Genomic DNA, 72,089 nt, shown 5'->3' on the forward strand with positions numbered 1-72,089 from the left:
ACATCAATCATCATTGACATCAAGAACAGAAGAAACCAAAGGGGGGAGGGATCATATTGTTGTGTAAAATGACAATCCATACACTTGAAGGAGACCTTTGCAATTATTATATCACACATGAAGCACCATATTTATTCACATTTTCTGTACAAAGAGGTGGCAACAACCAGCCATTCCACCTTCACTGCTGAGTCACTCATGGAATACACGCATTCTATTCCGGTGAGCAAAACCGTCTGTCACGAATAAGGTGTCAATTAATTAAAGAGGAGAGGAAGCATAAGCAATGCGTGATAAATTAGCATCTCAAGAGATTCGTCATGAGAAAAAGGAAAACAAAATACATACAAGAGTGCTGTTAGACCTGAAAGTTGCAGTCAAGTAGAAAGATCAAAACAAATAGGAGAGGATGATGCAAATTTGGGCAACCATAGTGAGGGTTTAAACAAACTTTAAGTAATGTTGTAAGAAGTGATACAGTAAGGAAATTCGACAGAGAAGCTCGCAGATATGGTTGCAACTCAAAAACATTTTTCAGTTCAGAATTTGTGCTGTAGCAGGAATTAGTTTAGTAGCCCAAAGGCATGACATTACACCCATCAATTTTTTCATAATCAATCAATATTACTGTGAAATATCTCAAACTTAAGTCCTACACATCTTCAATACATTTGTCCATATTAAAATGTTGCAAACAGACCTTGTCTAAAAATTGGAAAGTATGGTTGTGTTGATGTATTAGCCTCTGTTACTGCATCACACCTATAGGAGTGTTGACTTGGAAAATGTTGCACTGTCTGATGCCATCACACAGTAATGTCATGTGCAATCCTATTTATTTATTTTAAGAAGGTAAAATTTCATGTGCAATCCCATTTTTAGCAATAAAGGATGCCAAATATTTATTTGCTATCTTTCCGTAGGTTTCCTAGTTTTTGGTATACTTCTTGTATACACTATACAGGCCATTTTTTCCCAAATGTTTAATAAAATGTATATCCTACCCAAGTAATCTAACCCACCTTATAGCTAAAATTATATTGATATTTTAAGGTTTTGCCTGAATTTTTCGTGACAGTTGGAGCTTATCATTCTTAAGAGGTTCGACAATTTATAAGTGTGCCTTCAGGATATTTTAGATTCACCTTCTAACTGAAATCTACAGGAAGGAATGTAAAAGAGTGGTTTGGTGATGCACTAGTAGCATGTTTCAGGAACTACATTGCTCAGATTCTTCAAAAATGTCATCGGGTGAATGTCGGATCCTCCAAAAATAGTGCATTTTTAAAGTCCGACACGGGTGCGACAACATTTTTGGAGAGTCCAAACAACATAGTTTCCACATTTTAAAAACATTTTAAGTACCATCATAAGAGAATGTTAAGAGATTCTGATGATAACATAATTAAGAAAAACAGTATTTTAAGAGATTCTGATGATGGAATAATCATTAAGAATACTGTCTGATGAGACTCACTGATGAAACAAGCAAATGAAACTGCTTTTATTCATAGTGCAGAATAGGCAGAGCGAAAATATAGGGAAGAAATAGTTACAGACTAACCTCAATAATCTGTACATGAACATCACGAGAACACATTAAAAGAGGACTTCCTGTATCCTAGGGCGTAACAGCACAACTATTATCATCTTTAACATATTTGAGTCAGATATACCTGCAGTTGTCAAGAGAATTAATGAAAAACAATGCCGCAGATAATAACTGAAGAAACAGATAAACAAAATACGACTATTATTAAACTTTCGTCAAACCTACACCATCATAAAATGTCAAGCTAAAGCATGAAGAATGCGCCAATAGTTGTTTGACGAAGCACCTTTGAACTTCGATCTAACCCATGAGAAGCCACCTAGAATTTGGAGTGAGAAAAAAATCAGCAGGCAAGTACAACCTTGGAAAATAATAATTGTTATTCGATGTTCATTCAACGGAAATGATAGAAATCTAATTCCTTAGTAAATAAGAGGAAAACAGTTTGAGGAATGGGGAAGAGGTTGTACTAAAAAATGCTTGGAAACAAATCAACAAAAGAGAATTAAATTAAAAATAATAAATAGAAATATTTTAGAAGGGGCAGATTTTGTGGAGCATCAAAAGTTTCCCCCCTAATACCATTTATCAGAGAATTCCATGATTCCTAATATCAATTATGTATTTGCTTTTATGAATTATGAAGAATTCATTTTCAATAATCAATTTAAATTTTGACTGTGTTGTATCTTGCTCAAGCTGATAAGTAGACCTGAAGTTATAGCTAAAAATTCCCCTCCTAATATTATGGGCATTCTCCTTCAGTTTTGTCTTGTTTTTCTCTCCAATATACACTTAACTCAGATCACATTAAAGCTAGCACGATAACACAGAACTAGTCACAACAGGCTAATTTCCTTACCATATGAGTTAAGGCAGCATAACGTTCCTCATTTAGATACAATGGTTTTCCCCTATGCATGTCAATATCCTGCAACAATAAGAGAGGAAGTATGTAAGATCCAAGTTGATATGTGGACATACTGGTTTAGAGCCCAGATGTCCCTACCAAAACAATTTTACCAGAAATCAAAGCTCAAGACACACAACGCACATATATTTGTAAACAAAGTCTTGACAATAACTAGAAACAACTATTTGACTGAAAACAGGGAGAGAGGAAATAGACAAAAGGAAAAAGGGAGGGAAAAAAAGAAAAGAAAATGGTGATCCATCAGAATTCGAAGAAATATCAAGTGAAGTTTAAATCCATACTTGTTACGAGTTATGACTGGGGAAATTGTGATTTGTGAACATATATTATACTTGCATTCAACTTGGGCAAAAAATTTAATTCCCGTGTTTGACATGAGAACATATCTGTAATTGAATTGAAGATACTTGAGGACATAACTGTCTTTCTGCTATCTTCAGCCCCCCAAACGCCCATTTAATTGTTTCATAGTTTTCCATCTAAATCACCTAACAGCAGCCCTTGTAAGGCACCTTTGCAGGAAAAGAAAAGGTACATGTCATTATGTGCTTGGATTATTTTGAGCTTAGTGGCTCGAGATAGCAACAACAAACTTACAGAAAAAGACTTCAAGCTGCTGCTTGACGCTTAGTTGCATCTCTAATTTGTAATGCTTCTACGAGCTATGCTATTTAGTATTTCAAGCAACAAGCAAAATCTCCCTTTTTCCATCAACTCTCAGAAAATGAAAATAAAGAGAACCATGTTTTCAACTAAACACCCTTAGAGAAGCTCTTCTATGATAGCAAAATGCAACCACTAATTTACCTCTTCTCCAAATACATCCAAATAAGGTGACGGCCACGGTGCCTGACGAGCAGATCTTTGGAGCAATACAGTGGTTTTCTACAGTGAAAAGTAAAATTTCATCAAGCCATTCCAGGGTCCAGAAAGACAGTATTGTGCAAATCAAAAGGCCAAGAGAAATAAGTATAGCAAAAAGGCAACAGCACTTACTCTGATCAACAAGAACACCCCAGTAACAGCACCACAGGCCATTGCATGAGTTTGACACCCACTTTCCCTGGAGTTCAATCAAATGCATCAGACACAATATTAAAGATCAGAAGAAGGTAAAAAAGAAGGTGCAGCCCGAGTGAATTTTGAACCTGCAGCATGTCTTCCAACTTGCTGAGCACAATTTACCACATAACAAGCACAAAGCAGGATCCTTCTGAACAGCTCCGCAGTCTGGGCAATTCTGTTTAATATACCTGAAGGTAACATAAAAATATCTTGAGTTTTATTTAGTCTACACAACAATAGACTACTTGTAAAATACTCTCTCTATCCATATCTAGAACCAACCTCTGCAAGAGGTCCTGATAAAGATGAGGCAAAAGCATCAGTTTAAAAGGGGCTGCAGGAGTGGAATAAAGAGCACCCTTTAGACCACGAGTTTCAAAGTGCTTGTAGAAATGATTGAGCCATTTTTGAACCACCAAACGAATTGTGACATCATTTAAAACATTATCAAGCGATGGAATCTTTAATATCTTCTCCAACTTTTCAATCTGAATGAGCTCAGCTGCATTGTTTTCGCCACACTCCATCAGTTCATTGGTTGAGTATGCTGATCCATCTAATATGTTGGTTCCATCATTAAATGGCACCACTCTAGAAGAATTAATCAATTTCCACAACAATGCACATCTTCTTAAGTACGGAAAGGTCAGACTGCGAATTGCATCTTTGATGTCATAAGAAGTTTCTATAAAATTAGATTCAAAATATTGGTGAGCAACTCCTTGTTCTTCAATTACTTTATAGATGTCAGTAACTAAAGAATCATCGCATCCTAACTCAAGCAAACTGCATGGACGCTTTCTGCAATAGGTAATTATAGCCTGCAAAGAAATGACAAGGATCTTTTGCTAACTATCTTGGAGACAAAGAAGTGCAAAGAGGTCTCATCTAATCTCTACCCAAAAAACGATCATCAGAAGGGAAAATTGTGTAACCTGAGTGACCGTAACAGCATAGAAAAGATGAACCAGAGACAGGAAGGCATCTTCGCATGACAACACTGGACATGGAAGGCAATATATTATCCACATTAACGAAGAAAAAGCATCATGTGCAAGAACTGGATCAGCTGACCATCTCCAGAACTGAATATCAGGATACTGATCTTCTGTTTCAGCACATTCCAAGATGTCTTGCATATTACCTGCAAAGCATATCTTCTCATGATCTCATCTCTCTCTTTTACAAAGTAAGAGTAACTTAGAAGATAATCCATGAGCAGCAATATACCTCCAACAGATGGATCTGAAATTTCATTTGCAGAAGTGCCAGTACATATAGACTCTGCAAACAGCTGAATGCCTCTCAGTCTCAAGAGGACAGTGAGTGAGTTATTTGTTCGTGTGCTTTGTACAATACTTAGCAACAAAGCAAGTATAAAACCATTTGAAGATTGGAGCTCTTTGTACAAGGCACCAAGACTGTAGTTTGGAGCTAATGATGTCTTTCCAGATCGAGTAGCAATTTCAGTTGATATAAGTGAGTACTTAAGAGTGTCATACAGAATCAGAGAATGACTAAGTCTACCAGATTCTGAAATCTTATCATTGTCTGGAAAGTACATTCCACACAATACACGATACGAAGATTCAAGGTTTACCCTCATCCGCCCAAACTGCCGAAGTGGAAGTCTTTGGAAAATTTCTCTACTTCCAGAAACATCAGCAGCACTTTGTAGGAGAAATAAAGCTTTTTGAAAATGAAGTGCATCTACCACTCCACTTGACGAGGATGAAGGGCCAACAGCATCTGATGGACTGGAAGATGAATGAAGGGATGTGAACCTTCCAGAATCTACAGGTAAGGTTGGCAGGACCGAGTTGGCAAGTCCACGGCATACAGGACAGAGGAACTCTCCCTGAAAATAAGAAAATCAATAAGACGTCCTGTACATGATCTGGATCTACAATATGACCTCCCTCATAAACAATGCTCTGGTTCAGCAATTCACTCCATCACATAGAAAAAGGTAAATCAGGACGTTCTGTACCTGATCTGGATCTACAATATGACCTCCTTCAAAAACAATTCTTCTGGTATATCTGTACAAGAGTGATGAGACAGTTAATCTTTTGAACTTAATGACTAGGACTGGCAGGCCAACTATAGAACATAATATTACATGTATTTTATTAACTCTAATACACAAACCATTTAAGCTTGAGGACATACTGGATTAGTGCCGGCAAAATGAGCCCATATTTTGGTAACCCGCCCATATTTTAATGGGTTGGGTGAGTGACTTGTTACATGGGTAAAATATGGGTTGATACCCATATTCAACCCATAAAAATATAGGTAAACTAAAAGTAACCAAGTTCAAAAAAAAAATATAGGTAAACTATGGGTAAAATATGGATTAGCCAAATGGGTTAAGCTTCTAACTTTTATTCACTCAAAATTCATGATATCACTAAAAAAAAATTGTAACTTCTCTTCCTTTTTATGTTCTTCTATAGAACTAATTATTTTTCTCTATAATTGAAAAGGTGAAGTCTTTGGCCCTCCAAAAATATATATTTTAAATGTACATTTCTTTTGTTAATTATAATTATATTTTTTTAATTTTATATTGGATAATAAATAATAGTGTAAAATAAGCAAATCATTGATTAGTATTGACATTGCTTAAGCCTTAAAGTGCATTAAGCATATTTTAGTCCTAAAATGCAACTATTCATTTACTTTCAAATTAAAAATATTTTCCCCTTGTTATTACATAATTTATTTTATATTGAAAAGTTAGGATTTTTTTTTAACTTTTATGATACAATAAAACTAAATGAAGCATTTTCAACATTTTCATCTAAAAAGGGACTAAAATATTTTCTCCATACTGAATTCTTAAGTAGAGTACTATTTACTCATGAAAATATGGGTAAACTAGTATTTTACCCAATCCATTTGTTATCCAATCCATTTTTACCCATATCAAATATGGGCGGGTTGAATTATTACCCATTTTATGTTGACCCATTTTCAACCCGCCCAAATTTGACCCAACCCGCCCATTTGCCACCACTATACTGGATTAAGCGAATTCAAGATAAGGTCAAGAAAAGAAAAGCAAATCCTAGAAAGAAGAGAACAAAAACTCACAAGACGCAATACATCCATCATTAGGCCAAGAAACGAAGATATGGAGAACAAAAGATTAAAAATAATTCAAGTTGAATTTACCAAACGATTAGACAATAGCCTCAAAGAAAGAGGTAAAAAGGAAAGGATAAAAGGACTTGCCTTTCCTTTAGAGATGATAAATAACGGTCAAGACATCCCTGATGCACAGCGTGTCCACACGATGAAAGATAAATTCTGTCACAATCTGAGGGACCAAATCCTTCATACGCTGTAAGCGGCATTCTTGACTCTAATTGCGTCTTCTGTGCACTTTCAGATGCAGGACTATCGAGATTTTCTCCTGCAAGAGAAGAAATGTACTTCCCAAGCAAAAGTGACTCAACATTCCCACCACCTCCCCCTGCAGAAATATTCTTACCATTTCTTGAGAGATCCCAGTGCCACGAATTGACATCCATTCTTTCCCGAATCAACAAGTATATTTGTTCTTCTAGCATCTCTAGAGAAAAATCTGTCTCTTCATTGACATTGCTGGATGTGCAAGGCAATTGAATCTTCAATGCTGGGAATCTTGCCCTAATATATTCAAAAAATGCTCCTACATCCTTAGATTGCCCTTCCAGAGCAAATTCATTTATTGCATTTTGAATCAATTGTGTCAACCAAGGAGATGAAATCACTTCTTGACTGCTTGATAAAATGCTCCTTCGAGATGAGACATTTGTCATTCTTTGAGCAGAAGATTCCGGTTCTTTCCCAGAATTTTGAGTTCTTTTCCATGAAGGAGGCCCTCTATTGGTGAAAGTTAAAAGCCTGGATTTCTTATTTCAAGAACCACGATTAAATAAGTAAAAAATTGACTATAATAGATTCACCAAGCACAATCACTTAGATAAATCAGCATAGATATCCAAACACAATGAAGAGACATAAAAACAAAGCACATACCTCAAGAAGAATCAGGTATGATAGAGGACTTTTAGAATTTGGATCATGGCAAAGAGAGCAAATGACTTGAGTAGCCTCTTCATAATTACGTCTAACATCTGAATCACTTCTTTCTTTACCAAGTTTAGAATCATCCGGAGCAGCTTCTGCAGAGAAATCAATGCTCTTTAAAAACTTGGATTGTTGTGTCCTCATCTTCTCCTGCGATGTAGACATGGAATACATATGAAAGTGACCGAGTCAAACTTGATCAACCGAGAATAGAAGGAATAGGGTTAGTCTGGTTCTACAATGAGTTCAATTTACAATAGCCAAAAAACTATCTGAACTGTAAATTATGGCAACATAGCACAATGGAAACATGAACAGCACTTGATCCAAGTACAGGAAACAAAAGCACGTTGTAAGATGAATTATGTGCTGTTTTACATGATACCATATATATTGCTAGAATGGAATTTCTGTAAAATCTCTAATTTTGACTATAGAGGCTAAAGCACATCTGCATCCAACTATGGTTGAACTTTAATTGAGCATCTAGTCTTCCATCCTATCATAGCCTGCTCTGAATTAACCTCCCAAAGCGCAAGTTTCCCAACTTTTTTGTGTCTCTTAGGACCCTATACACAAGGGACATCTGATGTACAAGGATTTTGCTTCCATTTTCAGTGCTTATATTTCGCTTGCATGTTTCAATATTTGATATGACAGCTTTTTCTGAATCCCATTTTAACCCTATACACCCTGGGTATCTGATCTTTTAAGGATTCTGCTTCTGAGTTACAGGAATCCCTTCCTTGCGCAGTTAGTATTTCACTTGCATGTTCCGTTTTCACATGCTTTCCTAGAACATGTAAAACACGCATGCTAGATAAGGATTTTTCAACTTCTAGAACAGGTAGCTTACACTCGGTCATAGAGGAACCACAACACAAAAGCAACAATTTGAAGTTAATGCCTGGAGAGTAACAAACACATTTTATGTTTAGCAAAATATTTAACAAGATATCCTTAATATTCTCTTTAAAACTATACCATTATAGCAGCTTGCCTCTCTCGAGCTTTAGCCTTGCGCTTATCACTGTCTGAAACTGATTCCAAGTTTTTAGTATCACCAGTCGAAACGGATTGCGACAGTTGATTGACCACCTCAGGTGCAAGGTCTTGCAGTTTCATCTTGCATCCAGATTGAAGTTCAGCAAATTTTTTCAGAAGACTTCCAATCATAGAGGAGAGGTTGAAAATTCCAGCTTCCACAAAGTCGTTTTCTTTCCTATATTTCCTCATCAACAAAACCAGAAGAGACAACAAGCTCTGATCACCATATTTACTCAATGACAATTCCTCATTAGCTAGAGCTACAATTGGAATGTCATCGTCCCCAAAGCAACTATGGTCACCAGATCCTCTATGCATATAACAAATATCTAATCCAAGAGATAACAAATGCAATGCTGTTAACAATACACCATCTGGAGCACGTGAAGCATTTGATTTATCAGAGAAAACAGCATAAAATACAATAGCACGAACAATTTGGAGTACTGTCTTGCAAGTAGCTATTTTAGCTATTCCACCAAGAGGTGGATAAATCTTCGTCCATTTTGGAAGCTGACTGGTCAATGCCGATACATTACAGAACTGCATATATCTCTCTTCAGCAACTTGCAACTCCTTTGAGTTCCAACGAGGATGATATAAATCTAGCTCCTTCCAATAGGGTGTCCGCAGTTTATACATACCCTGGGATAGATGGGACATTAGGATCATAGGACTAAAACTGATCAGATGGACTTCACATGACAATGTACGAAGGCTAAGGAATGACCGAAGTGTCACAAACAAACCTGATTGATGCCAGAGGGATTGGAATACACTGCTACCCTATCTAGAACTTCCTGAAGTCTATCGATCTTGGACAAGTCACGGGGCAGAGACTTCACCAACTGGCTACGAGTGGCATCACCAGTTGACAGTTTATATACCAATTCCCTTTCCAAACACTCACTGGGGGATAACCCAGAAAACCGCCGTTCCTTCACTATTTGTATGATCAGTGTAAGCATCTCCTGAACTATAGTCGGCTCATACCTGGGTAATGTGTTAAAATAGAAGAATCCAAAAATGCAGTTAAATACTCGAGAAACAGAACTTGGAGATTTGACAGCAACATGCCAAATTATAAACAAGAAGGTAGAAGAAAATTACAATAACAACATACCCAGTGAAATCCCAGTAAGTGGGGTTAGGGTAGGGTGTACGCAGACCTTTTCTTTTGAGACAAGTAACAGTTCTATTCAATAAAAACTTAGCCACCCCAGAAAAAGGTGCTAAGTTGGAAACTTTACAAGCATCGAAAAGGTACTTAAACCCCTGCCCAGAACCCTATATAATTATATTTAATATACTAATTCTCCTTACAATTATATTAGGGTTTATGCAGACCTTACCACTACCTTGTGGATGTAGAGAGGCAGGTTGAAGAAAAATAAGAAATTACAATATACAACATCTTCTGTTCATCTAACTCGAGCATCAAAAAATGTACAAGGTCACGAAATAATCTCAGACAACTCAAAATAAACTCATTCTTTTTTAGCAAGTTACTTCTAACTTGGTAGTGATCCACCAAATTGCACTAAAGAATCTTATATCTCTATCTCTGAAAGAATGACCAAAATCATGGCTTGCGATAAAAATTAAGGTATATCTACTTAAATGTATACCAAAGGATGACGACATAGCATAAGCATCAGACATAAGTTTATACACCTAGCCACTGTCTAATCTTCTTTTTCTGTTCTCTAGTGTCAAACATCTAGAATTGTTGCATATAACACCAATATGAAAGAACACACACATTAACATCTTAGTTCTAGTGAAACTACAAAATCTAACAACCAAAGTATTATGCAACCAACTAAGCCCCACTTTCAATTAGTTTGGGTCAACTAAATGGATCATCTGTATCCCCACTTCCGCTCTATTCATTACCATTTCACTACAATACAAATCAATTTATCTTTTAAGGTAAATTAGGAGTTTCCTATAACTAAATATTCTTCAAAGCACACATAAAACCTACAGGGATATAACCATTTCATTACAATACAAATCTAATGCAAATGCAACAATAACAACTAACCTTAATCAACAACTAGCTTGTATTGTCAGTATGTCAATTATTCCGATTATATCATGTTCTTAGTAAGTAATATGATCTGAGAAATTGAACTACTTTCTTCTATGGAGTGGAGGTCGCGTATTAAGGTTGAAGGTTAGTAGGGCTAGCGTGTTGTCTTTCCGTGCGAGGGTTTCGGTGGGTAGCGGTTGTAGTAGTCCTAGCCTTGATCTTGTAGTTCTTGTCTGTGATCTTTTAGCCTTTTGTCGTTTACTGAGTTTCACCTCTCGCATTATTTTCTTGATGTTATTGTCCCCTTTGTTGACTATGCATTTTTCTCTTATTGGATACTATGTCATATATAATGTTTCCTCGTATTTTACTTGGGTTGTCGTACTTGAGCTGAGGGTCCTCCGGAAACAGCCTCTCTACCTCCACGAGGTAGTGGTAAGGTCTGCGTACACCCTACCCTCCCCAGACCCCACTTAGTGGGATTTCACTGGGTATGTTGTTGTTGTTGTTGTCACTCATCATATTGTGTGCTGAAGATTGGTGCATACAAGTATTTATGTAAAATATGATCATCTTAAGTAACCTAATCTAATTACATCCTGTGTGAGGGCTACCTGCACCCACTCTTGATGTTATTCTAATGGCGGAATACATCGACATCCCCTTAAATTTGCCAGTGTATTTCATTAAGACACTCAAACTAAATGCTCTAATTCGGCACCTGAACACATGATAAAAGTGTTCCTATTAGACACTTTCCACTCAAATTTTGGAAAAGCTTTTGCTAGACTTCTCAAGCATCCATTACATAGCTAAGTTAATAATGCATACTAATAAACACAAAAAAAAAAGTGTATCAACAGATGTTTCGAAAAGCTAAATGTGACTCAGCCACACATGTAACTAGGGGTGTTCACGGGTTGGTTTGGATCAGTTATTAGTCAAAACCAAAACCAAACCAACTTAATCGGTTTTAAAATTATCAAAACCAAACCAAACCAAATATAATATACATTTATCGGTTTGGTGATTATCGGTTTCGGTTTGGTTTGGTTCGGTTATTCGGTTATTAACCATACACAAAAATAAAAGAAACAATTCATTTAAAATGTGAAAAAAGTGACAACAATCCATTCAAAACGAAAAATAGTTAGAATGACTTAAATTACTAAACTTTCAATCACTAAATTTACTATCAATAAATCTTTAAAATTCACTATATTGGCCTAGAAGGAAGAGACAATAACATTTTCAGTCCCACAAAGAATTGACATAGACACTCATATACATGAAATCAATAGGATAAATGTTTCATCTTGGGCATTTTTGCTTTCAATAAGTAAATTATAAAGAAATTTTAATGAAAATATGTATAATATCTTTAAAATTGTTTATAAAAATAATATATTAAGTATGTATATTAATAAAATATATGTATATAATTCATTGGTTCGGTTCGGTTATTTCTTCGGTTTTTTTCGAATAAAACCATAATCAAACCAAATACTATCGGTTTTCAAAAATCTAAAACCAAACCCAAATAAAATCGGTTTTATTTTATCGGTTTGGTTTGGTTTTTCGGTTTGGATCGGTTTTTATCCAAACTGTGAACACCCCTACATGTAACTAATGAATTTAAAAGAGTCATGTGAGGAATATATTTGGAAGATGGAAAAATATAACTCAGAAATCATCAATCAATATATCACGCCATCAACAATCAATCATGTCTTCTGATCAATATGGATTTGTTTCTACATCAATCCTACAATAATAATGATTTAGTCCATGTTGAACGCAAATATATACATCTAGCAATACTGATAAAATAACATAAATATATAAACACACAAATCTATAGGTAACAAACTAACAACATAGAACTAATATTAGTTTTGCTTAGTTAGGTAAACATCACAAGATGTCACCCTTTATGACATTAGCAATGTGGCAAATCAAATTTATGTACTCTGGGAATCCTGTAGTATTATACCATCAAATAAGAGAGAAAAAAATAGTTTATGCTTAACTAGGTAAGGAGCAAACAAGTAAATGGATAATGAAACTCATTGAAGACAGATAAGGGATGAGTTACACACTCATTAGAGCGTTCGAGATCCAAGGATAGGTAATCTGAGAGCTCGAAGCGTTCTAAAATCCTAGTAACATATTGATCAGCAGGGCCTAGTGCAGCACAACACTGGAGCAGAAATAGATCAAGCTCTAGACCTTGCTCAGACCTGCACAAAGAGTACAAAAGAAGAAAGACTTAAAGCAACATGAGTAATCTATGTACACAAAATCTCAAGTAAATTAGCACATAAAGGAAGTTCAAATCCCAAGGCCCAAATAAGGTATTGCCTACATACCAACGAACAGAGCGATACCACTCACAGGATAATAAGGCAGCATCAACATTCCTACGCCACATTCCAGCATGCACCTGCGCACAGAACACCTTAATTCGGAGAGCATGTTCCATAATGAAGGCAGAAAAGCCAAGTGGGTGGCAGCCTCCCAATATATGGCCAAAAAAGTCATGATCGACAGCAGATGACGAATTGGAACAACTACCCCGTAGGGCAGTTTCACCATAACATTGTCTGAGTGCCCTCTGTAAAATCATTGAAAGTAATCGATGGAGTGGAATATGAACTGATGTATCCTGCAAACTGACTTTATATGCTATATCAGGCCAATCAGACAAACTCAGCACCCGAAGAGCTTCCAACTCTAGGGCATAATCTATTTGTAGCATATTGTTATCACTACCACCAAAGCTTGCAGTTTCCTGGGCCAAATCCTGTCCAGAATTTAAGGCAACACCACCAGTCGGTGACGAATAAGAATATCGCTTATTGCAACCTTCAGTTGAACTTGGGAGTCCAATGCCATCTGAAGGACTATGAGATCTAATGATATGCCTGCCCCTGCTAAACTTCGAAAGTGTTCTTTTCAGTGCAAAGAAATTATTTCCAGAACTGGTGATTGTTTTCGGAGATAAGATGTGAAGGAGAGGTCCTGATGTGTTATCCACTCCCAACCAATTCTCAATGGCCTTGAGGCACTCAAATGTCAACCATAGAACAGATGACGGTACCGGAGAACCATCAGATTTTGATTCAGGAGTCCTCGATGCATGTTCTGGTGGGCTCCTTCCAGCCACGCTACTAACAGAACTTTCCTGTGATAGCCTTCCAACTTTTGCAAGTCTTTGACTATCTTGGTCTTCAAAATCTTGTATATGCGTGTTGAACAAAGCATCATCAGCATCTTCATTGCTACTAATAGAGAATGCACCACCCACCAATAGAGAATGAATATTTGCAATTGTATGACCCAGAACAAAAGGCAAATGCATATTTTCACCCTCATCTTCTACATGGATGCCAGTTTCTCTCTTTTGAGGGTTCATTCCTTGTACAAAAGTCAACAGCTTCATCCACGTCCTAAGTATATCTCGCCTATCACGAGCCACATATCTGGGTACAGCAGAATGACTCATGACAAATCGTATGTCTTCAACCACACGAAGAGTAGTTTCATACAAATTTCCCCATTTATTGACCTATAATAAGTAAAATGACTATCAAGCAAGGTAATGCTGCTATTTTTTAAGTCAACTGCTAAGACAACATTAGTTGGTAAACAATGCTGAAAAATAAACAAGATAGTTCAGTTGTTGCAGATTAGTTATATATCATGAAAGGCATAAGGCCTCGAAAACAAAGAAAATGCTAGCAGCTGATATCTTCCTTTTTTTTAATTAACAAACATTGAGAACTTAACTAGTTCAAGAAGTCCAAGGAAACAACGAAATCAAAAAAAAAAACTTCCTAACACACTCCTATGTTGTTCAGTGTTTTCCTCTTAAGTGGATATAACGCAGAAATAAACTACCACCCGTCAATTATTGTGAGAACTACTACAATATCTAAATGAAGAACCATTTAATGCAAATGTATAATTGTATTCGGATTACAGAAAATATTGAAATTATGTAAGTATGAACTCATCATGCAAGCTTTTACGTTTCCATTGTTTATAATCTGTCCATTTTTCTATATGAAAAGTCAGTGCATAGACCTACCGTATTAGATTTTACAAAAGGTATTATGCAATTATTTCCATCCAATAACTACAAGTCTACAACCAAACTATTAAAGATAACTTTTACACGAGAGGATTTGAGAGACGAGCTACAATATTCAAACATCACCAATATATTGATGTCATAACCTAACTTTGAAAAAAACAGTATAACTATCCAAACTCCACAAGGCTGAAATCAAATTAACATTGCAATACCTTCAATCTACCATTTTCATCTGCACAAGATATAAATATGTCCCCTAAACAGTCCAGCAGCATGGCTAAAAGATTCATTTCCTTCACAAGACGTGGGGTCAAAGTAGGCACCGTAAATATCTGCACAGAAAAAGTTGAGAGAAGTGGATATTTTTGGAAGACTGTATCATTAATTTCCTTGACTGCGTCATTCACAACAGTGGAGTAATAGCTCAGAAATACTTTGGCAAACTCATATTTGAATTGAGGTTCACCCAACATTTTCAAGAGCAATTCATGGAGCTTCCTGACAATATAACCACTGATCAAGAACCTCTCTGCCCTCACCAGAACATCTAATAAACCTTCTGAAGAGAATACCCTCCTAGAGATAAAACTAAGCAAACTTTCACTATCCTTGCAGAAACCCAAGAGCATCTCTACCACTGCTGATGTCAACGCATCTGTGATACCTTTATACTCAGTTGCCTGACTATTTAGTCTTGGACTTTGCTCCGAGATGCTTTCCGCAAATAGGAGCCCTTTTCTCCAACAAGACAGCAAGGAATCAAGAACAGGGCCTAAAGAATTAGCACACTCTTCCGGAAGAGGTTGTATCTGCTCCGCGCCTTTATGCTTGGAACAAAATCCCTCACGTTTCCATGCAGTTACATCTCCACAATCACAGCAGCCACCGCCTGTATACATGACTGAGTAATCATGGTCCTTGTGGTTTCCATTCTGGAAACATGGAACACATATTGCACATGTTGGATCATGCTCACATGTACGGCAACGGTATGCTATATCATTGTTCCCCCAAATAGCCCCACAAACACCACGCTGGCCAATGTTAGCTAGGTGATCTAGTGCTCTTCTTGGTTCCCCTTCAAACATCAACCATTGTAACCACGTCATACTTTCATGAAATAAATCTTTAATGGCTGAGCTGCCTGTTGATTTTGGAGAATCCATCTGCATATCTATAATACTGTCCATTGCCTCTTCATTAGTAGGCAAAAGAGCAGAGACAAGTTCTTCAATTTGAGACTTGTTATTCTTCACATAAACAATTAAACCAGGCTGTCGGTGCTCTAAATTTTCTGCAGGAACTCCAAGATTCTCGAGCCTCTGACAGTAGAAGATCAAAATGCATTTTCAGGTCCCTCATCTTGAACCAAATAATAGACAGGGTAAAGATGTGTGTGTGTGCGCGTGCGTGTGTGTTTTGAATATGCGTGTGTATAGTTGTGCCAATGTCTACGCAATAAAAACACACATAGAGAGTAAGGAGTAAAAAGTTTCTCAAACTTTGTTTGGCATACTTACTATTCATCCACCTTTAAAAGGCTATAAAGATGATCTAGAAATGGCAGAGCTATCAGAAATCACCACACTGATTGTTCATTTTATTCCCCATAGTTAAAGACACAATTGTCGGCCAATTGATTCCTTTTCTTTTTTTATATATTTTTTTGAAAATGGTAACATTGTATTATATCACAAAAGTGCATGGGTTGTACTCAAACCTTATATACAAATGCACTCCATACACTCCTACTCTATTTCTATACTGAGTCTAAAACATCAACTATAGAGGCAGTGTCTTTTGAGTATAATTGATTATACCAAAAACATAACAACAAATGCAGTTTAGTTTAACATCCTGCACACTATTTTCTATGCCTTCAAAACATCTGGAATTCCTTTCTTTCCAGATTGCCCACCATATTGAAGCAGGGATAATTCTCCTTCTAGTTCTGTCATTTTGCAAGGGCACTTGCCTCCTCCCAGCTATACAAGGCCTCAGTAACTCTCCTAGGCATAGTCCAGGGTATGCCTTAAAGGCTCAAGAAAATCCTCCAAAGCTGATGAGTGTATTTGCAGTGTAGAAAATACTAGAAATAGATGGTTTACAGTTTCTTAGGTTTCCCCACATAGGAAACACCTAGAGCATAAGGTTATCCCCCTTTTCATTACATTGTCCTGAGTCAGGGCAGCTTCCTTAGCTAGCAGCCAAATAAAGCATGATACTTTGTGTGGGATTCTACACTTCCATATTTGTTTCCAAGGCCAAATGGGACTCTGCTGGCTTGATTGATCCATCAACCTGTAAGCTGAATGCACTTTGAACTCTCCTCTATTGTTGCCTTTCCACCAAAGCATATCCTCATATGCCTGAAGTTTATTTTTTTGACAGTCATGGTGTCTGGGCCAGCTTGAAGAGATCTTTGACTAATTCCACGGGATACCCACCAACAATAGGTACCATGTAACCCTGTCCACCAAGGCAAGGACAAATGAGAAGAAACCATCTAGTGTTTTTGGCTCTACTGAGATTTGAACTTGAACCTGAGAGGGTTCTCAGCCCACTTCATTGACCACTGGCCACACCCTTGGGTTTGGGTTCTAAATTCTGTTTATTCCAAACTTCTTCTAAGAATATTATTTATTCAACTTTCACAAATTGACAGATCTGATCGGGTATTTATAATATAGAGTAAATCAGTCGTCTTTTAACCTAGATTGACTGATTGAGTTTCCTTGAAGAAATCCAATATAGATTAAAGTTTATCTCAAAATAGTACACTTTTAAGAAAAACTAGAGTTGATTAGTAGTTGTACTAGTACACAAGCTCTAAAATCATGCGCACCATAATCCTATGCCTTCACCAATTAATTTTTTTTTTGGTTTCCCAGGTATCGAGTACCCGCATTGGAGCCCAATTAGTTTAAATTAGCACTGCATAAAACCCATTCCAGTGAAGCTTTACCATTTAATTTCAGAATTTATGGTATAGATGATACAAGCACGAGCTCCCACAATGCGCGAAGTTCGGGGAAGGGTCAAACCACAAGGATCTATTGTGCGTAGCCTTACCTTACATTTCTGCAAGAAGTTGTTTCCACAACTCGAGATCAACCCCGTGACCTTCAGGTTACATGGAAACATTACAAGTTACGCCAAGGCTCCCCTTTTTTTTTAGCTCATAACACTTTCCATAATTCAAAAATCCTGAATTTAGAGATCACATGACTTTCATGACCCAACAATATATGATCAATTGTAACTCAGTTTCAGTTGTATAAGTTCCACTACTTATTGATAAGAGAGTGATGATTACTTTCTCATCCCATATCAATTATCAGTTGACTTAACTTCCATTGAACTACCTAGTAGTGAGACTAGATCTCCTGTGAGACTCTAGTTCCTAACAATTGTGTCAAACTTTATTTTGGGTCTATAGAAATATATCTCCTGACTTAAGCAACAAGGGCATTTGTGAAGCACTCATGCAACTGGAAGGTCCTTTCTTGTCTTATGGAACTAGTGATGACAAATGGGCAGCTTATGTCAAATTTGGGTCAGTGTTATCAAAAGCAAAAAGCGCAAAATAAGGTTCGTCGGGGCTTTACTCGCAAAATGCAAATAAAGCGTGGGCGTTAATGAAAAAATGCCCAGCGGGAGAAACAATACAAATATATATGTTTAATCCAACATTAATATTTTTAAACATGAATGACAAATATATGAACAAAGACATTGGAAAAAAACGAAAAAGTGAAATTTCAATTGCTTAGTGTTGCCTCTTCAAAAGAGGCTCATTGGCAAGGAAAGGTATGCGGTATGCCTTAAAACCTTGATGACAACAACACGTTTTCAGCCTCGCTTCACGGCTTAAGCGCACATTTGACAACACTGATTTGGGCGGGTTGAAAACCAATGGAACAAAAGTGGATCAAATCCAACCCACTCACATTTCATGTAGGTAAAAAAACGGGTTGGATAGTTAAGGGGGTTGAAAATGGATTAACCCATAATATATAGGTGTTCTAGAAAAATAAGTTGATTTAGGAATTTTCACCACTAATGATTATGGCCTCTTCCAAGAAAAATGACAACATTAAAAACGAAAGATAATGGCCTCTTCCAAGAAAATGACAACATCAAAAACGAATTGACAAAATAAAAGACTAGACATGTTTTGTTCTATTTCTTTCAGCAAGTTTTTTTCCAGCAAATATATTAGACCCACGTGAAATGGATTAATCTTAATATTAAATGGCTCAAGTGAATTCATGGGGGCTTTGTTCTAATTTTCTTTAAGGTAATCCATTTGGTACAATATTGTTTGTCTCCTATGAGGAAGAGTTACTTTGATCAATTTTGTTCTGGATGCGTTGCCTACATATGTTATGTCACTTTTTCCTTTACCAGCAAAGGTAGAAGAGAGGTTAGATAAATTGAGACGTGATTTTCTATGGTTGGGGAATATAGAAGGAAAAAGAATACACTTAGCTAAATGGCATAAGCCTTACTAAGCAAGAAGACAAGAGGTCTTGGTATAAAAATTTTGAGGGTCCAGAACAAAAGTCTACTTTCTAAATGGCTTTGGAGATTAGTGGTTGAATATCGGGCATTACGGAAAAGATTAATTCTCCACAAGTATGGGCAGAACGAGGAATGTATGTCTAATGCAGTAGATAGCATGTATGGGGTATCAATATGGAGATAAATCAGAAATCTATGGTCTAGATTGAAGGAGAATTTGGTGTTCAAAGTGGGAGAGGGTAACAAAATATTTTTTTGAAAGGACAAATGGATTGGACAAGAGTGTCTAAAGTCGGTCTTCCCAGATCTTTTACATTTTGTACCACACCTTATACTAAAATTGTTGAGATCTGGTCCCCTTAGAGACGGAATCACACCTTCAAGAGAAATCCAAATAATTGGGAAGTGGATAGAATTGTCGAACTACTACTCAGATTGGGTGAATTCACAGGCCTTACTATAAAAACAGATGGTATAAGATGGAAACACGACCCTAATGGCATGTTCTCTCGAAGGGTGTGTCTCACTCAGGAAAAACACAAGAAAAGAGGTTTCCATATTGTCTCCAAATGTTTTTTTGTCATGAGAAGGACGAAACTAACCACCGCTTATCCTACACTGTAAGATTACTTTCCAGGTGTGGCATATGGTTCTCAGCATTGCTCAAGATCCCTAGGTGATGCCAGAACATACTGCTGATATTTTGAGCTGTTGGATGAGAACGGGGGGAGCAAGACCCAAAAAAGATGGTGGTCTTAGTACCTACTTGTGTCTAGTGGGCTATTTGGAGAGAGATACCTCAAGTCTCATGACAAAATTACTAACACTAAACAGAAAGTTAAAGAAAATTGCATTAACATGTTGTATTTTTGGTGTAAAGAAGATGGTATAGAAGAAGTAGAACAATTGGTAGATTTCCTAGGATCAATGTATTATGGATATAGCTTGTAACTTTTTGGAGGTAGCCACTAGCCAGCATACCTTAACGCTGAAGAATACAACTTTACCTTTATCAAAAAAAAAAATTGCTTGTCTCCTATTTAATGGAATGACAATGTGAGTCTCATGCTTTAATGTTTCACTTCATTTGATTTCTTTGATCATTTCACAAATTAGTAGCTATTTTGATTTATCTTTATTACTTCTTCGTCCAGTTTCTATTTGTTTGTTTCAACATGTCAACCGTACTTATTTTATCTTGCTTTCTATGAAGATAATTATTTATTTGTTTCAAAATGTCTACAGTACTTCTTATTTTGTCTTTCTTTCTATGAAGGTTATTTTAGTGCTATAGTTAATGTACAATTTGTCGGTGTTTTGTTCAAATTTTCTTTTAGACAATCAACTAGTATAATATTGCTTGTGTCCTATTTTTTTTTAAAATGACTATGTGAGTCTTGTTCTTAACTATTTCACTCCAGTGGTTTGGGCTTGGGACTTCCATGTTGGAGGTCTCAAGTTCGAAACCCCTTGCCAGCGAAAGCAAGGGTTTTGCCTTCTGGGTCGAGCTCGTCGCACCGGGCTTGCCTAGTGCGGGTTACCTCTCCTATGTGGTTTGCGAGCTATTGCATAGGAGCGGGAGTTTTACCCTGTGAGCACCCAAAGGGTAGCGGCTGCGGGTTTCCCTTGTCATAAAAAAAAAAAAATCAACAATACGTCTTATTTATCTTACTTTCTATGAAGGTTATTTTAGTGCTCAAGTTAACACACACATATACATATATATATATTACTTTGTTGTTTGTGTATAATTTGTTGTCACTATTTTTCTAAAAGATAAACTAGTTTTGCCAAAGATTAGAATAAAGTAATTGAGAAACTAAAAGAAAAAAAATGAAAAAGCTTAAATATCAAAATATATCTCGAGGTATCTAAAAAGAAAAATTATGAATTAAAGAAAAATTAAGGCAATGAGGCATGAGCAATTCAGAAACTGTCCCACCCAATGCTATACTTGAAGTCTCCTCACAAATCAAACTCTAGCAAAACCGCAAAATTTGAAAACCGTCACTATTGGAGATGCTTATCCCAACAACTCAAAGCAAAATTCTGATGGTTCATGTCTTCCTGACCCATTTCACTACGGGTTGAAAATGGATTTACCCATATTTTCAACGTGCTGGTCGAATACGGCTTGATCACAGGGATTTGGCGGGTCAAACAAATTTGTTTTAAAATTGCCACCATTACAGTTAGAAAACTAAGCATGGTACAGACACAATGTAACATATAGAAGCAAATACAATGTGAGATAATTTCACCCATTTAACTTTCATTCATTGATAACTTTCTTCTATTTTTACCACGCTTCTCCTAAAAATCCATCTAAAATAAATCAACCTAGCACCCAAGAGTGTTGCCTAGTGGTCAATGAAGTGGGTTGAACACCCTAAGGTTTGAGGTCTCATATTCAATCCCAACAAAGACAAAACACTAGGTGATTTACCTGCTACCTGAATTAGTCGAGGTACACGCAAACTAGCTCAGACATCACCGTTATCAAAAAAAATAAAAATATATATATATATATATGTAAAAAAACCTTCCAACGTCATTTCTCCAGTTCAGTGATGAACAATATTCAGTGATGAATAATATAAAACTCAACTCAACTACACCTGAATCCCAAACTATTTAGTTTCAACAAAATGTATGAATCCTTATCCACTCCACTCCACTCAATTCTTCTATTCTTCAAAATTTCAAAGCATTGTGATTATCTTAATACTAAAAACCTCAATACTTGTGATTCTCACATAATAGGAGAGTTCAAAAATACATAAAATTAGTTCCAAGCAAAATTCAAGTAAACCGGAGTACCTGAAGAATAAATTCCTGCGGAGTTGCCATCATCGTCTCCGGCGCCGGCGAAGAATCAACCTCCATTACGAAAATGAACCGAATCCAATCGGCGCAATTACAATCCCCAATATTCACAATTATTGTTCCCCAGGGCTGAACGGTACTGTCAGTCTTACACAATCAAACCTTCAAAAATTATACGAAAATCTGAAACCCTAACTGATTTCTAGGGGCATACGATCCTTGAATTGGTGTTTCAGCTTTTTAACATTTTGTAGTTTCGTACCATTGAAATTATGTGATGGATTTTAGAAATTCCAATATATTCATAAATCATAGATAATATTCCTATTTCCTCTTATAGAATGTTGTATTAAAATTTTATACCTGAATAACTAGTTTATTTATCTATCAAATATTGTATAAGTTATTCGAAAATTAATACATGAATAATTTGTTTTCATTTTTTGTATAAAATAATACATATTGTTTTTAATTTATATATGTATTAGTTATGTTGGTTTTTAAATTATCAATCAAATGTCGTATTAATTTTATACATGAATAATTTAGTTCATATTTATTTACCAAACGTTGTATACGTTATTCGAAAATAAATAAATAAATAAGTTGTTTCTTATCCAGCTACCAAACGACTCCTTAGGGATGTGCCTAATTCTATACTACCTTCGATCTAAAATAGTTCTTATGTTTTTTCTTCTCAATAGTCAATTTGATTAATTTTTAAAATTAAATTAATTTGATATTTAAAAAATATTTTTAAACATATATAGAAAGTTATATTAGTTGCAATCTTTAGCATATCAATATAATTTTTAAAATCTCAAAATATAGATCAAAATTCATTTTGTTCTTCTCTCAAAAAAAAAATTGAGACAAGTATTTTTGTGCGAATGAGTATAAATTATCTCATCCAAAATAGAAAATATTTTTGTATTTAAGTAAAAACTTAAAATAGTCTTTTATCTTTGAGTTAGAATTAACGATATCCTTATTCTTTTATATAAAACAAAATAATAAGAGTCTTTCATGTTTGTAATATTGGTGTTGTTTTCGTCCACCTTCTAACTTTTGTCCTTTTCAAAAAAAAATGAGATAGAGAGGTTCATCACGTCAAATTTTAATGTGCAATAGTACATAAAAAAAAATCTTGCGACATTAGTTCTCTACAATAAATTGATATAGTTCAAAAAAATAAAGATATTTTTATTTAGCAACAACGATGTTTGAACGGTATAGAACATGGAGCACTCTTCTTGTCACCTTCTCTCATAAAATTATTATTTCTATTAAACATAAAGTAAGACGACTAAATATATCACACACTAAATTATGGACTAAATTAACCTAAAAAATAGACGAAAGATTGGGGAAAAACGAAAAGTACATTAATATTCCAAACATGGAGGACTAGTGATACTACATGTAAAAATTAAAGACACTTTGAATCTTAACCTAAAGATAAAAAGACTATTTTGAGCTTTTTGTTTAATTTTTTAAAGAAATTATATAGTATTTGATAAGATTTCCAATGTTTAGAACAAGAAAAATATCAAACCATATCAAAAACACATTACTAATTTACTAATACACATATTTTTTCATAATTGATTGTAGTTTTTAAGAGTTTATACATGAACACTTTCTCACATCTTTGTCATGCAAATAATATCATCATTTCCTTTTTCTATGATCTTTAAAAAAAAATTACAGCTTACGATATCTAATCTTGAGAAATATAACAAGATTTTCTAGTCACTTATTAACAAGAAAACAAGCCTAGCTTCAAATGTCTTTTTCAAGGATATTCATGCAATAATGATGATTAAAACCTAAATTAGAGTACTCATCAAATACTATATTCAAACATTTTTAAAAGATAGCTACTTTTAACACAAACTCAACATTTTGTAAGAGGACCTCACTTTCTGATGAAAATCACTGAAGAACCAGAGGAATCTAGCATATATCAGAACTCAGTTCAGTTCTCCACCTTAACGACAAAAAAAAAAAGAATGATCAATTTCTATTGAGTCGTGTACTTCCTCAAAGCTCATGCAATCCAATGCAATGCCATTCAAATTATACCAACACAAGACATTGATTGAGCAAGCAAATATTAATAGATGTTACAACTGAAAAGATACAAGCACATTTCGTCGTCGCGAAGTTGCAACAAATCCTTTGCTGATACCAAAAATACAAGTTGCAGGCTATTACAGAATTATCATATCATGCATAAAGGAAAACACAGAAAACCAAATAGAAGGTGATCAAACAAAAAGTTTACAGTAAGAAAAGTGGACATTAGAAAGAACAGACTTAGGGAGCAAGTAAACACAAAAGAATTCTTGGCTTAGCTTGCAAGCTTTGCTTTAGCGGCTGCCATTAGGTTCAGCAAGTCTTGATTGGCATCCCATCTGCTCAAGAAACTTAGCGAGGCGCATGTGTTTGGATGTCCATTGCTCTGCCAATTTCTGCTCTTTTGCTTCTGCATCCCTCCTCAAGCCTGCTAGTTGCTCCTTGTATTCTGCTTCAATTCTGTCTAGAGTTGCCTTCTGTTCTTCCCTCAGAGCTTTCATTTTCGCTTCAATTTCCTCCATCTTCTCCCTAACTTTGCTTGCTTTCTCGGATTCTAGTTGTAATTCAACCCTCCTTAACCTCCAAGCTGCTTCCTTCTTATGTGCAGTCCAAGTACGATGCCCTTCATCTAAATCCTTACAGCATTCTGCAAGTTCAGTAATAAATGGATTTTCTACACAAGGAGGAGCAACACCGTGATGTGGAAAACTGCTCAAGATGAGAGATGCATTATCTGGTCCTCTATCTGTCTGTAGCCACGGAATGCCAGGCGTTGGTGTAGGTGGCACTGTCGAGGGGGAGAGACTTAAAGTCACAGATGGAGATGATGATCTGACAGTTGAAGGAGCAGTTGAATTAGAAAGCCACGGAGGAAGAAGATTTTGTGGCGTAGGAGTTGAGGCATCGGCGTGGAGGAAACCTCCATTAGAAGTAGCCATAAGTAAACCTGGGACACTCCGTTCTTTCACAATCTTCTCTGCAAATGTTTCGAGAATGTGATCGTATTTTCCCTCGTCTACCGGATCAACAACCTTGTTGTTTTCTTTCTGCTCTCTCTGTTGCTTCTCTTTGAAAACTTCCCACCACTTTCCTAATCTCTTCGCAGTTCGACCTGGTACTTCAGCTGCTATTTTCTTCCATTTGTTACCGTGTTTAGCCTGTAGTTGGATAACAAGACTCTGTTCGTCTTCAGTGAGTGATCCTTTTTTAATCCCTGGTTTGAGGTAGTTTTTCCACCTTTCTAAACAAGACTTCGCGTCCCTGTTAAGGGGTGTGTTCATACGCTGTGATACAAGGTGCCATTCTTTTGGTCCATACTGTCTCACGTATGCTCGCAACAAAGCATCCTCTTCAGCTCGCCACCGTTGCCTCTCCCTCATTTCCAGGTGTAAACACCAGTTTCCATCGTCCCAAACTCCTCATAATTTTCCTGAAAGAATGTTCCGCACCATTTTACTTTCAATACTTGAGTAAAGAATCAGAACCATATCTTAAGCACACTATTGATCACAAAACAAAGTCGTGTTACATGCAAGTGCATCACATATAATGTAGTTACTAGCATAACATAAAAGTAAAATCATAAACTTGCAAGGAAAGTCATTACAATGCCCTTAAAATAAAATAACATGACAGAAACAAAGGATCGTTCAGTAGCACTTCAACATAGGAAACTCATGCAATGTTCCAGTACCCAAGATTTTTCCGAGACAAGAATGTAACTGATTGCTCGTATAAAAAACTTAATAGAAAATAGATAATGAGAACAAAAGATGTACATATTTTAAACACAGTCAAAATGCTAGTGCCAAATAAAACACTGACCACATAAATTGGGACAGAGGGAGTAACTCTTTTCTAACCACATGGTTTAGGGGTATCTGCTCATAATTTTCTAGCCAATGCTGCTATGTCACTCTGCCCCCAAGGCCTAGCTCAAGTGGCAAAAGGTGGAGGATTTGTGGCTTAGGTCGCAGGTTCAATCCCCAAACCATGCAAAGCGAAGCCCGGTATTTAAGTGGAGAAGGGTAGAAGGGCGGGTCCTTTATCCACCGAGTTTAGAAGGTTGTGATTGGTCCAAAGGGCGGGTCACCGACGGATTTCTCGGTTATCAAAAAAAAAAATGCTGCTATGTCACTCTGATATACACTACTCAGAACCAGATCACTATTAGAAAAAATGTAAAGTTGACACAGCATTTCTAGAAAACCAACATTATTCAGATAGAATTAAAATAAGAATCGAAGAATACATTCACATTTACTTTTGTTCAGACCCTTCAAGCATTGAACTATTAACATGAATAGAGACCAGACTAGCCACATTCGAAGGTCACTGCTAAAAGATGAATGCAGAGAAGACAGTAAAGAAGAAACGAAAGCAGACGTGTATGCATCCAAGTAGAACGATAGAAACATGCTTTACATAAATCATTTGATGCAATATAGTTAACCATGTACCAGCATACTTGTTTGATTACACATATCATTAATAAACAGACAATACCCAATCAGCACATGGCTACACTATCCAGATCAATATCCTTCTTGATCAGCATTGAGGTACAAGATTTTTGCAAGTGCATAACAAACACAAAAAAGAACTTAGCAGAATATGATTATGCAAATTAAGTAACACACTTCTTCCAAGATTACTGAACTCATGTTCATTTAGCTCAATTGCAATAACCCTTTAAAAGTACAAAAGTTTTCATTTCCAAAAATATCTATGAAACATCAAGCTCTGCAACCCTGAGACTACTACAACACCACAACATACTCAGTGTAGTCACAAGTGGGATCTCGGGAGCATACGAAATACACAGTCCTCACCCTACCTGTGTGGGGTAGAGGTTGTCTCTAATAGAACCTCAGCTCAAAAAAGAAGTTTTTGAGGCAAGAAAAACAAGATAACAAAATAGCCAGATACAAAGCAAGTGAAACAGCAGATAATACCACACTGAGACTATCCACAATAATTCAGAGACCCATATCTTCAATATATCAAGATAGAGAATAAAACTATCTAAAAGTGAGAAAACACAATAAAGATGGGAGAAGTTTTACGCAAAAAGTAATCAAGTAGATTTACCAGAAAATGTAGTGATATCAAATATAAAGATTCAACAACAACAATATACAAACAATTCTTAGTACGATCTGAGTCAAGAACAAAAATGGTAGAGATTTCAACGTTTTCCAAGTTATAGTTGAAGCCAAATTTTGCAAAATGGCAGAGAGATGATGGAAATGCAAAGCATTACAGCCAAAAAGATGGATTCTTTATCTTCTCCACATTTAGCATAAAAGCCATACATGTAAATGCAAGAACAACCCACACAATTCAGTTTAAAACAGCAAGCATATTTAGAAGATTTTTTCCACACACAAGACCAACACTGAAAAAAAAAAAACACAAACATAACAAAGTAGAAAGCATCCATCATATCAGTTTGAATACAAAACCAAAAAGGGGACAAGACTTGTGAATCTTACAAGAAACCTCTTATGAAGCCCAATTCTTGCTTCAACCCATTAGATCTTTCAGTTTTTTTCATGAAAAGATCCAGAGACCAGATTGTGCAAGATGGGAGAGGAAAAAATGATAATGCAGAGACCACTACAGAAAAAAAATAGATTCTTTTATCTCAACCAGATATAGCCATACTTGTAAGAACAAGCTGACAGCCTTGCAAAACTCCACTTCCAAGGAAACACAACAAAGTACAAGAAAAATACACATCAAATCAGTTTGATCACAGAATCAAAAAAGGAGACAACGTTTCATAGATTTACAAAAGAACTCACAAGATACCACTTAGGCATCCCAGTTCATAGCACGACCCATATAATCTTTTTTATTCTATTTCAAGAAAATATGAGCAAAAAAAGAAAAAATGCAGTGACTAAAATGATAATGCAGAGACCACTAAAGCAAAAAGATAGATTCTTTATCTCCACCAAAATTAACCATTAATGTAAATGCTTGTTATGACAAGCAAACACAATTCAGTAAAACAAAAAAGCAAGCAACTTTATGAGACTTTCCCACAACAGAACACATCATTTTGATCACAGAATCAAAAAAGGAGCAAACTTTAATAGATTTACAAAAGAACTTACAAAAAACAACTTAGGCATCCCAGTTTTTAGCTCGACCCATATGATCTTTTTTGTTGCATTTCAAGAAAATATGAGTAAAAAAGAGAGAAAAGATTGAAGGAGAATATGCTTTAGCAAAGAGAAAATGAAGAAGAAGAGAGATGGGATGGAACAGAAAAATGAAAGGAAAATGCAGGGTAATAAGAGAGAAAAGAGGTAAGGTATGGCCCTCCTGTTTGAAGGGTGACGTGTATAGAGAATGTGATGACGAAGACGGCAATGGCGTCTTTAACCAGAAAGGTTAATTGTACACACGCACTATTATGCAACTAGTGTTGTACATCTTGTTTAAGGGTAAAATTCAAAAAAGTAAAAAGTAACACCACCTCAATTCAAATCGTTAGCGCGGACGCGGAGAGTTGCTCGTATAGTAAATAACTCTCATTTTTTATTTTGAAATTGTGAGTTTAAATCATCAAATGAGTAGAAACATGAAAAATCTACCGAGTGAGTAAAAGGGTGGAAACTTTTGAGAAGTGATACAAGTTCTTTTACAATGTAGAAGCATTTAAGCTATCAAATTTAAGTTCAAGATTAAAATATTCAAAGTGTAAACTCGAAAACGACGTGCGAGATGAAGATCAAAGAGTTTAAGTTCAAACCGTATAATTATGTTAAATTGAATTCAAGATCATTATTCGTTGCGATAAACTTACGCATTAAATTAAAACTAAATGAAAAAATCACGTTATTGTTATAAGATTTGAACTCTAATATCTCATTAACTCTGCCTAGTCTATTGATGTTAATTGATAAGCTAAGTGTGTAGTTTGATTGTTGGTTAGTAATTAAATTAAATTATGAGAAAATTACATGGTTAAGCAAAGATATACTAGCTAATTAGTCATCATAGTTTTTGTTTTAGTTAATTACCATTCGCGATCAACATTCAGTGATAATTACATGGGTTGAGATTCTGAATTTGTATAATTCGCACGTTTGTATACATCAGAATGTGTATAATATAGTTTGCTTAATTTTTGTATAAATTTGTTATTTCGAGTTTATACAGAAATAACTCAATTATAAAATATACATGCAAATTACACAAACTTATCCGCAAATTATACAAACAAGACAGTTTAAACTGTAGCTATAACCCGTAAATATGAAAACTATAATTTTAGAGCATAAATAAATTTATTATAGTAGCTACTTGCGAAAATTCTCTTTAAATTATAATATATTATAATCAGTATTACTAATACTATATTAAATTGTATTTTAGTGATTATGTTAAAAATTTCTGCATATCAAGTACAATGTTCAATTATCAGTATGTATGAGTTATAAGATAATTTTATGAAGCATAAAAGATAGAAATAATTAAACATGCATAAATAAAAAGATATATAGTACACCAGAATTGTTATATGCTGAGTTTTATACAAAAACAAGTAAGAAGCTACTCCCTCTGTCCACAATTGTTTGTCAGGGTAAGGTCATGCACATCCCTTAAGGAAAAATTTAATACAAGGTGTAATTTGACTAATATAACCCTATTATATCAAGAATACCAAAAGTTCATATAACTTTTCAATTGAACTACACAATCATTAAGGGCAGAATTGGAAAAAAGTGACTAATTATTTCTTGATTGTTTAAATTGACAATTAATCTTGGACATCTATTTTTAGTATATCTGCCAAACAATTGTGGACGGAGAGAGTATCAAATACTCTGTATTAATATAAGTACTAATTTAGTCTTTGCAGAAACTACAGACTCTCTAGTGCAGAAAATGGGTTCAGAACTAAAGTATAGTCTGTTATAGAGTAGTTTTTAGACTGTATTTTTAGTTTGTGACCTTCAAGAATCTTTTTTTTTGTTTTATTTCTCATTCGATTTGATGACCAAAGTTCATACCAAAGCTCCAATCAAATTAAAATTGCGTAAAATCATTCAAAAGTGGCTTTCAATAAGATTTTTTCCATATTAAAACTAGACAAATTCACAATATTAATTTGTTATGAGAAATTTTCATTTTTTCTTTAAAAAAATCACTTTCCTTGAAAATTAAATTGTCCATAAAATTATAAAGCATTATTACAAAAAAAATTAAACTCAACTTTGACTTCAAGAATTTTGTATAATTTTTTATTTTTATGGCAAAACGTAAATTTTTATTTTTTAAGAAAAAAAAAGAGGCGTGGGGTTGGGGGGGGGGGTTAAAAGAATCATAAATTGCAATAATGGCAAGTAAGGGAAGATTGTAGACAGTAGTACTGATTAGCATCTGCCTAGTTCTTTGAAACTATCATCATCAAAAGTCTTACATTTATTTACTGATTTTTTTCTAAAATTATTTTTTTTTTCTTACTTATTGAAAAGTGGAAAAAAAACACTGTTTTGATTTTTATTGTTTTCAACTTTATTATTTATGAAATCTTTTTAACTATTTTTCTGATAAACCTGCCTCCTACTCGAAGTGACTACACTGTTTACTGCCACCCTTTAACCCCACAGTGAAAAAAAAAAAAGTAGCACCACAGTTATCACCTTGATACTAGTGCCTTTTTTTAAAAAAAAACTTTGGTTATTTGGAAAGGTTATATTTTTCGATTTATTTATTGAAAATCTTGACTCCAAGAGATCACTAAACAAGGAGACAATAATAAATTTATTTAAGGATTGTGTAAAATCTAAAAATGATAACGTATAAATAGAAATAGAAATGGAAAGAGTACTATTATAAGAATTTGTATTATGTATGTATTTGCAACAAATTTTGTATGACAGAAAATTAATTGCAATCACAAATGAAATATGAATAAACATAGTAAATTGATAAATATTACGGGTACAAATTTGTTCCTCTCTTAATTCTTTCTTCTGTCTCTTAAGATTTATCTATGATTCGAGGCCATTAGTGGTGTATTTCTCAAACTTGAATTATTTGGACTTGATTTTTATAATTTGAGGACCGTTGGTGACGTATTTCTCGAATTAGGATGATTTTGATTTCCGCTAATGATATATATCTCGAATTAAGATGATTTGAATTTGATCTCTTAATAAATATTCCATGAATTTGCGAAATATTTGAGATCTTAATCTCTTTATGAATCTTTCATGAATTTGTGGTTGAATTTTTAAGATTTCGATCTCTTTTTTGAGATATAGTACATGAACTAGAATTTAGGGTTGAGTAACTTCGAGAATCCTAATTGTAATTGAACAGATCTTGTAGAATCACAATTTAAATTGAACACATTTCGTAGAATCCTACAAAATTTCAAGAGTAATTTCTCTAGATAGTCATTCATGTTTGAGAAATTACCTAGTAATATCACTTATGTTTGTTTTAGGACTAAGATATCACCCAACTTTACATATTATCTTCAAAATATACTTGACACAGAAAAAGACATCATCTCTCCTAATGGGATGCCATGTCACACTATTCTTTTTTATTATTATTAATATTTTTAAAAAATTTATTTAGACAACCCATATATGATACTCAGTAAAAAAAAAATTACATAGCGCCAAAATTTTCTACCCTAGTTATGGGGGTTTCGGAGGCAAATCCAAATATGAATAATTGTCTATTAGTGTCGTGAATTAATAATTTAGAATTTTCAATAGACATATATAAAAATTTTAGTTAAAATATAATTCATCTGACTTTCGAGATTTAAATTTCTTTACCAAAATTAAAAGAGAAAATAAATAAATATATATATATCATTGAAAATTAAAAGGAAAAGTTTTGTAGAGGGGATGAGAAAATCATTGTAGCTCTATGTGGGAGCATGGACGGAGCTAAGACTTTAATTACGAATTCGATCAAACTTAATAATTTTGATTCAAATTTCAATTTTATAATTAAAATTCATTAAATATATATATAAATTATTAAATTTTTAAGTTTAATATTTTGAAAAATAAAATAAAATTATGATTCAGATATGTGATTGAGAATAAAGTGTGTCTATGTGTGTTTTATGTTTTTGTGGCATAAAGTTTATTTTAATTAATCTGATCTGGACGTAAACATGGATAATTGTAACAGATATTAGTAAAAGAATTTCCATATAGGTGAAGACAAAAATAAAATATATATAATTTGTATTAGGTAGTTTGTTTTTATACACGTAGCATTTATAGCCGGATACTTATAAAGTCTCAATTAGGTTAATACAAAAATAATTAATTATCTTAATCCAGATAATTTTAGCAATAAATTTTTAAAAAATTGGATTTACCTCTGAATTCCCCAGAACTAGGGTTCAAAATTTTGCCACTATGTAATTTTTTTTACTGGATATAATATATGGGTTGTCTAAATAAAATTTAAAAAATTATTAATAATAAAAAAAGAATAATGTGACATGGTATCCCATTAGGAGAGAGATGATATTTTTTTTGTGTCAAGTATAGTTTGAGAAAAATATGCAAAGTTGAATGATATTGTAATCATAAAATAAACATAAGTGATATTACTAGGTAATTTCCCAAACACAGGTTACTATCTAGGGAAATTACTCAAAATTTCAATGTCTACCGTTTGAACGGTAAAAAAATTGGGATAAAATAAGACAATCGAAAATTTGTATTTATGTATCTCTGGTCATCATTAGCTACGGGACTTACGAGGATTGAAATGACAACTAGCTAGCCTTTAAAGTCTAATATTTTTCTAACTCGAGGAGACAGCAGTTTATTTTCCAATTTTTTTCCTAATAAGGGAAAACAAATATTCCAAACAACAATATCATTTTACATTTACCAAAAAAAAAAAAAAAAAATTTACAAAAATATATTGAGTTTTATTTATCTAGATTATGTATAAATCACCCAAGATTAGTTCCCTATCAAATAAAAACTCGAAAAATCGATCTAAGTTGATATCCACGCTAAAATTGTCCTTTTACTGTGTAAGTGGAGAAGATCTACGCTCGACTCAAAATATGAAAAACATAAACAGTAACAATAACAAGATAGTAAGAAAATCGAAACGGAAATAAAAAACTATAGATAAGAATTATAATAATATAACCTATTTATTAAAAATAACACAAAAAAAAAATTAAAAAATTGGTTTGGGGGATGGGGTGGGGGGTAAAAAGGGAGTGGGGTGCGGGGTATAGTGAGAGGGACTGTAGTCCGGGTTTCCCGGCATAAGGAGACGAAGATTGAAAGAGACAGGACTTGACTGCCCTCTTTCCTCTCTATGGCATTTGTCAGTGATACGTTACATCTCTTTTTAACCCCCAACCCCCCACCCCCACCCCTATCATATACTACTATTACACAAAACAAAGTACAATCCACCAATATCTTTTTTTTTTTATTCTTCTTTCACCCTTCCATTTACTTCATATTCACCAACACTTGCCCTTTTCAACTTCCATCATTGATAGGGTAATATCGTAATCGAAGTCAAGGTTAGAAGTTTGGGGTTTCGTAGAAGTAAAAAATTCTAAATTTTAGGATAGAAGAGAAAGATATTGCAAAATATGTTTTCTTTAAAAAGGAAAAGAGAATTCTTTTTGATAGTGGGGTTTGAATCCACAACACTTGTTAGGAAATTCACAAGCTAATATATATAATACAAATATAGAATCTACGTAAAAGCTAGTAGATTCGTTCAAACTTATGAACCTTCATCTAGTTTCACCTCTAGTCATAAGATGTGTTAGTTATTTAAGCATCATTAATAAAATTTCATATTGAAGATCACGTATATATTTTTAGATGATTGAATGGCTAGTAAGTGAACAAGTTTCAATATAACTTTGCAAGTAACCATAATATCGCGTTGGCTTCTAATAGCCCCAAAGGCAATTAGAATAACTTGTAGGTCATAACTAATCTCAATAACTATGTACTTGAATGAAGTTAAATCAAGACAAATAAATTGAATCAAGGATTTCTTGAATATATGATTAAGTTAAGAATATGGTTGGATGGTGAGTAATCAGTACTTTTAGATGCTTAATCACAAATATTAAATTTTGAATATTAGATTATCTTTGTTAAAAGCATTACCTTCTTAAATGAAGCTTTTCTAATAGAATTAATCTACCCTAAAAATAAGGTAGACTCACCAAGTTTTAGTGCTATTAAATCCCTCTATAGCTCAACTTCAAATTAGCTATAAAATTATTCTCTTTTTAACAAGAGAAAAGTAGTTAATAAAAGAAAAAAGTAAAAAGTAGAAAAAGGAAGGGTGTTTTTGGAAAGTGGAGAAAATGATGTAGACAAGTCAAAGGAATTGTAAAATTTAGGGAGATCTTCCCTCTAAACTCAGTGTGGAGCCCACAGTCAGATAATAGGCCCCACTATCCCCTCCTCATTCTGAAAAGGAAAAGGGGAGTGGTAGGAATTTAAGCATCTCCTCATCCCTCTTTATCATTAAAAACTATGCTTCTTTTTTTTTGTTTTTCCATTTTGTCAGATATTTGATATTCATATTAAAAATTAATTAATTTAAATTTATATCGAATACTCAATGTCAAGACCTCTAACTAAAAGAAATAACATAGTTTATCGACTATACTACATTATTATAGACAGAGACGACTTCAGAATTTGAAGACTTTGGGTGCACCTTCGAACTCAGGTTTCGCGGGTGGATCTTCTAGCTTGTACCAGCAGCATAATGACACTCATATATATATATATATATATATTCTTCCGAAACTAATGAATGCACGTGTTGCCCCACCTAGAGGGATGGATCCGCCTCTAATTATAGAGACAGAACCAGAATTAGGAGTATAAAAGTACTAAATTTTAGGACAAAAGATTGATGGTAGAGTTTGAACCCACCATACTAGTGTAAAAGACATTTCTACCGCCATTTTCTTACCACTAAGTTGTTAAATAATTTTGTTAAGAGGTTAAGTTAATATACATAAATACTTATTTAATTTTCTAATACAAATACATGATCTACAATGAAGTCAGTTGATTTGTTCGAACCCACAAACCCCACCTAGCTCTGCCTCTGACCAAATATGATGATAATCTATGCTACTTTCACTTTTTCCATTGCTAGTAAACCAATGGCCCAAACAATAGTCATGAATTGCATATATACACTTCATTAGAATTTCATCCCTCTCCAAAAAGAAAAGAAAAAAAAAAGAGTTATGGGGTGGTTTGGTTTGTCTATACTGTGATTATAATTTGAGAATTATAATGTTGGTACTGTTAAAAGATATATGTTTATTGGTATTTATTTAATTTGTTAAACTAAAAATGAAAATACGGATTACAATATAATATAGAACAATTCCAATATGTTTATACTAAAATGAAAAATTAATTTAGATGCGGGATAAATTATCTTCACTTTATCCTAAGATAATTAACTTTTATCCTTTGTAACTAAATGATTCCTAAAAGTGTCAACCTTTAGAGAATATTTCAACTGATTTTGCTTAACTTTTTCTACTTTGTTCCATTTTATTTTGTTTTCATATGCTTTTACTGATTAAGGGTCTCTCGAAAATAATATTTTTATCTTCACGAAGATAGAAATAGAGCTACATATTCAGACTTTATTTGTAGCATTATACTGAATATGTTATTGTTGTAGCATTTTAGATTTTCTCTACTATATTTGATTTTCATACTTATTTTGGATCGACAAATTTCTTTCGAAAATAATCTATCTACTTTTAAAAAAATAAAAATAAGACTGCGTACACACCGATAAGATAATTGTATACAACTTGTTAGCAATTCTATTTGTGCAAGCTTTGTTGTCTATGGTCTCCACCAATTTGGACTTCATGTTGGGGTGTCACTCTTTGGCTTTTGGATATCATATCAAGGGTGGAACTTTAAACAGTTACTTAAAAAAGTATTTCGACAAACAAACGTGTTTGAATAATTTTTTTCAACGTTTTTTGTTTTATTTGTAGATTTTCTAATATAGGGTTTCATTCTTGCCTAATCTTTTTTTATTTATTTTTTCGTTTAAAATAGATATAATATGTAATCCACATGGGAGGAGACAGAATTTCGACTATAAATTTAGTTAAATTTAGTAACTTAGGAGTACTTAAATTTGTATTTGTTTTAAAATATTCATTGAATACAGTATAATCAATGACCTTCCTTTGCTCCTGTCGACTAGATTATTCAGTGTCCCCATGTGTAAGGTCCTTTCACGAAAGAGGTCGAATAGTTTATGTCCCTTAAAACTGAACACTTTGAACTATTAGAATCTAAATACATAAACTTCAAATAGGCTCGTTTAACCACCCTCTAAATATCCCGTCCTAGACGTGCAAGAAAATAGTAATATTAAATCCCACATAGATTGAGATAAGGTAATTAGACTCCTTTACATGGTCTTAACTATCTCACTCTTTAACTAGTTAGAGGTTGAGTGAAGTCCAACACTCATTTCTTTATCATCTAACGATACGATGAGATTACTAAATCCTCAATTCCTCATATTTTTATCACACATTTCATATTCGAGCTTCAAAAACAAAGAATATTTTTTTAAAAATAGCATTTTTCTATTCCTTATAAATCAGAATTAATTTCTTAAAAGTAAAAATTAGAAATAAAATTTCCAAAAAAAAAAAGTTAAAAATTTATGTATTTGCAATGAGGCCAAAGAAGCACGTCAAAAGTGAAGGTTGGCATGTGTTGTATGCTGTAGAAGTGACAGAGGGAAAAAAGATAAAAAGATAAGACACAAATGACAATGCAATAGCATATATATATGAAAAATCTCTTTGGCTAGAAAATTTGATCAGAATGATATTTTATTTATATTATTTTATTTTTTAAAATATTTTTACCTTTTTAATTTTAATATATTTTAACTAAAAAATAGAAAAATATTAATTTATTTTTTTAAAAAAATATTATAATTTTTTTTAATTTTCTAACCAAATTCTCACAAAATTTTCTGACCATTTAGCATTTCTTTTATATAATATATATATAATATATATCAGCCCACCAAGTCCATCGCAATTCCACAAATTATTACTGTTATTACTATTCAAAATACAGTACAAGGAAACTAAAGCCTGCACATCTTATGGGGATCTGCAAATAAATAACCTAAGGTCCCCTCATTAACATCACACCTATCTTTTTTTTTTATACGACAATATTCGTTTTGAGATTCGACTAATTCAAAAGTGATTTTATTTATTCAGTGTCTAATAGTTATTTTGAAGTTCGACTTATTCAAATTTGAACTATAAAGTTCTTTGTTACTATCAAAAGAGAATTCATTCTTAATTAGTTTGAAATTCGGTACCTATTTTATTGTTCGACTAATTCAAATTAGTTTCACTTTAAGAGTAACCATTTCTTATAAAAAAATAACGTTATTTTTTGCTTGGTGTTCGATACCTATTTTGGGATCTTACTGAATTGAATTCATACTAAGAAGTCGATTGTTTCCTAACAAAATTGGCTTCATTATGTGTTGGTACCTATTTTAGGGTCTGACTAACTTGAATTAGCACCATCGAGTTCATTTTGAGAATATTTATTCCTGCCGGAAGCGAATTTATTCTTCTTTTGATGTTTGGTACCTATTTTATAGTTCAACTAATTCAAATTCACTCTAGAGATTTCAGAATAACAATTCTTTTTTAATCAAAAGTAACTTCATTCTTCTACCAGTGTTTAATACTTATTTTGAAATCTTACTAATAAGAATTCACACTAAGAAGTCTCACTTAGGGGGAGATTGTTTCCTAACAAATGCTAATTTGAATTAGCACCAGCAAGTTCAGAGAGTAACTATTTCTTATATTAAAAAAAAAAAAAGAACGACTTCATTCCTCATCAATCAAATATTGTTAGATACCTATTTAAGAGTTTGGCTAATTTAAATTCACGTCGAAAAAGTCTCGAAGTAAAACATTATTTTTACCAACTATGACTTTATTCATATAGGACATCACAATCTTAAATGTTTTTTCCTCCTTTGAAGTAAAAATAAAAGCACTACTAAGAAGTGGGGAAATTCAGTCAGTCCCCTTTCAAATAAGAACAAACACAAAGAAGAAGTTGGAGAAATTATTAGTTTCAGATCTCCATTAAACCACAGCCTCAACCATTTGTGGCCCTTTCCCATTAAAGGACATGAGATTTTCTGATTGGACTGTAAAAATAGGCCCTCCAACTATGAACTATCTTAGCCTTTTTTGCAATAGATGCCAAGACATCATTGTAGAATTCTCACGTCTAAGATGAGAGAAATCAAAAATTGTATTAATGATTAAAATTGTTGAGTATATACTGAAAATTATAAAGTCCTAAGTTAATTATTCTTAGGACTCGTTTGGTAGGCGGTATTAAAGAGAATAGTCCATGGATTAAAATTTAGTCCATCTTATACATTGTTTGGTTACTTTATTTTATTTTATTTAATCTATGGATTGCTTAAACACCATATGTGGTCTTATTTTATCCCTAGGAAATTAAGGAATAACTAATCCAAGGTTTGTTAAACCTTGAAGGATAAGACCCCAAAATAACAAAACTATCCCTTTATTCATTTTCCTGAATTTCTCTTGTAATTTGATTTTCTTTTTATTTATATTGAAATAATTATACATGTTTTTTTAAATTCTCCAAATTCGTTTAGTGTAATTTAATGATTTCACTAATATTTTTTTCTCATTTTTTTTATTCAATGTAGTTCGTCGATTAACCACTTGAACTATTTTTTGTAATAAGCTTTAGCTATTGAACAATATAAGTAGTCTTAGATCTATTTTAAGTTTAAGATATTTTTGACAAACAAAAAAAATTAGAAATACACCATGTCATCAATGATCTCCTTAGTGGTACATCATACCTCAATTTATATATATATATATATATATATATAACTTACTTAGTTAAATGAAATAGAAAATCCTACAAAAAAATAATATTGTCCGGTGGTTATCTATCTTGACTCAATTACATGAAATTAACAATCTCACAATAACACAAGGATATAATATGAAATAATTTTTTTGTAGAGTTTTAAATCAAACATAAGATTAAGTGGGAAGCAATGAACCAAACACTTGACAAAAAATAATTTCTGCACTACTAATTCCTGCATTACTAATCCCTGCGTTACTAATCCCAGTGCTATCAATGTTTGTACCAAACGACTTCTTAGAGTCCTACTACAATACATATTACTACTACAATAATAATAATGCAATTATAAATAATCTAATCCTAGTCGACTTCAGCTAGTGCAAGAAATAGTCTAATCCTAGTGTGACTCAAAGTCCATTGTACACGTTGATTAGACCAGGTTGTTCAACTGATTCTATGTCTTCAGTTTTCTTTTATCTTCCACAATCATATTCAATTAATATATTTACATGTGTGAGGTGGTTTTATTAATTTTAGTTTAATTTGGGTATTAAATAAAAAGGATACTATAGAAAACAAAATTATCCATATTTAATATTTGTATACCAAATCAGATTAGTACTTATAAAAGTACGCGTATTAGTTAAAATTAATGTAAGAATACACATAACTAGTACTCATAAGTCATAAATATTATTATATTAAAATATATATCATATATACATATAGTAATTTTTAATAATTATAAACATGATATACAAAATGAGTTCTTGTATAGTTGTACGTAAGTTGTGTGGCTAAAATATATCTTTTGGTCAAGATAATGAGTTGGGCCTCATGGATAGTGTTTCAATGTAAATGTGGAAAAATTACTTAAATATACAACTTATTTTATCTTATTCTCTAATTTTTTTATCATTTGAAAAATTATAAAATAAATTCTACTTTCTCCTATTCTTGGATACATCACTTTACGCGATGTATCGGGACGTTGAGAGATATATTCGAAACTGAGACGTTGAGGGATGTATCCGAAATCGGGACACGATGTATTTGTATGTTTTGAGAGGTATCCGGATTCTACCAAAATTAAGGAATTTTTATAATTTGAAAAAGAGTAGGGATAAGATGTAATAAACTCTTAACACTATGAGATTTGTATAAAATTATTGGGTGAGATAACTGTTTTTTAGTCAAACCATCAAAGTATAGCCACATTTAAATTTAACTCATATTGCATGAACAATCATAAATTTCAAACTTTACACAATCTATGTGTGAAATCTTGCTAGGATTTCAAAATTCATGAACGATTCTTGGAGTATAAATCTTTATTAGTTTAAAATTTTATTTTCTCTCTCGTGTATTTCACTCTCCACCTTGTATATGCCCATATAAAACAACAATAAACGATAATGATATATCTAGTGTAATCTCACCAAATAGGGTTTGGGGATGATAGAGTATACACAGATCTTACCTTTACCTGACTATTAGAAAAAAAATTTCACAATGTCTCCTTCGTGCTTCACATTCTTCAAATCGTCACATAAAATTAAACTCCAGGAGATTCATTTACTCAGAGATCCAATTTCACTAGAAAACCTTCCAAAATTTCACCACCTCTTTCTTAAAAACAAAGAGTCAAGTTCTAATATTGTATATCGATGTATCTCTTTCATGTATATTTTTGTATTTCCAAAAAAATGGCAATTTGCCAATTTCATCCTGTAATTGTCAATTGTTGAAGGCCTTAACTGGGCCGATAAGCTTCAGCTTCAGCCCATTACGTTTTCATACGAGAAATACACATAAGTAACCATTTTTGCAAAATATAGTGATTTTTTGCTCTTTTCTTCTTCTTAACAAAAAAGGTATCTTTTGTTTTTTCAAAACATAGCAATTTTTTTTGTATTACCGCCCGAATATAGTATTTAATTGTGACAACTGTATAAAAATGTATAGCTTTCAAAGAAGAATATTGATATACGTGAAGATATCAACTATATGAATGATAAACTAGATCGCAAGTTTTTCAAATTATATGTGCACAATATTGTCCAATTGTATGAGAATTTTTCAATTTTTTGTCTAATAAGATTTTGACGAGGCATACATTATTCTGTTAATGAAATTCAAAAGAGAACGTTACAGATATACTATATTATAAATGTTCATTTAAATACAAAGTTTCTTGAAGAAGCTTGGAATCAAGTAGATAACTTACAAGCAACTTCCTAAACAAACCTTTCCTCAACCTTGTAAGTAGATTAAACAGACAGCTTGAAAGTAACTTGCCTAACATTTTCGAAACAGACTCATAGAGTTTTTTTTTCATTGGAAGAGTTAACATTTTTTTTTATGATATAACAGAGACAAACAATAAATTAAATGATCATGTGTTATTGATAGTCTGAAAATACAGTACAACTTTTAACCTTAAATTTGTAGATCTCAAGGGACTTTGATAATACGTTATCATGATCTAATATCAAAGGACACATTTTGATTTAAAGGGTTCTGGAAGATAGAAAAAGACATTTTAATAATCATAGCATAATAATCTTTTACTGATATAGTATTATTAAAATCAAATAAATAATCCAAAATAGGACTAATCATCGAGATATCCAACAACCTTAAAAAAGACAAAAAAAATCCACAGTAGAAAATCCAACACCTAAGTAGCTCTACCTAATGTTGAAAGTTGAAATCAGTTGTACTATTAAAAAGGTGCTTAAAATTTAAAGTTTATGAGTTCATAATTTTAATTATTTTGAGTTATTAATTTGAAGCGTATTAAATAATTTCTTTAAGAGAAATATAAAACTTGAACGAAAGTTATTGGTTATGTTGAAATGGCTTAGCTTACATTCAGTGACAAATTTTGTATATTAAGGGATCGTTTGGTGTGATGGATACAAATAAATATTCATGAGATAAAAAAATAGTCCTAAAATAATATTTTGATGTCTTGTTTGGTAGCCTTTGAAATAACTTATCCCACCATTTATATCATAGTGATGGAATAAGTTATCCCAAAATGACTAATCCCAGAATTATTAATCTTGGGATAACATATTCCCAACCAAACGACTCCTAATTTTTGAGTTCTTATAACAAGTTCAAGTTATTATACAATAATAATTGATTTCATACAACATCTCGAAAAAGCTACAAATTCCTATGAACCAAACCAACCTGTCATATTGTCGATCCCCCTCAGCCTACACACTAGCTTCGCCTCTAAGGTGTGGTGAGATGGATGAAGTTTCATAATTTTCAACTAAAAAATCTCGAATTTGAGTGAATTGATATCTTGCGATACAAATCCAAATTAGTCGGTATGAGATGTTTATGTAAAGAAAGATTCAAATTTCAGCTGTAAACAGACTTGTTTTATTATACAAATAATTTAGTGATCAACTAATAAAGCAACTTTACTGAAAATTTTTCCCATATGTTTGAATTTGATGTGTTTCTTGGTCCTACTACAACAAGACTAAGTCAACCTTCTATGGCTTCAGCTGAAAAGTCCAAAAAAGGCATCTTCTAGGAAACCAATACACACAATCAAGAAAAAAAAATATTTTTTTTATATATAAAAGATTCCCCTTTTCTTCTCTCCTTTTACCTGTAACTTTCTTTACTTCAATTTTGGTTAAAAAATGATTACAACCAAGTTCATTTTTCAACTTCCATTGGCTTTCCCTCTACTTTTAACTTTACAACTAACCAAAATTTGCTCTTGGTGAAATAGGTTAAGAGGGAGTTTTTATTTTTTGAGTTCATACTAGATCTAGGTTCACTGGCCTTGTGGGGTTTTTGTGTTTGAAGTTTTCATATGCATATTGCAAATGAATTCTTGAAATTGGTTGTTATTTGTACATTTTGGCTTGTGGGGTTGTAAAGTTGGAATCTTTTTGAGGTTTTTGTTGTGATGGGGATTTGTCTGAGCAATGAAATCAAGGCTGAAACTACAATTTTTACTGGTACAGGTATATTTTCATTTAACTATCTTTCTTTTACAATTTGATTTTTTACCAGTCTGTGTTTTCCTGTGCTTGGGGTTGGTGGGGGTGGGGGTGGGGGGACCAGAAAGACTGAATTATGGATCTTATTTTGTTGTGGCATTAGTATTATTTTGCTGTGGTGTAAACAGTTTTCTTATAGAAATGCAGGTTAAGGATGCGTATAATAGACCCTTGTAGTTTGGCCCTTTCCGGAATTTCGTATAGCAGGAGCTTTAGTGCACCACACTGCACTTTGTTTACCATATTCCTGTTAAAGTTGCAGAGGAGCTTGGGAGAAATAAATAAATAATTAATCATAGAGAACAAGGAAGAGAATTTGAAAAGCCAATTGGTTTTGGATTTTGACTCGTGACGAATGGTGTTTTGCTAACTGCAGAGAATGTTTAAAACATTGTGCTTCCAACTACACAACTAATGTTATCTAAGGCGGAGCTAGAATTTTGAGTTTATGGGTTCTGGATTCTAGAAAAGATGCTCTTGATAAATCATTTATACATATTTAGTGGATTTTTAAGCTTAAATACAGGATTTGAGTCAAAACTACTAGGTACTGTCGAACCCCTAAATGTTGTTGTCAAGAGTTTCTTTTATGTATATGGAAATTTGTGGGTTGTGATGGTAGTAATATTGGCTTTCGGATGTGCATTCATTTTTTGTTCTTAGCGTCATTTGACTACAACATGTAGATGGATTCTTTCAGGGGTTGGTTCTAGAAATGTCAGTGGAAATGGTACTGAGACTAGTAATTCGAATAGCAAAGTGTCATCAGGCTCTGTACCCCCAACTCCCCGGAGTGAGGGCGAGATCTTGCAGTCGTCCAACTTGAGGAGTTTTACTTTCAATGAACTCCGAGCATCCACTAGAAACTTCCGTCCTGACAGTGTACTAGGAGAAGGAGGTTTCGGTTCGGTTTTCAAGGGGTGGGTTGATGAACAAACACTTTTAGCATCAAAGCCTGGCGCTGGCATTGTGATAGCTGTGAAGAAGTTAAACCAAGAAGGTTTGCAAGGGCACCGTGAATGGCTGGTGAGAGAAGTTTTTCCTCTTGGATTTACAACGTGGTCTAAGAATTGATTTCTTAGATCACGTTGGCAATCTGCATACGTGGTTAAATCATACGTATTTATTACCGATTTTGCATTGTTCTTAATAGTAAAATTGGGGTAAATAATATGGTCAATAAAGTAGTTATGAGTAGGATTACTTAATTCTCATCTGGTTCACAGAATGAACTTATAACTTTCTAATGAATGCGAGTTAAATTGTGAAAGCAGGGTAGATCAATGTATTTATGTTCTTGAACTTACGAAATTGCAGGCTGAGATAAATTATCTTGGTCAACTACGTCATCCGAATCTTGTAAGATTGATTGGTTATTGCTTAGAGGATGATCACAGGCTTCTAGTCTACGAGTTCATGCCTAAGGGTAGCATGGAGAATCATTTATTCAGGAGTAAGCTCTAAGTCTCTCTCGTATGCTACAAGTCGTTTGGTTATTATGTGTCATCTTACTGGCTTGTTAGATCCTATGTAACATAATGTTTTCCTTGAATCAGGAGGTTCATACTTTGAACCTCTTTCTTGGAGTCTCCGTATGAAAGTTGCCCTTGGTGCTGCAAGGGGCCTTGCATTTCTTCACAATGCTGAAACAAGTGTTATATACAGAGACTTCAAGACTGCTAATATCTTGCTTGATTCAGTAAGTATATCTTATGTTGAACGGTCACTTAGCTCTCTTTCGTTCTCTCTTTGAACACGAGCATGTTAATGCTTCTGCTGTTTATCGATGCTGGTTTGGTGCACTCATTTTTATGCTTCACATCTACAGAATTACAACGCCAAGCTTTCTGATTTTGGTTTGGCCAGGGATGGCCCAACCGGTGACAAAAGCCACGTCTCTACAAGGGTTATGGGAACATACGGATATGCTGCTCCAGAGTATCTATCCACAGGTTTGTCATTCTTGCCAACTAGTTCCGCTTTATTTTTTTTTCCATCTGATGACATATTTGTATAGCTCCTTTTTGGTGCATAGGATTAATTTCAAGAACTCCCTCTTTTTTTGTTTGTCTGGTTTTGACTTGACACGGAATTTGAAAAAGTAAAGAGAACTTTTGAATCTCGTGGTCTTAAACTAAAAATATGTACTAAAATGCCCTTTAATCTTGTGTTCTTAAACATGTTGTGTGGAAAGTTAGAATTATAGAGTTGCCAAATAAGGAAAGAGGCATACTTTTTGAAACTGTGTTCGTGAGAACTAGCAGCTAATGATCTAGCTCCGCCTCTGACTATAACTGTATCATTATACTCATCACAATAAAATGGCACATCTAGTTTCTTATCTCGATATGTTTCTCTTATTCGTAAGGTCATCTTACTGCCAAGAGTGATGTATACAGCTTCGGAGTTGTTCTCTTGGAAATTCTATCAGGTAAGAAAGCAATAGACAAGAATCGACCAACAGGGGAACACAATCTTGTCGAGTGCTCAAGACCATACTTGACCAGTAAACGTAGAGTTTACCGTGTTCTAGATTCTCGACTTGAAGGACAATACTCACTCACTCGTGCCCTTAAGGTAGCCACCGTTGCACTTCAATGCCTAGCCATGGACCCCAAGTCAAGACCAACTATGGATGAGGTAGTAACAACTCTAGAGCAGCTACAAGAGTCCAAGGATCGCGTGAAAAATGATAAAAACAAGGATCAACAGTTGAATCGACTTAGCAGTCAATCAAGTGGCGAGCTCAACAAGTCATTCAGAAGCAATTCAGAAGAGACTCCGCGTGTTGCCAATTATCCCAGACCTTCAGTTTCCCTTCGCTCTATCTAAAAAGACGGGAATTCACATTCTTGACGTGCCAGTTGTTAACATCCAATTTTAAGGAACTTCTGGCCTGCAAGTACTACTACAACAACACGAATAACATATTCAGTGTAGTCCCATAAAATGGGATATGTAAGTGTACCAAATATAATCAACATGTATAGTTTTTTTTTTGATGTTTACTTTGTCTAATAACTGTTGAAATGAGGATTGATGAGATGATGTATAATGGATTGCAAGTAAAATTTTTGTTACCTGTAAATACCTGTTATAAGTTGCTAGTTTAACTTCTATGCACTAATATCGTAAAAGAATGTTTATATGGTCAAGTCACCTAAAAAATAACTAATGATAATTAATGGTTCATAAAAGGTGTAACCGCTAAGATGAAAATAGAGAGCAAGCCATAAAAATACATCTAAACTATCGTGCACACTTAAACTATACAAGAGTCCTATCACTCGAACTTATTTTTTCTGTATTATTTGCCCTTTTCACTCTGACAAAGAAAATAAGTTGAATCATATCATGTGCATACACAAACCTATCCTAGGCAAAAAAAGAAAACCTCATTCTTTGTTTAGTATTATTTTGATAATACATAGGAATTTTGTGTACTATTATATACGAGATAAAAAATGAAATAACGAATACTCATATAACTAATATCTGCATAAATCTTACCAAACGACCCCTTATAACTTCCCTTCATCGTGTGAAACCTTCAGCATATTTTTAGGATCTTAAAATCTTTTGTCAGTCGACTAAAATGACTTAAAGCGTTGATTTGGTCAAATTTATGTAACAATTTATATATTATAAAGATGTTTGAAAGAGTCAACAATTTTGCTTCTATGGGAAGTGCCACAAAATATTATATCCATGATAAGAAATTAAAATTATATTATTATAGTAAATTTTTCTTTGCAAGTGGGATAGTGCCATGAAGATTGCAAAAACTAGAATTTTAGCTTTATGATTTTGAATTTTATAATGACGATTTTAAATAATAATAATTGTGTTCTAAAGTTTATATTTTTGTGCATATTTAATGAATTTATCAACACAAATATATTATTTGAGCAAAATTTATTGGGTTCGATCGAATCTGCACGCGGTCTACTAGCTCTTATTCCTAATGAAGAGTAATGACAACATATTTTGGCGTTTAGTAATGATTTGATTCACATTTGAAAAGAAAGGTAATATTGGAGTTGATTTCATAAATGGTTAATACATTCTAAATAATTACTTATTTGAACGTAAAAATATCGTTTCAATTAATCATATTTCATCATATCAGAGATATAATATGGTTCTGAAGGATTAAGTTGGATATGAACAGTTCAATAAGATTTTTATTCAAGAATGAAAAACTAATTTAAATGTATTTTATCTGTTCCATGATGGAATAAGGATTAATACATGTTAAACTATGATTTTGATTAAAAAGAGAGATTCAAGAAATGGTTGATATATTCACATTATATATATAACCAAGTTGGATTTGATGTATCGTAACGACTTTACCATTCCCAAATGAGGCCAGGAATGAATCTAAAAAGAAATCGTTATTGATTCTCCCTCTTTTTTTTTTATTTTTGAAGAGAGTGATTTTTTCCCGCAAAAATCATAAAAACAAGGACGATTTGATAGATTTAAAATAAAAAAAGAAATTATAGTATTTGCTAGAAACAACATAATGAAGGTAATATTCAATATAGATTGATCAGAAATCAAACTCAAATCTAATATGGTACCTATAGGTATATCAAAGATGTATTGAATCGATTCACATATGATATATAATATAGACCAAATATACACATGATATACATTATTATATAGTGATTTACATGTATATACAGAAGAGGAAAAAACAGAAAATGCTACCATTTACAGCTACAAAAACCTATTTCCCCCCTCATTTCCACACATCCTCCGCCTCACCACCACCATAATTATCATCGATTTCGTCATAATCAATACATAACTTTCGTATTCTGAAACACCTACATGAAAACTCACTCTTGCTACCGAAAACAAGAGTAAAATCGATTAGGTGTATTGAAATTTACTTCATCGATATGATAATATTCCACAATTATTATAAAATGTATTATTATTATTATTAATATACTATATATATTTATCGATTATTATTTAATTGAACGACTATACTCAAAAAAATATTCAATTGCACAAAAATGCCCCCATGAATTAGGGCCGAAGTGACACTTGGGCCTGGGTGGATCCGTTAACTATTTCAAACTTGGAAAAGATCATCCTATACAATGCATATTTCCCGCACAAGCGTAGAGATGTCAAATCGACGGATTGAGTTCAATTTGTGTAGAAAAAAATGATAAGAATTAATAAATGGGTGGAATATTAATCCGTCTAAAAAAATTTTGGATCGAAACGAGCTAAAATGTGGGTCAATAATTTTTTAGTACCTAACTTAATTTTTTTTGTTATGACTATATCAAATAAAAAAAATATTTTATAAATTTCTCATGGATCAATTAGATTACATACCGATCCAATTTTTTATGAGCTAAAATGGATTAAATTGAAACTAACAACGCTAATAAATAAACGAATCAATATCCCGCTCAAACTTAAACAAATTAATATTTAATTAATTATTTTTTTTAAAAAGCCCCATATAAATCAAGTGGACTTTAAAACTAACACATTCCAAACATTTTGTTGATCTTTTAAATGGAATTTAGTGGGTTGATTCTTTGCTGTCTTTCATTAGATTTGGAAAAAATATCTTTATTTAAAAGTGAAAAAAGAAAAAAGAAATTAGTGTTAAAGAAGAAAGAAAAGATGCTCCTTTTTCTTGAAAATATTTGGTGGGGGTGGTAGGAATTAGGATTGTCAATTGTGGAATTGCTTTTGCTCAAAGAATCATATGACAAAAGAGGAATATATTTAAATGCATCATATATAAATGTGTGTTTTAACTTGACTTGGCTGATATTTAATTATATTTTTCGATTTTGGATATATACAATTAATAAAGTTGAACAAGTAGACGTATATGTCCTATGTGACGTATTATATGTCAATACACGTCCTACATGACATCCTATGTGTATCATGCAACGTAAAAAAATCTACTTGTTAAACTTTACACATATTTAAGTGTTTACCCAAAGTTAAAAGACATAAATACTAACTAAATTCAATTTATAGGGCATGTTTATGTATCATGTCAATTTAAATGTTTGTCATGAAATAAGGACAAATTATTCATTATGATTGATTTTTTTTTTTTAATAAAAAATATCTTTTTTATTTTGAACTTTTATAAATCGAGAATCTTTCATTTTTATTTTACAATATTCGTAACGTAATCTTTTACGATTGCAGACTCATGTTTAATTAGTATATAATTTGTAACACACAAGTGTAAATGTTTGTCTTAAATTTTGTGAGGTATTCTTTCGAATTTTTTTATTTTTTTTACTTTTTAAATTTTTTATATGTTAGTTAATTATTTATCTCCTCCAGTATATAGATGTAGGTAGCCAAAATACGTTAATTTATTATGTTTTCTTTTGTTATCTCATTTATTATTTATCTTCATGCGCATACGATGTAGTAATTAAACATGAAAAAAATATGTGACACAACAAATTAAAGTCTTATATTTACGCGAAATAGTGATAGTTTAGGAAAATTACATAATATACGAAATATTCTCCTAAATAACGGTCCAACGACCATAATTTATTGCCAAATGATACTCTGAAATTTCTGACCGTAAAATTTTGGATCTAACATTTGTTTTAAAGATATATTCCTAAAGACCCCAAAAAGAAAATGTGTATTGCAAAAAGTTAAAAGGGTATAAATTCATCTCGAATGGCATATATTTGGCTATCAATAACCCTTCGGGCTGGCCCAGTGGTTTGGGTTTAGGACTTCCATGTTGGAGGTCTCAAGTTTGATCGAAATCCCTACCAACAAAAGCAAGGGGTTTACCTTCTAGGTCAAGCTCGCCGCACTGAGCTTGCCTAGTTGTGGGTTACCTCTCCTATGTGGTTTGCGAGCTATTGCATAGGAGCGGAGGTTTTACCCTGTATGCACTTGAAGGATAGTGATTGCGGGTTTCCCTTGTCAAAATAAAAATAAAATATTTGGCTATCAATATTTTTGTTAAAGAGTTGACTAAAATAACTTTTAAAACAATAGAGAATTTTTCATTGCCATGAAAAAAGAGCTTGGGATTGTCAAGTGTCAAGTGGTCCTGACTTAGGTATATTTTTTAAGGATGTGTTTAGCAACCGACGAGAGTATGACGGAGTGGTAAGTACTTTTTTATTCTTAATTGGAGTTCTCGAGTTTGATGAGTTTCACTAGATACGGATTGAAGTTGCCTTTGTTAGGAGCGCTTTATCCCCAATGTGGGACTTTTCGGCAGGAATCTAAATTTAATTGGGCTCCATTATGGAAGAGAATCAGGTGGAAAACAAAAATAAAGATGTGCTTGGCGCGGAGGAAAATATTTTTTGAAGAATGATTTCCTGAATAAAAGTAGTAAAAACAAGTACCAAAAGTAACGTTTCAAGTTTATTGCCTTTCTGTCCACCCGAACAATGCTTCAACAACCTACCCTTGACCATTCCACCACACTCCCCTCCCTATCTCATCGCTCCATAATATTTTTCTTGACTATATATAATTGTTCATGTGATAATATTGTTTTGCAAACTAACCAAATACTAGAAGAAAAAAACAAGAACCTTATTTGTTTCAAAAAAATATTTTCCTTCATACCAAACACACCCTAAGCGGTCGTTTTAATATTTGAAAATTTGCATACCTAATACATATATAAATTATGAGGACATTAGTGTACTCTATTAGCTTATGCAAAGTAAAAGTAATATAATTATTACCCCATTTAATTAATATTTGTATAATTCTAACCAACTACCTATCGAATGAATCCTAAGTAATTTCATTTTTAATTCATTCCTTTCTCGTACCGAAAGCTTAAAAAAGATAAGGTATATATTCTTATTTGACTTATCTCTACTTTTTCAACTCTTTGAAGAAAAAAAAACAAAAATAGTAGTTATTAAAACCCTAGATTTTCCATTCTTTTTCAATGTGAAAATTGACAAATATCTTTATAGAACCTAAGGCAAAAGGAATTGGCATTGATGCTTTCTATTCTAAGTGTCAATAAAACGCATTTCTACTAGCCTCATATTTCCTATTTTCTATCTTATTCTATACAATTTTGTGTTTTTATCATTCCAAATATATATACTATATAGGTCAAAATGGAATATTTACTCTTGATATTTTGTTTTGTCTATACATTTGTGTTGCTTTTGTTCATCCAAATTCCAATCATAGGTAAAAATGGAATATTAGCCGCCCTCCATGGGATAACAATTTTTTTTTATCTCCTACCACTTTAATTTAGAGATAAAAATATCTTATATTGGTTTGCAATGTAAAGATTAACTTTTGACGATAAATCCAATGCATACTTGTATTAAATTTCAAAACTCTTTACGACTTCATCACTTTAATCTCTAAAAGCGACTTTGAGTCTCCTAAGTGATCTTTCATATCAAATTAGGTCTCTAAAAGCGACTTTCAGTCTCTTAAGTGATCTTTCATATCAAATTAGGTGCTTACCCTTAGATAAGTTTGGTAAAGTCTAAACATTCTGTGTTTGTTGTACTTTTTTTGGTTTTTCATATGTTGTCGATATCTGCTTTAATTTGGGCCTTAATAATATGATTTGTCCCAGAAAGTTCTACATTAGGTGGTAACATGATTACATTTCCAATGATCAAGTTCGAAACTCCTGATTAAGGACGAGTGTTCGTATCACCACCACAACCTTTCGTGGCAACATGTTGTGTTTTAATCCTTTCAAACAAAAGTTTAAATAGAATATCATTCTTGGGAATAATAAAATGCCAAGATGAATGTTATATAGTGATTAGTGTGGAATGGAACCAAAAAAAAGTAAAAATTGGTACCAATTTGAGACGTGAGAATTATGAAAATTTTGCTTACCCCAAAATAACATTTTCACCCTATGATATTATATAGTTTGTTGATTATTTTTCTTTTTGATTGTTGGGGGAATTTTCACTAGGGAATATGTGCAATTTCTAATTGATAAACTTGAAAGATAAGAAAAATGGAATAAGTTCACATGTTATCAATGCCCATTAACTATTAGTTACAAAATTAAATATCAAAATTACCCTTTACTTTACTATCAACATGTCCATTCACCTTTATCTCTACTATATACTATATATAAGTTGTGTGATGGAAAATAATATCTTAATTAACAAGTTGAGTATGTAATTAAGATAAAAATAGAAATAGAGATGTTTAAAATAAAAAATGTATCAATTTTTTTGAGATAGACTAAATTAAAATGATTATCATATCAGAATCGACAGAGACATATAATTAGAATTTCATCAAAAAAGAAAGCACAGCTAGATAAGTGTACTGATTCTTAAGTGGTCCATAAAATGAATGTGGTCACCTCTAGAATGTGATTAATCACAAACAAAATAGTACAACGTGCATGTTGGAAAAACTATGAACATGGGCTCTAAAATTATTCTCACTAAATGTATGATTGTAGTTCAATGAAATCACAAGTACTTAGCCCTACAATGGGTCCAAGACTCAATGCAATGTGTGGTTTCATGTATTATAAGAAAATACTATTAGAAACAAATGTTTTTTCTATTGTGAATTAATGAGAAATTTATTTCATAGAACATGATCTTTTCACGCATTTTTCATCAAACTAGTTCACTGAAAAAATACATGGTGATAAACAAATTCTCAACTGAAATATATAATGGGGAAATTCCTAATTTTTTCCATATGAGAACATTACTATGTTTTGTTTTCTAGCCGATTCAATCAAAATATCAATGGGAATAGCCTCCGAACATTTTTAGGTAGGAGAATAGTGATTTTTTAGTAGTGAAACAAAGAATTAGCGGCAGACGTAATTTTACCACTAAACAATAAAAATTTCATGTTGATCTCATTTAGCTGTGGATTAACGATGAATTATAAGAAAATTCAATTAGCTAAGAGATTTTTAGCGATTAATTAGTTAGGAATTACCATAAATTTCATGTTTACTAATTGTGATCTTGATATAGAGTTCGAAGTCAAAAGGGCAAAAAAAATTGTTGAAAATTTCAAAAGGGCACATCAAAATTTTTTTTAACCAAAAGGGAAAAATCACTCCTGACAAATTGACGCCGTTACTCCTTTAAAAAACATAAAAATCGCTGCCCCAACAACGATTTTGTTTTTCAAAAAAATTAAATCGCTGCTATGGCAGCGTCAATTTTCTGTCAGAAATTATTTTAAAAAAATGGAAATCACTCCACGTGTAGCGATTTTAGTTTAAAATATTTTTTTTAATAATCGCTGCCAAGGCAGCAATTTCAGTAGAAAAAATTTCCCAATTGAGTTACTTTATAATTTTTTATTGTATACTTTTTGATTGCTAGCAGCAATTTGAAAATAATAATAAAAATTCTTACTGAAATTGTTGCCTTAGCAACGATTATTAAAAAAAATAAAATAAATTAAAACTAAAATCACTACACGTGGAGCGATTTCCCATTATTTTTTTAAGCAGTCCTCACCTCGGGAATTTTTAATAAAAAAAATTTAAACTTTTTTAAGAAAATGGCTGCTATAGCAGCTATTTCTATTTATTTTTTTGAGAAAAACGCTGCTGGGGAAAAATTTCACAAAATTGTTGCCGTAAAGAAAAAAGAAAATTTTTTTTTGGACAAAATCGCTGCTGGGGCAGCGATTTTTATGTTTTTTAAAGGAGTAACGGCGTCAATTTTGTTAGAAGAAAATCACTCCGTCAGAAGCGATTTTACCCTTTTGTTTTAAAAAAAAATTGATGTGTTCTTTTGGAATTTTTGATAATTTTTGTGCCCTTTTGACTTCGAACTCACTTTTATTGGATGAACCATCAATCATATAAAGTAACCCCATGTTGAGTTTTTGCTTTGTGCCTCATGAGAAGACTATATGAGGCTAAGACTTTAAAAAAGAAGTAGTTGTTGTATTAATTATCAATAAAGTCGTTATAAAATTAAGCTAAGCTAGCTAACACAACTTGCTAAAGTCTAATTAACAAGTCACAACATATCAACTAGAGTTTTAACATATATACCTAATTAATTAGCTCATAATATAAAATTTTAAATGTAAGTTCTAAGACCATGAGAGGCTCGAAAAACATTGCATATGTAGGCTATATAATGTAAATAAATATATTACTGCTTGAAAATATTATATTTGCAAAAATCTTATAGAAAATATATTAATTTAGAATTGTGTATGATTCTTTTTATATTTTTTTTAATCACACTCTAAAAGTTAACAACGACAGGAACTTTCACAAATAGTCACTGTAACAAACTTAATTATGTTCTATAGCTATAGTTTGTAAATTTACGGGTTGTAGCTACAGTTTAAGCTGTCTCGTTTGTATAATTTGCGGATTTGTATAATTCGCAGGTTTATATAATTTGCGGGTATATTTGTATAATTCAGTTATTTTTGTATAAATTCGAAATAACGAATTTATACAATTACAAACATCAGAAGTGTAAATAGTTATACAAATTATTATTACAAATTCCGAATTATACAAATGTGCGAATTATACAAAACTAACAAGTTGAGGCGCGTAATTATAGCTAAAAGTAGGCCGTGAATTGTAATTAAGGCAAACTATAACTATGTTAACTAATTAACTAGTATATGTTTGCTTATACACGTAATTTTCCCTTTCTAGTATTCACAGACAATTACTATCGAGGATAAAATTAAAAACAAACAATTAATTTTAATTTTAAAATTTTAAAATAAAAAATAATGTAAGACAACTAATTTAAAGATTACATAAAATAATTTAAGACAAAAACTATGCAAGTTGCAACAGTCATCATATAAGTATATCAGTCAATAAATACCAAAAATAATGATACAAAAACATTAATATCAGTATTTAAAATGACTGCGTGAAATAGGTTAAGTCAGCGTCAATATTTTTATCAAGAGATCTTAAAATATATATATAAAAAAGTTAATACACCCACAAATTAAAAACGATTCAACATTTACCATATATATTTATGAAAAAATAATTTTATTCATTGAAAAAAACCTTAGACCTACCTAACTTCGGAGGAAAGTCATAATCAAATTAATTAAACACAGCAAAAAGACAGAGCTGAACAGTACAACAAAAGTTCTACATAAATCAGAACATCACACCACTCTCATTAATTTTAATACTCAATTTATATTCATTGTTCAATTATTATTGCTTTAAAAGTTTTAAAATTAAAAATATATATTCATTTTGGTAAAAAGATGGTTACTTATTCATTGCATCACTTTATGTCTTTGACCAAATATTAAATTTTCAGTGAAAAAAAGCAATAATGCTCTTACTGTCAAATATTTTCCCATATTTATGACAAAAATGATTTTTTTAGTAATCAGACACATTATCTATTACTTAGTTTTGAGTAAATTGAATCATATCAACATAGGCTAATGTAGTTTATAAGTTACTAAATAAGATTCATATTTTCGTCCCAAACACTATATTTTATTTTATTTTCATTTGGTGTTGGTATTCATAGAGCTCGACTAATTTGGAATCGTACTGCATAGGGCTTCATTTAGAGAGAAACGCTCCCTAAAATATTATGAGAAGTTTATTTTATTAAATAAATTTTATTAAATATGGATTTAAAAATTTAAATTTAACTATTACTTCCTCTGTTTGAATTTATTTTAGTTCATATCAAAAAACTCTTTCTTGTTTGATAATTTTTGACATGTTTAAGCCCGTAAATTGTAAAGTGGAAAAATTACCTAAATCTCTATCCCTTCTCGGATACATTCCTCCCCTCTCGGATACATCCGTGAGCTATGTATCCGCAAGTTTCTTAATGTATCTCAAATCCTATAAATTTAAGGGATTTTTGTAATTTGGGAAAGAATTAAAATAGAATGTAATTAACTCATAACACTATAAAATTTATGTAATTTTTACAACTTTTATTTACTCTCTTAAATTTCATGTCAAGTCAAAATAAAACAAACAAATTAAAACGAAGAAAATAACAGTAATGTCCAATGATAAAGATAGTATTAAAAATCTCTTAAATTACTAGGATAAACAAGTAAAAAAATAATAATCTATTTTTAATATATTGGTATAATGAAACGAATGGAGTGTATATCTAAAAAAAAAAAAAAAACTATTTTCTATATAGGTGGGTGATGAAGTATTTGATTTCTGAAACAATTATTGCTTCATTATTTATACATTAAGTTAGATTTAAAATGTATTTTTAATCATGATATCTAAACTAGACTCATCATATGAATTATCCAAAGTTGCATCCATCTTATTTGTCTTCACTTAAAATGTTCTTTTATTTTATTTTGATTTTCACTTGATCATTGATATCCACATTAAATTCTGACTAAATTAAAAAAGTCTTTACACTAATAGTGAAAAGCTTCCTAACAAAGTGACTTCATATCTAAGAAGACTTAAACCCGAAACATCTACTGAACGTGTGGTATGTGTTAGATTCACACATTAGTGAGTGATAAGATTATTTGACCCTTAGACAATTAAATTTTTAAAACCAAGCCAGCCACATGAAACAATAGAGCATATCAGAAAATGAACTTAGTTTAAAAAGTAAAATCTTATTAATAAAAACATAAAAAGTATATCATATATATTATTTATATCTTTTGGTATTCATTCATAGGAAATACATGATGTTCATTACAACATCACTCCCTACTAACATGCCAAATAGAGCTGCGGGCTACATGCTTTTTCCCTTTAAATCTTTTTTGGGTGCTTTTGCAACCTCTTCAGCCCACTTCATAACATCAAATATTTAAAAAACAATACTAAAGTTCACAAAAAAAATTAAAAGATACTAATTCCCCTTGGACTTCAATACTTTCTCAGTAAAAAAGAGAAACAATTAAAGTCCAGGAAAAATTCTTGTTTGTGGTATATAGCTTGTAAGTAATAAGTAATTCTTTTTTTCGGGTCGGGTCGGGTCAGTGGGAATGGGTTTATGGATCTAAACCCGGAAATTCTTGCCTTCAAAAGTTTGTCCAAACTGCCAATTAGATGGTGCCACGTTGACATTAGTGACACTACGATGATCACTAGCTTTAACCCGAATAGAAAGGGCTTGACCCACTAGAGGTGAATTAGTTTGCCAATTTTGCCCCCAATTACGACTCATTGCTATCCATTGTGTGTTTGTTCCTTTAATTAAGACCTTCTGTATGTCCCCTGCACCCGCAACGTTTGTTACCAATAACAAATTGAAGTAACGGAAACCGTTTATTGTGAATCGAATCCCTCCTTGTTTTCTGCATGGTACTCTGCGAACAATAATTTAATCGAGCTAGTAAATATCGAATAAATAGAGTAGACGGATCGGTCATGGATGGTGGGGGCCAACAAGGGCGTGGGATAATGTGAGCCATGTTTCGAATTACTGAATTTGAAGCAAAAAGGAACAAATCCCAATTTTTTGTTTGGTCACATTTTATAGGAATGAGACATTTCCATTGTTACCCTCAAAGTCACCTCAAAATTGTAACTTTAACATTCCCTTATACATATGGTACGAAAACGCGTCATACTATTTCCAATTATATTTCTATATTAAAATATAAATTATATAAATTTTGTCTTAATATTTGTTATTGTTTATAAACATAAAATGAGTAAAAACGACACATATTTTAAACAAGAATGAGACCAACCCCTAATTCAAATAATTATCATAGTGATAATGAAACTAGCTTTAAAATGTTGAGAGATATGGTGGCAAGTTATAGCAAGCCTATAATTTTTGTCGGTGTCCCAAATGGAAACCATGTTTTTGCAATTTATTTAAATAAAATTTTTCATTTTAAACTTAGCACACACAAACTTCAAAAATCTTCAAACAAATAGAAACATACAAAGGAGTAAAAATACTCATAGTATTTTCTTATTAATACTTTTGAAGAATATATTTTCATATTTACAAATAATTAAACTTTAACTTTTCTATTTTATGACTAATTGTAAGTCTTTATAGTCGCTCAATTCAAAAACCCAAAATATTAGTATAATTATGCAATTATCATGACAAAATTAAAATTTTCTTTCTTAAATTTCATATCAAATGAAGCACGTTTTGAAAGTCTAACACACTCATTCATAGTAAGTACTTTATTTTAATTAATGTGTTTTATTTTTCTTTTAAAAGATTACTTATTTATTTTAATAACTCTTTGTCTTCAACTTTATACTAAAGAGAACACCAGATTAAAAGATATTTTAATATATAAAATACCTCAAATTTGCGATGACAAAAGAGAAAATATATTTTTTTCTTAAATACTTCATAAATAAGGCTACCATTAAATTACGGTATGGTCCAAAATTGTAAAAAAAACAGTTGCAATTTTCTGCCTACAAAACAAAATCTAATTAATTGACAGATTTTCTCTGCATATCAAATCTTTTCCCATACCCGCCTTCAAAATGTCAAAAATACCCCTAAATGTTTTTTTACTCCGTTTTAATTTATGTGACACTTTTCATTTTTCGAGAGTCAAGTTGTTTAACTTTGATCGGAAATTTGCATGTAGAATCTTCAAATAATTAATATCAAAATGTTAAAAAAAATTTATGAAAAATTTAAGATCAAAGATACAATTAATTGAATCTCAAAATCCAAAAAATGACACATAAATAGAACAAAGAAGTAGCATGTATGCAAAAAGGACCACAACACATATTGGTGCAAACCAGAAAAAAACAGTTAGGCGAAACTTCCCGAAAATATAAACGGTAAGCAAAAATGGAAATGCGTATCGGAAAACTCACCGGCGGTAAGTGACGGGGACAATTCCGGCACGGTACAGTCCGATTTTGAGGAACATAGGCATGGCGAGATCGAAATGAGGACGAGGAGGGTTGCACCACCCGCCGTCATCGTTTGGTAAAGCGAAGTTCGGCGGGCAAAAATTTGTCGCCGTTACAAAAATGGATGGATTACCAGGAAGACACCATTTGCCATCGTTATCACACTTTAATTCAAAGCAGGCTCCGCAGCTTAGTCCATTGTTGAATAGCACTGTGCTTAGCGCTGCATTATTCACTCCGTAACCTTGGCTGTATAGATTGCCATATCCACAAGCTCCACCTACAAATTCAAAAAATTCGCCCAAATTTGAAAAACAAAAAACAAATGAGTGATTCAGTGAGCCAGATTTTCAATTTTATGAGTTAAAAATCCATGAACGAGGATGTGACAACACATCTTGCCATTACATTTCGGAAAATTTCGAAATTCAACTCGAAGAAAAGTTGTATTTTCACTCTAAATTACTCACAACAATTCAAAAACAACTCCTGTAAGTATTCATGATTAAACACAATTTCGATTTTTCAAATTTAGCTTTTCGCTTCAAATACCATAAGCTGCTGTTTTCATGGCCAAACACGATTATATCTGAGTTCTAAATCTAATATTTGTATATAATTAGCGAACTTCTCAACATGAAATTGAGTAAAAGCTACTGGATTCAAGCTCCGCAACTAAGAGAGTAGTAGTTACCCATAGTTCCAGATGCGTCAGAGCCACCGTAGAAGGTGGCGTGGGCGCTTTGCCATGGTCCGCCGGTATAAACGCCGGGGATTCTGGCATTGACGGCAGTGAGAAAACAGAGAAGAATAGTAGTAGTAATGTAGAGCATCATAGTGGCAGCCATTTTTCTCATACTCGCTCGCTTACTGCTCAGTGTGAAGAGAGAGAAAGTAGAGAGAGAAATGGAAAATGGGATTTTGGAGGTGAATGAAGAGCGGGAGGAAGGTGGGTACTTATTGAGAAGGAAAGTCACAAGGGCAGGGCATATAATTAATGCTCTCTTTTATTTTTTTATTTTTTTTTTATTTTAACTTTTTGGTAATTTAGTTATACTATCTTTTTTTTACTAGGAAAAAAAAACAAATATATTCTCGAACTATCGTAAATGATATGCAGATACCCTCTGTCATAGTTTTGGAACATTGATGCCCCTACCGTTCAAAAATTAGAGCATATATACATTTTATACTAACGGACATACACGTGTTATAATCTTATCTATCGATCCGACATTTATTAAATATCAAATCGACGGATAAGATTGTGTCACGTGTTCCTATTTAGTCTTCCATTAAAGTGAAGGGATTATATACCCTAATTTTTGGATAGCAGAGGCATCAATGTCCCAAAAATATGACGGAGGGTATCTGCATACCATTTACGATAGTTCAGAGATATATTTATCCTTTTTCCCCTTTTACTATGTTGATGGAGAAAAAAAATGGAAATAAATTTTCTTTCTACAAGTATACATGTGAATTGCAAGTGATGATGAAGAGACCTAATTTCTTGGTATCGAGTACGAGTTCAATCGAATTTAGTAAGTATATTTATATTTTAAAAAATTACTATAGGTATATTAATACTTGAAATCATCTTTATAAAATACAAATTTCATAAGATTGAGATTTTGGTTTCGTCTTTGCTCAATTGGCACATGAGAATGAAATAATGGAGGTTTTAATGATTTTTGCTTAAACTTATGGCAAACACTTGAAGAATAGAACCTTGAGATTCTTGATTGTGTGGTTATAATATTTTAATCTGTTATTTGGAGAAATTATTTATGTAATTTTACACAGAAAGAATTGTAAATAATTTGGAATTTTATTATATTCTCTCTGTTCAACAATACTTGTTCAATGTTGATTTTGCACACTTCTTATGAAATTATAAATATAAAGATAATTTTACTATATCACCCTTTTGAATATAATAAATACAATGTTTTAAAAAATGTAATTGAGAAATGACTATAATTAATAATAAGGGTAAATTAAAAATTAAGTATAAGATTATTCATTGATTTCATAAAGTGAACAAATATTATTGGACGGAGGAACTATTACCATTGGAATGAAGGATCAATGCACCTAACGAATGAAAAGGTTCATTAAATTCTTGTTGCTTTTAATCATATTGCTCGATTTTGAACAAGTTGCTTAGGATATTTTGATATGATAATATCAGAAGTAGAGTTAGAATTTTAGAATAATAATCTTATTTTGATCAGTAAAAATTAATGAATTCAATCGAATTTATATTCGGACTTCTTGATGTACCCCTCGATAATAAATCGTTCAATGGCAACTATACCAAATACTAGCAACTTGCTATCATAATTCATAAAATTAACTATCTTTACGTTTCTACCTTAAGTTTTTGATCACTCAACGATATTAGTAGTTGAAGTCCAATAATTTTACCTATTACCGTGATCGTTTAGAAATTAAATCCAATTTCTTTCTACAAAACAATTTGAGGTGGGCATAAATTATTGAACCAAATCAAGATTTATCATATCGTATCAAAATTTGAAAGATCAGTATTAGATATCTTTCATCTGTATCCCATGAAATATTTGTCGTCTCCTAACCAAAAAGGATGAACGGGGGATACATATCTTTTTTCTATAAAAAAAATGGTGAAATGAAATCATATAAAATAAATTTTTAAACCATGATTAGAATACATTAAGTAATCTTTTATTACAATTTTCATGCAAATTAATCTACAAAATTTCTCATATTCTTTATGGTAATAGAATAGTGTTATTTTGAATAGTAATAACAGTTTCCAAAATATCATGTGAATGAGTGAGTTCCGTTCAATTACTGTTAGCTGTTTGAGCAAGCTATGTTTTATTTTTTTAAAAAATAATGATCAATATTATATATATACCAATTTATGTTTTTTTTTTTTTTTTAAAAGGCAGGCTAACAAAATTTCTAAATTTAAAATAGTTTTAATTTATAAAATTTGATGAATAGTTAGTTGCTAGATGTTTTGCTATAAATAGAAGATCATAATTCAACTGATATAATTATGAATTATACCAATCTTTTTTGCACGCAAATATATGAAAGTATATAATAAAAAATAACTCATAATTTTAAAAATATAATGAATTCAATAGTAAAAAAACTAAAGATTCGTGAATATCGGATACACCTCTTTCATAATAATTCACTCGTCTTCTCTAAATTTAAATCTGATTACATTAATATAAAAAATCATATATGGTGTGTCATTATTACAAACATATATCACTTTATTATTAATTTTGCAGTCCTAATTTGTACGATACCGTTTAATTATATACATAAAGTTTAATTATTATTATTTTTATTGAGATTTATGATGTAAAGCAAAACCTTAGACATTTATATGATTATAAGTTTTCTAATTAAAAATAAAGAGAAATATTAAAATTAAATTACTTTTAATTATAAAAAAGATTGGACATGAATATTAACTAGAATGTCTTTTTATTTCAATTTGTGCTACATTTTTTTAAATTTTGTTTTGGCTATAAATTTAAGTCATTTTCCTCAACATAATGAACCTGTAATGGTATAATGATAAGAATTTAAAATGTCAAATTAGTTAAATTTAGATTATAGATTCATCTCCTTGTTATAATACACTCATCTTCTCTAAATCTTGAATATTCTTATATATATACCAAATTAAATACATATATATCACTTAATTAAAATATCTTTTATTATAATTTATAACTTTTTATAGATAAAATTTGATTTCCCCAAGAAATATTTCCCCCCACTGTATTATAGGTCTGAGAGATTCGACACTGCATGATAGACGTAAATTTGGATGCAAGTGGAGATTTCACTCTTGTAAATATAAAAATTAAAGTGTTGAAAAATATTTTTTTAAAATTTTAATTTATTAACTATTTTACTATATTATCAACTAAAAATTTACACATACATACAAACTTACACCTCATAAACATCATCTCATGTTAAATAAAACGTCTCACGTTACCTCCATCGTAATATATACGTACTATGAAATATATCCAACAAATTCGAATACCAATTCTATGTATATTGAGTCATGAATATAACTGAAACCATGTGCATTTTTATTTTTTTTATGTTTCCTATCACATAAAATAACCACAAAATGGATAGGAAAAAAACATAGTTTTCCATTCGAACTACGATATAAGTCATACGTTTTAAAAATGCATTGTCACCCACGTATTTTTTTCTGGGATATTTTTTAGTTAAAATTTTGAAATTTTGGATAAGAAGATTTAGAGGTTAAGAATTAAAATAGAAGTAATTAAATAGATAGTTATGTATAACATAATTTTTTATCAGTATTGTTTTTATTATTCTCACTAGCTTGTTCTTCGATTTAATTAGTATTTTCTTAGCTTCAATTATTGGTATTATAAAAAGAGCATAACACCACTTAGGCATGTCGATTGAAGCAAAATGGTACTTTTCACTTAGAATTAAAGAGTTCGGGTTCAAACTCTGAAAATGAAGTTTTCTTTCAAAGGAAGCGCTTTCATAATGAATTTTCATATATAAGGCGATTTTGAATTAATGAATTTTAAACATCAAGTAATGGGGAAAAAACTAAACTACTTCAATTTGTTATTTGAGAGCTCAATTTTGTGTTTTTACATGAAGTTTCCTTGGATCAAACTTTTTTTTAGAAAAAAAAAAATGTATTACTAAAGCCTACATTCTAATGATCACGACTTAAATAGATAAACTCAATTAACTTTAAAGAGTGAATATACTATAATGAATATTTCTTTCTGCTTCAATTTGTTTGTCTTGCTTTTCTTTTTAATTTGATTTCTTTAGAAAAAGATCTTTTCTTTCCCTTTCTAATAATGATATGTTTACGAGTTACGACCACACAATCAAAATTCTTAAATTCAATATCAAAATCAATATCAAACAAATATATTGAAACGGAAAGAATGTATAATATTTGTGACATCTAAGAAGGAACAAGAGTGTATATACGTGTATATGGTATAGAAGGACCGTGATATATAGTAAGTATAGAAGAAAAGGCAAATATACAAACATGTGAATCGAAAAATAATTCATTTTAGTTAGCTTCTACTTACATCTACAAAAACCAACCACCCATGTGCATTCACTTATTGCCCCTATATTATTTTTGACGTAATTCAGAGCGACTCAATAAAATCAAAAATTTAAATTTCGAGTGGAATTAATTTGGGTCAATGGTTTAATGCAACTTAGTATAGTCGCAAATAATATTGCTAATTAATTATGTGTAACTATAATGCGGTACTTTCACGTCTATTAGCATAAGTACACTTCTCTAATCATGATTTTGTTAATTAATACTCCACTATACATATATTTACTTAAAAAAGAAGGTAGATTTTGTTTTTCTTGTGTCAACTCCATATATTTACTTTTAAGGAAGCTACAATAATATCTTTCTTGTAATTATTAAATTTTTCATTATTCTATCCAACACAATAATTATTAACTTATTTCTCAAAAACTATTACTCCACTATATAGAAGCGTTTAATTAAAAATACACAATTGTTCGTCGACATGCCTTCTGAAAATTCAATACTCTTTTGGATTTAAAAAAAAACTCTTTCTTTTTACTTGTGATATATTTGTAAATCACGTTAATTTTTTTTTATAAATTATAGTAATTAACAACTTAAAATATTTAAAACATATAAATTAATTTTACGTAGCGGCCCATGACCAACCAAATCTAGGAAATCTGCCAGATCATCATAAAATTATTAAAACAAAATATTTTACACCAACCCAAAAATCTTATAAGAAGCTCATGTATGGCGATGCACGTGAATTTATCACCACGCTAACCCCACCTTAGTTACCTACCTACCATTTATGACTATCAACTGCAAATTCTACATTTTTACGTCGTTACGAGAATTTTAATAGGTCAGTTGATTAGCATTGAATTGTATTCTTATTCAGAATATTGATTTAACTTTTAAGTTCTTAAGTCTTAACACTTCAGACGTTATATTTTTATGATTTTAAATTCAGAATTTGATGTTTATTAGGATAAAAGTTACTTATAATCACTTTGCAATTGCATAAATATTTTTTACGAAAAAGGATAAATATACTTTCGAACTATCGTAAATGGTATGCAGATACCTTCCGTCATACTTTTGGAACATTGCTCTCCCTGCCGTCAAAAAACTAGAGCATATATATCATTTATACTAACAGACATACATGTGTCATAATCTCATCCACCGATTCGATTATGAAATATCAAATCGATGGATAAAATTACGCCACGTGTCCCTATTTAGTGTTCCATTAGAGTGAAGGATGCATATGCTCTAATTTTTTAACGGCAATGTCTCAAAAGTATGATGAATGGTATTTGTATATCATTTACAATAGTTCGAGAATATATTTATCTTTTTTCCCTATTTTTTATATCGTTCGTGCATGAAACTTAAATTCTTTATCTATATCTTACCCCACCCCCACCCCCACCCCCACCCCATAAACCCAGCCCAATCCTAGTGTGCATGTACACGTGTAGACATGTGAACTATATACCAACCATTTTAGCTGACCAAGAATTAATTAGCCGTAGTGTCAGCTGAATTTATGGTGGCTCGCTGAGAACACCCACCTTGTTCACTTTTTAGATTGGGGCGGATTTAGAAGCTCGAATATAAATTTACGTGAATTCAAAAAAAATTATTTAGATAAAATATGTATTTTTTTTGTCTTAATTTATGTAGTGCTTTTCATTTTTTGAGAATTAACAATTTATGTTTAATTGGTAATTTACGCATGAAATCTTTAATTTTTTTTAAAGGGAAAATTGATAAATATATCTCCGAACTATCGTAAATGGTATGCAGATACCATCCGTCATACTTTTGGGACATTGATGTCCATGCCGTCCAAACACTAGGGCATATATGCCCTTCACTCTAATAGAAGACTAAATAGGAACACGTGACGCAATTTTATCCATCGATTTGATATTTAATAAATGTCGGGTCGGTGGATTAGATTATGATACGTGTATGCCTGTCAGTATAAAAGGGTATATATGCTCCAGTTTTTGGACGGCAGGGGCACCAATGTCCCAAAAGTATGACGGAGGGTATCTGCATACCATTTACGATAATTCATGGGTATATTTGTCCTTTTCCTCTTTTTTAAATGAAATTTATATATTTATAAATTACGTAAAAAGTACTATAAGTCACAATAATTAACAATTCAAAATATTTAAAAGATGTATGAAAAATTTACAGTCAAAGATATATTTGTATGAATCTCAAAATACGAAAAGTGAAACATAAATTGAGACGAAAAAAGTATAATTTATTAAATATTTGACAATTAATGTAGGTGTTATTGTAATAGTAAATTGAAATATTATAAAAATAAAAAATTAAATTTAAATTCGTATCGAAAAATTAGATTCTAATTATAGAAAGTGCGAGACTCGTTATATGCCTTCAACAACCTTATAGACTTATCCACAAAAAGTTAACAATAATACAATACGGATTTTATATATACACACACTTTTAAGAAGAGAATAAAAAGTCATGTAAAATTGCGGATCGTTTGGTAGCTAATTAGGGTTATGTGTATTTAATAATGTAGGAATTAATTATAAGAAAATTTATATATTATTTTGTATAACTATTAGTAATGTATAATTTCGTTATTTTTATATTGTTTATTTCACTTTTTATTCTAAATATAAAATAATACATAAATTTTCTTATAGCTTATACATGCATTTGTTATGTGTGGTTTTAAATTGCAAATCAAACACCATATTAATTTTTATACATAAATAACTTACCTCTAAACTAACTATCAAATATGATACCCACTGCGTCTCAATCCAGAAGTGCCGAAGAGTCACATCTTGAGATTTTAAAGCATTTTTTATTAAAGCTATTTCATTCTTAAGGTTCAAATTGAGACTTCTAATTAATGACGAAGAAATAGAAATAACATCATCTAAAGTCATTTTGCTTCTCAATTATCTTAATTATTAACTTTAACATTGCATTAGTCAATACTTCCCAATAAAATACTAGAAGGAATAAGTGGTCAACCATCTAGATTAGTGACGAAAAGTCTCATCTTGAGATTAAAACATTTCTTATTAAAAACGATTTTATTCTACCGTTCGAATTGAGATCATCTCTGATTAACGATAAAGAAATAGAAATAATATTATTGGAAGTCATTTTTTTCTCGATTATTTTGATTAGTATCTGTAACATTGTATTGGTTTATACTTCCCAATAAAATATTTTCAAAAAATTAGATCTTTATATGGAGATAATATTATTATTATTATTTTTTTTTAAAAGTAGTTCTATCATACTAAATACACCTCTAGGGTCCTGGTTGCACATTTACCATTATTTGAAAACTACAAATTTAAACCACAAATATTCAAAATTCAAACGTTGAAAAATCTTAAAAATTATTAACTACTCAACCAACCACATTGTTGGTCATTACACACATTGCAACAAAAATAATAATGCTTCCTCACATTTATGCTTAACTTTTCACTTATTTAAAGGTATTAAAAAATAGAAAACTTAAATGTTGCTTAAAATTTTCTTTTTTGGATAAAAGGGTGGGGGCACTTCTTCATTATAAACCTGCCTTTATGAAAATTGCAGTTTCCTATTATAAAGTCGACTGATTTGTTATTTTATGTATCGTATCGTATCGATTGAATTAATAAAATAAAGCTTGTTATTATATGTATAATTTTGTTAACAATATGATATTTGGGACGTATTATTACAATTGAATGATCGATTGTAGATTTATCATGTATTTATTGGTATCAACTATCGATAGAAAATTTGAGATGCAAGCTAGCATGTAAACAACTTAATTATATTATATGATACGTATACTCAAATTTCTTCATAGAAAAGTATCTTGCATGCTACTCTAGCTCTATAATTGAAATGGATAAAACATGAACATGATTACATTGCATTACAATATGTATACTTTTTCGACCACAACACTTGATTCTCCAACAACAAGAAGTCTTCTTTTGTCTATATTAATGAGTGACTGAGTTAAGAATTTATTATAAAGACGATAGATTAAATAAGAAAATTTTAGAAATAACAAATATAATTGAAATAATAAGGCTCTATAGATATAGTTTGGATAATTGCGTTTTATAGCTATAGTTTTGTTTGTTATGGAAACTGCGATTTGTATATTTCTGCCCGTTTGTATATTTAATTTCTATTGCGAATATACAAATTGAGTAAGTATGTATTATGTATTTAGGAATTTTTCAAAACTCCGTTTGTATATTTCGCTTGTCAATTCTGGATTTATACCATCAGGAACCGAATTATACAAATTATGGATTCATATAAATCAGACGAATTATACAAATTAAGCGAATAACGAAAATTAAAGAAACTGTAGCCGTGAATTATAATTTTCTTAAACTGTAGATCAGTAGCTATAGTACCTAATATGCTAAATGTTTGCTATTCTCCATAATTTCCCCGAAATTGAATGTACAATTTGGGTTATAAATTTAGTAGAATTGAGTAATTTTAACCTAAGATTGACTTATTTAAGAAATATATTTGATATACATAAATTATTAATTAAAAATTTAATAATATAAATTTCAAATTCATAAACTTCAAAAATCATAAATTAGACGAGGTGATTCAATAAAAAAAAAGGTAGAATATTAGAGTTGAGATTCTTTTATAACAATAATATATTTAGTGTAATTCAACCAAGAGAGTCAGAGGAAAATAGTGTGTAGTGTGTACACAACTTTATTCATATCTTAGGAAGACAAAGAACTTGTTTCTAATAGACCATATGCTCAATTAAACAAAGTAAAGCTTAAAAAATCAATATTTTTGATCTTGCATTAATCTTACATATCGTAATAATGTGAAAAAAATAATAAAGAATCTTATCCAACTTGGTTCTTGATTTAAAAGAAATAGAAGAAAATTAAAGAAAAAAAAAGGTAATTTAAAGAAATCTGTTCATAACATGGGCAAATTTTCAAGTTGTCGATTATCAACTACACGAAAATTGATTAAAAATATATATAAAGAAAAAACAGAACAATCATAGAGAAAAAAAAATATTAATCTAAAAAAAACACATTCCTTTAAGAACATGTTTTTATCAATGTGTTAACTAAGCAAAAGACTGCAAGTCCACTTGTTTCATTCGCAAGATTAAGGAATGCTAATAATTTTCTCTCTTTTATATTAAAAAAAATAAATTGGAGGGCAGAGGAAAGGGACAAGATGATAATATATCTCAAATGGCAAGCACCTTCTATCTCTAACCTTAAAGTCATAGGTTCGAGTTATCAAGAAGAAAGATTCAAATGCGAGATGAAAAAAAGATAACACACACAAATCGAGAAATGATCCAAATTGGAATTGAGAAAGGGTTTATAAAGTGAGGAATTGAACCGTTACCAACAAGTTGAAAGTTCAAATAACCAACCAACTAAGCTGTTAAAATTATTTCTCTAAGGTCGGGGGTGATTGTTGGTGGGGGGTGGGGGGTGGGGGAGGGGGGATGGTGATAACATAAATAATTGAATTGTGAGCATGTGTATATACCTCCCAAAAAGGAGACAGCAAATTTCACAGATATGAAAATTAAATGATCGATTATCTTGTACTATAAAAAAAATTCATTTTCACAGAACTACTGTCACTTATGGCCTTTACACAATTAATTTTCTACAAAAATGAGTCCACATGTTTTTTTTTTTTTACTTTTCTTGAAGGGGTCCTCAAATAATATGTAAAAATATCCAACACAGAACATGGAGGTAGGGACTAAGAAATAGTAGTAGATGGTAATATTTATATTAGATCTTGTAATTTCCATCTATTATTTAGATTGAAGCATAATTCTAAATATATATCCATAAGTTACAAACAAATTGAAATGAAGAGAGTACTGTTTTTCTTATAATGGTAATGTTCCGTCCAAACTTGTATACACTTCTTCTATTCCACTAGGTACTTGCTACCTTTCACCAACGTAAAGACCATATAAGTCTGTCACCAAAGCTTCGGTAGATGAGAAGAAACATTATATCAACTCTTAAAGCCAACATTAATGAGTAAAATGGAGAAAGAATAATGCAAAGAATGAGAAATACCTCTTATACTTTCTGGCTCCATGAGGGCAATACAAAGTAACTAACTGATACATTGAATTCAATCAATCTCCATATGTGCTCTTAGGCAGAAACCAAATTAAATTGAAACCTATCCTCTATAAATCCCAACCATTACTGAACTTCTTGATGATGTGAGACGAAAAGAGACGGACTGAAAACTTGTACATATTGACCAAAATCTGTACAGCTCAGTCAAACGTCAAAAGATACATGGACGATACTCAAATTCCACTGTCCAGATATAACTTCAAAGCTCAAATGAAGACAACAGCAAGAAACATCGTTGCCTTTGTGTGGTTGTATCTCCAACATGTATATAAACTATCAACTTGTCATTGAGGTGAGAATCATTATAGGAGCTTCCTGAGTCCCTCACTAGAGAAAAGTCATCTAAACACATGCACGAGGAACTATTCCGTTAAGTGTTGCAACAAAATGTTAGGAACACTTGTTTCCATCATAAGCTTTCTGGTCTCCACGAACAAATATCCTATACAGCCTCAACCTCCTTAAGAGAGAGAATATCATCACGTGGATGAGCTTCTTCAACTTGCACATCTACTTCATCACCAATTTGTACACCAATAGACACCCACGAAGAAGCTTGAATTCCAATCTGCAACAGGTTTGCGTTAGATTATAGCAAAAACCAGCAAGAATGAAAAGAGGAACAACCAGAAACCATTAATCCCGATGAAAACCATGGGAATATCTTTTGACCATACTATACTGGTGCCTGGTATGTGTCTCAGAGAAAGGGAGAGGGGACAAATTGATATTCCCTGCTCAGGTTAATCTTGAGAGATTCGGGGAAAGTAACAAGGCTTGCGCTAAAATTTCTAAGCGTTCCACATTTTCAAGCACCAATTCTGGCACATATTAAGTCAAGATCAGTAGAGGTCAAACATGAAAAACATGACTTGGTGAAAATGAGCAGCAATTAATCATAACTTGTGTCGACTTGCACTCATAAAACAGCCCTAATATTGCCTTAAATCAGTGCTTTAATGATCCCATACAAGACACTTTCTTTTGGTAACTGAGAAATCCCAGAGAGCCAGTTAGCACAGGGGTCAAAACCCAGCGAACTATGGGACTCACTCCTCTGCCATTCTTCACTTAAATATCAGGCTTAAATACTAGTTGAGTCCGTATCAATACGTGTGTCTAACCCACACATCACACAATAGGTTCTTATCACTAGAACATAGCCCTGGGGATTACCAAATATAAGATCATTCTCCACTTAAATATAATGGTTTTGTCTCCAGCAGGGTTCAAAACAATGATGTACCAGTACGGCTATAACCCACACATCACGAGTTGTGTTTTTACCACTAGACCAAAATCCCAGCGACTACAAAATACAAGAGGCTTTTAACTCATTTATTGCCTGTCAGAACATATCTGCTCAATCCTTTATAAAAATCTCGAGCTGGGCAATCTCATATAAATCCTAAACCACATAATATTATTATTTGAATAATATGATTATTTGAAATGCTTAGCATCAATGAGTCAAATTCAAATGCATACATAAGTGAAGGCTTAGCATGCCCCAATTAGTCAGACAGGGTGGATGCGAGGAAGAGCCTTGGTCACACTTCATTTTCTATAGGGGTCTGAATCTGTGCTGCTTCCAGTATCACATAAATTTAGATAGATAGGGACCTCAAAGATTGACTAAAAAGCGAGAAATTGACTTTGTGAAAGAAAAGGGGTGAGCAATGTAGAAACAGAGGTAA

The 72,089-nt window shown here is 32.0% G+C and overlaps 5 protein-coding genes across 8 annotated transcripts in view; 1 reads left to right on the forward strand and 4 right to left on the reverse strand.

Moving 5' to 3' along the window:
• Nucleotides 1–1,528: 1,528 nt before the first annotated feature.
• On the reverse strand, nucleotides 1,529–22,386 carry LOC125840379 (E3 ubiquitin-protein ligase PRT6). 3 transcript variants are annotated; one of them, XM_049519348.1, is made up of 19 exons: nucleotides 22,154–22,386; nucleotides 15,022–16,131; nucleotides 13,083–14,281; nucleotides 12,813–12,953; nucleotides 9,428–9,671; nucleotides 8,616–9,323; nucleotides 7,679–7,781; nucleotides 7,581–7,645; nucleotides 6,792–7,453; nucleotides 5,542–5,593; nucleotides 4,782–5,409; nucleotides 4,487–4,695; nucleotides 3,834–4,372; nucleotides 3,635–3,739; nucleotides 3,483–3,549; nucleotides 3,294–3,371; nucleotides 2,415–2,483; nucleotides 1,774–1,871; nucleotides 1,548–1,676 (listed from the first exon to the last, which is right to left on the reverse strand). In XM_049519348.1, exons 1-18 carry the CDS (start codon nucleotides 22,217–22,219, stop codon nucleotides 1,797–1,799), a joined length of 6,120 nt encoding a protein of 2,039 aa, XP_049375305.1. In that variant the 5' UTR covers nucleotides 22,220–22,386; the 3' UTR covers nucleotides 1,548–1,676; nucleotides 1,774–1,796. The 3 variants fall into 3 exon arrangements, with proteins under 3 accessions (XP_049375304.1, XP_049375305.1, XP_049375303.1); XM_049519347.1 differs by having other exon boundaries at nucleotides 1,529–1,676; nucleotides 1,778–1,871; nucleotides 7,581–7,781; XM_049519346.1 differs by having other exon boundaries at nucleotides 7,581–7,781.
• A 1,961-nt stretch (nucleotides 22,387–24,347) lies between these two features.
• Nucleotides 24,348–28,591, reverse strand: LOC125840410 (transcription factor AS1). Of its 2 annotated transcripts, none has more exons than XM_049519388.1 (2): nucleotides 28,360–28,591; nucleotides 24,348–25,667 (listed from the first exon to the last, which is right to left on the reverse strand). In XM_049519388.1, the coding sequence occupies exon 2, from the start codon at nucleotides 25,615–25,617 to the stop codon at nucleotides 24,532–24,534; it is 1,086 nt and encodes a 361-aa protein (XP_049375345.1). In that variant the 5' UTR covers nucleotides 25,618–25,667; nucleotides 28,360–28,591; the 3' UTR covers nucleotides 24,348–24,531. The 2 variants fall into 2 exon arrangements, with proteins under 2 accessions (XP_049375345.1, XP_049375346.1); XM_049519389.1 differs by lacking the exon at nucleotides 28,360–28,591 and adding an exon at nucleotides 27,976–28,089.
• A 14,256-nt stretch (nucleotides 28,592–42,847) lies between these two features.
• Nucleotides 42,848–46,332, forward strand: LOC125840402 (receptor-like cytoplasmic kinase 176). The gene is made up of 6 exons (XM_049519380.1): nucleotides 42,848–43,208; nucleotides 43,945–44,270; nucleotides 44,562–44,697; nucleotides 44,801–44,943; nucleotides 45,073–45,196; nucleotides 45,613–46,332. Exons 1-6 carry the CDS (start codon nucleotides 43,151–43,153, stop codon nucleotides 46,074–46,076), a joined length of 1,251 nt encoding a protein of 416 aa, XP_049375337.1. The 5' UTR covers nucleotides 42,848–43,150; the 3' UTR covers nucleotides 46,077–46,332.
• Nucleotides 46,333–57,216: 10,884 nt separating this feature from the next.
• Nucleotides 57,217–60,021, reverse strand: LOC125840430 (expansin-A3-like). Its single transcript, XM_049519419.1, has 3 exons — nucleotides 59,792–60,021; nucleotides 59,059–59,377; nucleotides 57,217–57,557 (listed from the first exon to the last, which is right to left on the reverse strand). The coding sequence occupies exons 1-3, from the start codon at nucleotides 59,952–59,954 to the stop codon at nucleotides 57,248–57,250; spliced, it is 792 nt and encodes a 263-aa protein (XP_049375376.1). The 5' UTR covers nucleotides 59,955–60,021; the 3' UTR covers nucleotides 57,217–57,247.
• A 10,634-nt stretch (nucleotides 60,022–70,655) lies between these two features.
• LOC125840382 (ribonuclease II, chloroplastic/mitochondrial) overlaps nucleotides 70,656–72,089 on the reverse strand; it is an 8,905-nt gene continuing 7,471 nt past the window's right edge. Inside the window, exon 14 of the mRNA XM_049519351.1 lies at nucleotides 70,656–70,960. Coding sequence (XP_049375308.1) covers nucleotides 70,835–70,960 — 126 coding nt within the window. The 3' untranslated portion in view covers nucleotides 70,656–70,834. The remainder of the gene's footprint in view (nucleotides 70,961–72,089) is intronic.

This window comes from Solanum verrucosum, unplaced genomic scaffold (assembly GCF_900185275.1).
Source record: "Solanum verrucosum unplaced genomic scaffold, falcon-dt-bn FXZP01000137.1, whole genome shotgun sequence".
Taxonomy (NCBI): domain Eukaryota; kingdom Viridiplantae; phylum Streptophyta; class Magnoliopsida; order Solanales; family Solanaceae; genus Solanum; species Solanum verrucosum.

Coding starts and splice junctions, on each gene's coding strand:
- LOC125840379 (XM_049519347.1), bottom strand. CDS start 22,219: ATGGAGGTTGATTCTTCGCCGGCGCCGGAGACGATGATGGCAACTCCG. Junction 7,782..8,615: donor AGAGGCAAGCTGCTATAATG/GTATAGTTTTAA, acceptor TCTACATCGCAG/GAGAAGATGAGGACACAACA. Junction 4,696..4,781: donor TTCAGATCCATCTGTTGGAG/GTATATTGCTGC, acceptor TATGCTTTGCAG/GTAATATGCAAGACATCTTG.
- LOC125840402 (XM_049519380.1), top strand. CDS start 43,151: ATGGGGATTTGTCTGAGCAATGAAATCAAGGCTGAAACTACAATTTTT. Junction 44,944..45,072: donor CTAATATCTTGCTTGATTCA/GTAAGTATATCT, acceptor TCACATCTACAG/AATTACAACGCCAAGCTTTC. Junction 45,197..45,612: donor TCCAGAGTATCTATCCACAG/GTTTGTCATTCT, acceptor CTTATTCGTAAG/GTCATCTTACTGCCAAGAGT.
- LOC125840410 (XM_049519388.1), bottom strand. CDS start 25,617: ATGAGGGAGAGGCAACGGTGGCGAGCTGAAGAGGATGCTTTGTTGCGA.
- LOC125840430 (XM_049519419.1), bottom strand. CDS start 59,954: ATGAGAAAAATGGCTGCCACTATGATGCTCTACATTACTACTACTATT. Junction 59,378..59,791: donor TGACGCATCTGGAACTATGG/GTAACTACTACT, acceptor TTGAATTTGTAG/GTGGAGCTTGTGGATATGGC. Junction 57,558..59,058: donor GTCCCCGTCACTTACCGCCG/GTGAGTTTTCCG, acceptor TATTGTTCGCAG/AGTACCATGCAGAAAACAAG.